The following is a 72,089-nucleotide window of genomic DNA, read 5'->3' as shown; positions in this document are numbered from 1 at the left end:
CGTCGATAACGTTAATCCAACATATTATGTTTTGATTCGAAGTTACTCAAGCATCTTTTGACCACCGGGAGAGAGAATGGGAGGGAGGGAGAGAGAGAGGGAGAGAGAGAGGGAGAGAGAAGGAGGGAGGTACCCCATCGCCAGGTACCCCATCTCTCGAAGGTTGGGTCCCTCTCTAGTATATTATATTCTCGTGTCGTAAAATATCATAAAATCAGTTGTGATCCTAAATGTTGTTGTTATAGAGGAGTGTTGTAGTAAGTGTTCAGGGTGTACTCTATACCCAGTACCGTGTCTCCAGTAGGAGTACCCGCTAGGAGACTCGAACCGTCGACCCCACGCGTGTGAGCCACATCCAGTGAACGATAGCTCTAGAGACCGAACTATTGAGGAGTTTTAATAAGGAAACTTTTCTTATTAAGACTACTCAGTAGTTCGGGCGATAGAGCTCCGGCCTCTCACACGCTGGGTCCATGGTTCGAGTCTCCTAGAGCCCAGGTGAATTGAACCTTTACTTAGTGTTAATGTGCCCAACCACATGGGCTGGACGGTAGAGCGACGGTCTCGCATCATGCAGGTCGGCGTTCAATTCCTGACCGTCCAAGTGGTTGGGCACCATTCCTTTCCCCCCGTCCCATCCCAAATCTTTATCCTGACCCCCTTCCAAGTGCTATATAGTTGTAATGGCTTGGCGCTTTCTCCTGATAGTTCCCCTTAGCCTTATTCCGGTCCCACTAGGCCCACTACTGACCTCCAGGATCCAACCCACAACAGTTGCCTTACTCCTGAGTACCTATTTTAACGTTTTGTGAACAGAGGTGAAAGGAAGCGTGCCCAATCATTTCTGTTCTGCCTGGGGATTGCGCACGAGTCTCTCGGTTGTGAGTCGAGGACGTAGACCAGTGTGCTACGGGACCCCGTACGTCTATACACGGTGATCTAAACTGCACAGTATAAGTCCATTGAAGTCTCACCAGCGAGTCAACATTGGGTACAAGCTGGAAAATTTTCGATTTAACGGTACAAAGGGAAGCAGAGGTTGGTGACGGTGGGCGACGTGGGCTGCCAGCTGCCATTATTCTGACAATCAGTTAACAAGCTTCAAGAACAGATTGAATAGGCACACGAGTGAGATTGGGTGATTTACACAGGAACCGAATAGTGTGGGGCAACAAGCCCTGCTGCGTTGTTCCGTTACATATATTATTATTGAAATGAGAAGAAATGCACAATGCGCGCATGTACTGCGCTCCGAGGGGTGGCCACCACAGTGTCAAGTTGGAGCCCCTTAATAACTGGGAGTTATGCTCGTCAGCGTGACACCTGTGTCAGACGTTATTGTTAGAATTGTGTGTCATCTTTTGCACTATACACTGCAAACTTTTGTGCTTAGTTTTGCACAGTCCCACATCAATGCTTGGAAAGACTAACCCTAGACGTCTGGCCCCCACAAAACAAAATCACCTGTGTCAGACGTTACAAGTTAGAATTCTTGACTGACATCTACGCCCGAGACTGTTAAAACAACATGTCACTACCAGGACCTGGGGGCACGAACCCCATCTTAGTGGTGCCAAGCTTACCTTAGACCAAGCCGACCAGTCAGAACTGGGAGAGACTTATCGGGCCCAATGCTGACAGTCTTGCGTATGTGTGTGACAAAATGCGAGGGCACTCTGGAAATCAGATCAGGGCGAGAGAACCAGCAGGAATTTGCGCAATAAAGTTGCTGAATATTAGTCGCCCAACTTAACAATGTTGGAAAAATAAAATAAAAATAGAATGTTCAGAGGAGGCTACTTTAATGGTCTGAATGTCCATGTATGGGATAATGGAAGAGGACCGCTGTTGGGGCAGGAAGGATCAGCAACCATACTGGCCCTGTCTTACCTACACCACACCGTGGTTGTGCCCTGAATAAGAAGATGGTCTTGTACACAGTTGAAGAAGCGTCCTGAAAGATGTGACTTGTTCGGCCTAAATGTCAACACCTGCGTTTGAGCAGCCGCCTATGTGGAGTGAGCTCACCCGTGTAAACCACCTGTCCTAGTGTACCACATCTGTCCTAGTGTACCACACCTGTCCTAGTGTACCACACCTGTCCTAGTGTACCACACCTGTCCTAGTGTACCACACCTGTCCTAGTGTACCACACCTGTCCTAGTGTACCACACCTGTCCTAGTGTACCACACCTGTCCTAGTGTACCACACCTGTCCTAGTGTACCACACCTGTCCTAGTGTACCACACCTGTCCTAGTGTACCACACCTGTCCTAGTGTACCACATCTGTCCTAGTGTACCACACCTGTCCTAGTGTACCACACCTGTCCAAGATTTACCACACCTGTCCTAGTATACCACACCTGTCCTAGTGTACCACACCTGTCCTAGTGTACCACACCTGTCCAAGATTTACCACACCTGTCCTAGTATACCACCAGGACCCTGCCGGAGCCCTGCAAATGTTTCCATTCAGCCGTGTCACTTGAGGGGTGCAGTACGTGTCATCCCCTCGTTCCGTCTGCCTGTGCGTGCCTGTGTGTATGCGTGCCCGTCGAGAGTGCTACAGGACCATAGGTACATGTACTCAGTTGAGCTCTGGCCCCAGGTGTGTGTGTGTGTGTGATCTTGATGCACTGATCTTGTGTGATCTTGTGCTCGCGTAGACCTGGGGCGTCACTTGCACTGCTCAGCTTACAATAAAAGCTGCCCACACAAAAAGTTGAACTAGTGTCCGTTCATGTGTGAAGGACTGAAAGAAGCTTTCCGGATATTCTTTATGAGCGAGAATAGTGACTTCAAGTTGACTCAGAGCTCTTCAGCGAGATTTTCCTACGTAGGTATTCCGTCTATGCTACATATATTTACGACAGCTTTTCCTAGAGACACCTGAGCGGCCGAATCAACACCTGAGCGGCCGAGTCAACACCTGAGCGGCCGAGTCAACACCTGAGCGGCCGAGTCAACACCTGAGCGGCCGAGACAACACCTGAGATTCCTCGTATCAAACGCATCCTACGTGGTGTCCTCTCAGTTGGTATCACTAGGAACAACACGTTCCTGGGTCCCCGAATCTAACTATAGTGCAGTGGTCTTCGTCCTCGACTCACACTTGAGGATAACTGGTTCGATCCCCGGGTGAGACAAAGGGGTACCCCCTGGAGATAAACAACTATTGTGGGTTGCATCATGGGAAAGGGGGATGGACAGTCGTTGACCAAGGAGTGACCTCTATCAGCTCATGTAGAGACAGGTCTTACTCCAGGAATGATCACGAACCAAGCAAGTGAGGGAGCCGGTCGGCCGAGCGGACAGCACGCTGGACTTGTGATCCTGTGGTCCTGGGTTCGATCCCAGGCGCCGGCGAGAAACAATGGGCAGAATTTCATTCACCCCTGTTACCTAGCAGTAAAATAGGTACCTGGGTGTTAGTCAGCTGTCACGGGCTGCTTCCTGGGGGTGGAGGCCTGGTCGAGGACCGGGCCGCGGGGACACTAAAGCCTCGAAATCATCTCAAGATAACCTCAAGAAGTGTGACCCAGCGCCTGCCACGCACACACACCACCTCGGCCTCGTAGCCAAGACTCACTGTACCCGGTGGTACCAGTACTGTGATGGGTCATGGTACCGTCTTCCATGGTACCGTGACGAGTCATGGTACCGTGCCGGGTCATGGTAGCGACTTCCATGGTACCGTGCCGGGTCATGGTAGCGACTTCCATGGTACCGTGCCGGGTCATGGTAGCGACTTCAATGGTACCGTGATGGGTCATGGTACCGACTTCCATGGTACCGTGACGGGTCATGGTACCGTGACGGGTCATGGTACCGTGACGGGTCATGGTACCGTGACAGGTCGTGGTACCGACTTCCATGGTACCGTGACGGGTCATGGTACCGTGACGGGTCATGGTACCGTGACGGGTCATGGTACCGTGACGGGTCGTGGTTCCGACTTCCATGGTACCGTGATGGGTCATGGGTCTCCTCTGAGCAATATTCGCAGATCACAAGTGAACTTAGTAATGCCAAATGTTATTTTGGCGAATATGTATACTTGTATACCGTTATACTCAAGATTAGTATACCACTTCCTCCTCCACCACGCCTCCTATTGCTCATCTTCCTTTCTCTCCATCATCAATCTTGCTCTATCACCATTCTTGACCTTCTCTCCCTCGCCTGCTTTCCCAAACCATCTCCCCTTCCCTCCTACCTTTCCCCTACCACGTCTTCCCTTACCCATACCCTCCCCTGCCTGTCCCCCCCACTACCCTCCCCCCCACTCTGTGTGCCCACACTGTGGAAGCACAATTAGGTAAAGAGCTTACCTGCGCACATCCATCACAAATTTTTAACATTGACGCTCCATTTGCTAAAATTTGACAATAACATTGTTTGATGCATTTATTTGGCGGAGCGGAGGAAATGGCGGTGGGAACCTTTAATGCTCGCAAAATGTATATCAATGATTATTTTTATCCTCTATGTGTATATACGCATGTTCGGGCGTGTATATATTTGTATATGTGTGTGTGTGTGTAATTACCTAAGTGTAATTACCTAAGTGTAGTTACAGGATGAGAGCTACGCTCGTGGTGTCCCGTCTTCCCAGCACTCTTTGTCGTATAACGCTTTGATGTGTGTGTGTGTGTGTGTGTGTGTGTGTGTGTGTGTGTGTGTGTGTGTGTGTGTGTGTGTGGAATGGGTTCCAGCTCCCCGGCCCTGGTTCTTAGGCTTGTGGATTTAGAATTTGGTCGACATTTGGTTTCTTTTATTTTGCTTAATTCAGTTATTTTACATTTTTGAACATTCTCTCTTCTCATAATATTATTAATGAAGATTCTGGTCACAGCCTCGGGTATGTGATCAATATTAATGTGAGAGTCATACTTCAGTGTCTCCTGGTCCTTTCCCATCCCTTGTGTGACCCCACGTCCGGGTCCCATCCTTTGTGTGACCCCACGTCCAGGTCCTATCCCTTGTGTGACCCCACGTCCAGGTCCCATCCTTTGTGTGACCCCACGTCCAGGTCTCATCCTTTGTGTGACCCCACGTCCAGGTCTCATCCTTTGTGTGACCCCACGTCCAGGTCCTATCCCTTGTGTGACCCCACGTCCAGGTCCCATCCCTTGTGTGACCCCACGTCCAGGTCCCATCCCTTGTGTGACCCCACGTCCAGGTCCCATCCTTTGTGTGACCCCACGTCCGGGTCTCATCCTTTGTGTGACCCCACGTCCAGGTCCTATCCCTTGTGTGACCCCACGTCCAGGTCTCATCCCTTGTGTGACCCCACGTCCAGGTCTCATCCCTTGTGTGACCCCACGTCCAGGTCTCATCCTTTGTGTGACCCCACGTCCAGGTCCTATCCCTTGTGTGACCCCACGTCCAGGTCCCATCCCTTGTGTGACCCCACGTCCAGGTCCCATCCCTTGTGTGACCCCACGTCCAGGTCCCATCCCTTGTGTGACCCCCCCGTCAAAGTCCCATCCCATGTGTGACCCCACGTCCAGGGCCCATCCCTTGTGTGACCCCACGTCCAGGTCCCATCCCTTCTGTGACCCCACGTCCAGGGCCCATCCCTTGTGTGACCCCACGTCCAGGTCCCATCCCTTGTGTGACCCCCCCGTCAAAGTCCCATCCCATGTGTGACCCTACGTCCGGGTCCCATCCCATGTGTTTAAGCTCACCTACTTACCCTCATATGGGGCACTGTATCACCCCGCTTCGGGCAGTCAAAGAATGTGCAGTCAATCTGCCTCTACTGGGTCACAAACTGGTCCAGCTTCCATGTACCGGGTCAACAACAGCATCCTCCCTCATTGGTTTCTTCACAGGATCAAACTCTCTTACTCTTGAACTCTTTAAGCTTCCCCCTTCTTGTTTGCGTTACCTGATGCTTCCTGTGTTCCAGGGAGCCTGGGTGTAAACACACCCGGAGAGCTCTGGAACCTCCTGACACACTGTTGCATGTTCCTTGTGGTTCCTGACACTGTTTCTTACCTGGGTAAGTGTGTTTTCACGCTATGTACAGCCACCAGTCACACCACGCTGATGCCAGGTTGCTCATCCTGTCTCTTGAGGGCCTGGGGTGCTCTTGTCTCAGGCCACACCTGGGGTGCTCTTGTCTCAGGCCACACTTGGGGTGCTCTTGCCTCAGGCCACACCTGGGGTGCTCTTGTCTCAGGGCACACCTGGGGTGCTCTTGTCTCAGGCCACACCTGGTGTATTCAAATTTGTTATCCCGAAGTGCGAGTTTATTGGGCATCGTCACTCATCCTGTAAGTCAACACATAACATAACAGAAGTGGCATGGGCATGAATAGCCCGCAAGTGGAGGCTCTTCGGAGCCATTACCAGTACCAATAGCTGATACTGGAGATCTGTGTTTTGTGCTGTTGTTGAAGAGTAAGCCACCACAAGAGTGGCATGGGCATGAATAGCCCGTAAATTCGGGCTGGTGACCTTTCCATTTATATAGCCAGGGATGAGGTGAAGGTGAAGCACTTCACTTATGGCCAATAGATCCTATTGCTGCTTACCTATCTCCTATGTCTCCATTATGACTGGGGCAGTATATTGTATGCATATTCCACCTGCCCATCGCCCGACCTTACCTAACCTTCTGACCTCACCTGCCCACGTTTTATTTAGTTCACTTTTGTCCTATTTCCTCTGACGTCAGTCTCAGCCCCATCTGACATCTTCCGCTATGTGACGTCACATTTATCTTTCCCTTGAAAGGTTCCCTTCTCAACCCCTTTGCTTCACTCTCCCTCTTCCCAAAACATTACCTTCTCTTCCCTTTATCCCCCCTTTTCCATTTGGCCTTCTCCTCTCGCCAGCATGACTAAATCAGCTTAGCTTAAACAACTCAGCTGGATCAGCTCAGAGGGGAGGGGAAGGGGGGGGGGATGAGGGCAGGAGGAAAGGGAAGGTGTGGGGGAAAAACCGGCGTGTAAGGGGATTTTCTAGGTGGCTGAAACAACTAGAGATTAAAAATAAAAAAGTCTGCCAAAACAAGGCATTATCTGGCGCAAATTTTTTTTTGTCTGACCCGGGGCCGACTCCCCCCCCCTCTCCCACCTTTAATCTCCAAGGCTCACTTTTCTCAAACTGGAAAATGTATAATCCTCGGTATTTACCCTCGGCTGCACCTCTACCTTATGAAAATTAAGCTCTTTATCTCTTTTTATTTTTTCCTAGAGTTGGGGGGGGGGGAGAGAGGGTGAGAGAAACATTGTGTGAAAATGTTGAAGAGTGTAAACGGCCGTATACCCAAAAAAAAAAAAAAAAAAAAAAGAGATGTTCAGGTGTTTATATTAGTTCCCCCTCCCGCTCTCGCTCCCAAGCTACGCTAATATCATGTCCACTCCTGCTATATTTATGGTTCTATCATTATTATAATTATATAATATACAAAAATAAAGAAATAAATTATTATAAATAATAAAATATATTGTTATAAATTATACAATATATTAATTTTATAATTAATATAATAGATTATTATTATAAATCTTTGATAATAAAAATAACAATAAATTGCATTTGTAATTAATAGTACACTTTTTCTAAATTATTACTGCTTTCTCTCTCTATTTATATATATATTTCTACCACGTGTAATTATAATATTTTACTGTTAATAATATTTCATATTCCAATTATTATTTGTATGATTATTACTGTTGTTAAATTATCAGTATAATTATTATTTCCATAGTGTGCGTGCAGGAGCCGCCCATGTAATATACGAGTGTAAAAACGCAAGAACTATGGCGATATATTTTTCCCCGAGTTAAAAGCTACGTAAAATGCATAAAACTTACATATTCTGTTTTAATTACAAATGTTTTTAACCTCGAGGATGAGAGGCTGGATGCCGAGCCCCTTGTTCAGTGCTGTACTGTCTGTTGCTGTACTGTCTGTTGTTGTACTGTCTGTTGCTGTACTGTCTGTTGTTGTTGTACTGTCTGTTGCTATACTGTCTGTTGTTGTATTGTCTGTTGTTGCTGTGCTGTCTGTTGTTGTACTGTCTGTTGCTGTACTGTCTGTTGTTGTACTGTCTGTTGCTGTACTGTCTGTTGTTGTACTGTCTGTTGTTGTACTGTCTGTTGTTGTACTGTCTGTTGCTGTACTGTCTGTTGCTGTACTGTCTGTTGTTGTTGTACTGTCTGTTGCTATACTGTCTGTTGTTGTACTGTCTGTTGCTGTACTGTCTGTTGTTGTACTGTCTGTTGCTGTACTGTCTGTTGTTGTACTGTCTGTTGCTGTACTGTCTGTTGTTGTTGTACTGTCTGTTGCTATACTGTCTGTTGTTGTACTGTCTGTTGCTGTACTGTCTGTTGTTGTACTGTCTGTTGCTGTACTGTCTGTTGTTGTTGTACTGTCTGTTGCTATACTGTCTGTTGTTGTACTGTCTGTTGTTGCTGTGCTGTCTGTTGTTGTACTGTCTGTTGCTGTACTGTCTGTTGTTGTACTGTCTGTTGCTGTACTGTCTGTTGTTGTTGTACTGTCTGTTGCTATACTGTCTGTTGTTGTACTGTCTGTTGTTGCTGTGCTGTCTGTTGTTGTACTGTCTGTTGTTGTACTGTCTGTTGTTGTTGTACTGTCTGTTGCAATACTGTCTGTTGTTGTACTGTCTGTTGTTGCTGTGCTGTCTGTTGTTGTACTGTCTGTTGCTGTACTGTCTGTTGTTGTTGTACTGTCTGTTGTTGTACTGTCTGTTGTTGCTGTGCTGTCTGTTGTTGTACTGTCTGTTGTTGTACTGTCTGTTGTTGTACTGTCTGTTGTTGTACTGTCTGTTGCTGTACTGTCTGTTGTTGTACTACTGTTGTTGTACTGTCTGTTGTTGTACTGTCTGTTGTTGTACTGTCTGTTGCTGTACTGTCTGTTGTTGTACTGTCTGTTGTTGTACTGTCTGTTGCTGTACTGTCTGTTGTTGTACTGTCTGTTGTACTGTCTCTTGTTGTACTACTGTTGTTGTACTGTCTGTTGCTGTACTGTCTGTTGCAGTACTGTCTGTTGTTGTACTGTCTGTTGTTGTACTGTCTGTTGTTGTACTGTCTGTTGTTGTACTGTCTGTTGTTGTACTGTCTGTTGCTGTACTGTCTGTTGTTGTACTGTCTGTTGTTGTACTGTCTGTTGCTGTACTGTCTGTTGTTGTACTGTCTGTTGCTGTACTGTCTGTTGCTGTACTGTCTGTTGTTGTACTGTCTGTTGTTGTACTGTCTGTTGCTGTACTGTTTGTTGTTGTACTGTCTGTTGCTGTACTGTCTGTTGTTGTACTGTTTGTTGTTGTACTGTCTGTTGCTGTACTGTCTGTTGTTGTACTGTCTGTTGCTGTACTGTCTGTTGTTGTACTGTCTGTTGCTGTACTGTCTGTTGTACTGTCTGTTGTTGTACTGTCTGTTGCTGTACTGTCTGTTGTTGTACTGTCTGTTGCTGTACTGTCTGTTGTTGTACTGTCTGTTGCTGTACTGTCTGTTGTACTGTCTGTTGTTGTACTGTCTGTTGTTGTACTGTCTGTTGTTGTACTGTCTGTTGCTGTACTGTCTGTTGTTGTTGTACTGTCTGTTGTTGTTGTACTGTCTGTTGTTGTACTGTCTGTTGTTGTACTGTCTGTTGTTGTACTGTCTCTTGTTGTACTACTGTTGTTGTACTGTCTGTTGTTGTACTGTCTGTTGTTGTACTGTCTGTTGTTGTACTGTCTGTTGTACTGTCTGTTGCTGTACTGTCTGTTGTTGTACTGTCTCTTGTTGTACTACTGTTGTTGTACTGTCTGTTGTTGTACTGTCTGTTGTTGTACTGTCTGTTGTTGTACTGTCTGTTGTACTGTCTGTTGTTGTACTGTCTGTTGTTGTACTGTCTGTTGTTGTACTGTCTGTTGTTGTACTGTCTGTTGTTGTACTGTCTGTTGTTGTACTGTCTGTTGCTGTACTGTCTGTTGTTGTACTGTCTGTTGTTGTACTGTCTGTTGCTGTACTGTCTGTTGTTGTACCGTCTGTTGTTGTACTGTCTGTTGTTGTACTGTCTGTTGTTGTACTGTATGTTGTTGTACTGTCTGTTGTTGTACTGTCTGTTGTTGTACTGTCTGTTGCTGTACTGTTTGTTGTTGTACTGTCTGTTGCTGTACTGTCTGTTGTTGTACTGTCTGTTGTTGTACTGTCTGTTGCTGTACTGTCTGTTGTTGTACTGTCTGTTGCTGTACTGTCTGTTGTTGTACTGTCTGTTGCTGTACTGTCTGTTGCTGTACTGTTTGTTGTTGTACTGTCTGTTGCTGTACTGTCTGTTGTTGTACTGTCTGTTGTTGTACTGTCTGTTGTTGTACTGTCTGTTGCTGTACTGTTTGTTGTTGTACTGTCTGTTGCTGTACTGTCTGTTGTTGTACTGTCTGTTGTTGTACTGTCTGTTGCTGTACTGTCTGTTGTTGTACTGTCTGTTGCTGTACTGTCTGTTGTTGTACTGTCTGTTGCTGTACTGTCTGTTGCTGTACTGTCTGTTGTTGTACTGTCTGTTGCTGTACTGTCTGTTGTTGTACTGTCTGTTGCTGTACTGTCTGTTGTTGTACTGTCTGTTGCTGTACTATCTGTTGCTGTACTGTCTGTTGTTGTACTGTCTGTTGCTGTACTGTCTGTTGTTGTACTGTCTGTTGTTGTACTGTCTGTTGTTGTACTGTCTGTTGTTGTACTGTACTGTCTGTTGCTCTACTGTCTGTTGTTGTTGTACTGTCTGTTGCTGTACTGTCTGTTGCTGTACTGTCTGTTGTTGTACTGTCTGTTGCTGTACTGTCTGTTGTTGTACTGTCTGTTGCTGTACTATCTGTTGCTGTACTGTCTGTTGTTGTACTGTCTGTTGCTGTACTGTCTGTTGTTGTACTGTCTGTTGCTGTACTGTCTGTTGTTGTACTGTCTGTTGTTGTACTGTCTGTTGCTGTACTGTCTGTTGCAGTACTGTCTGTTGCTGTACTGTCTGTTGCTGTACTGTCTGTTGCTGTACTGTCTGTTGCTGTACTGTCTGTTGCAGTACTGTCTGTTGCTGTACTGTCTGTTGCTGTACTGTCTGTTGCTGTACTGTCTGTTGCTGTACTGTCCTCCTGGCACTCGCTGTGTAACTTGAGACCTAACCTAACCTTCCCTACAATGAGCCAGCTTAACGGGCAGCGTCACCCATCCAGTGAGTGAACACGCCGCCACATTGCTACAGATTACTACTAAGAAATATGCAGATCTAACGCGTGAACTTCAAATTTAACCCAATCTAACGGCGTAAATATTATTATTAATAATAATAAAAATAATAATTAATAATAATTGTGTGTAGAGTAGTGAGGTTACAGGCACAGACTCGCCAGAGACCTCTGGCACAACACAACAATTAATACCTCTGCCAGCATTAACAAAAAAATTAATTAATATAAATGATAATTTCATTTCAACAAATAACCATTTCATCTACAGTGAGTCAATAGCTGTTATGAGACCCCACAGCCGAATGATCACAGCGCCGGAAATAGTTGTCACAACTGCCGGGAAAGACAATCACAGCGCCGGAAAGACAATCTCAGCGCCGGGAAAGATAATCACAGTGCCGGAAAGACAATCACAGCGCCGGAAAGACAATCACAGCGCCGGGAAAGACAATCACAGCGCCGGAAAGACAATCACAGCGCCGGGAAAGACAATCTCAGCGCCGGGAAAGACAATCACAGCGCCGGAAAGACAATCTCAGCGCCGGGAAAGATAATCACAGTGCCGGAAAGACAATCACAGCGCCGGAAAGACAATCACAGCGCCGGGAAAGACAATCACAGCGCCGGAAAGACAATCACAGCGCCGGGAAAGACAATCTCAGCGCCGGGAAAGACAATCACAGCGCCGGAAAGACAATCTCAGCGCCGGGAAAGACAATCACAGCGCCGGGAAAGACAATCACAGCGCCGGGAAAGACAATCACAGCGCCGGGAAAGACAATCACAGCGCCGGGAAAGACAATCACAGCGCCGGGAAAGACAATCACAGCGCCGGGAAAGACAATCACAGCGCCGTTGAAACAAACACCCCCCCCCCACCTCGCTCCACATAAACCAAACGATGAAGATTTAAAACCGATCACCAACTTCAATTTATTTAATAAGTGCAAAATCAATGCCTAATACTCCTAGAAACTGAGAATAAAACAACTATATTTTTACCTCGGTTTTAACCATCTAAGATTAAAATAAAAAATCCATCTAATATAAATATTTAATTACCAGGCGTAGTATAATATGCCGTAGGTCATGGCGACAGGTTCCGTAACTCGTGATTGTGTAGGACAGCCGGAGGCCCAAAAAGTCCAAAAGGCCCAAAAGGTCCAAAAGGCCCCAAAGGTCCAAAAAGTCCAAAAGCCTCCCCTCATTACTGCAGGAGTCTGGGACGGCAAGGAGGCGACCAATTGGCTCACTTAGCTGCCAAACACCGCCGGCGGCCAAAGGGCGCACGATCCACTTCAAGACTATCGTACCTTGATTTGTTTTTTTTGCTCATCTGGATAATAATGAGGATAATAAGTTGGTGTGGTCGGGTGGTGTGAGGGAGACCGAGGGAGAGGACTCCTGGGTGTAATGCACCAACTTATCTCACAATATAATTATAAACAATTACAAATGCAAATGCTCCTGTCTCTCTCTCTCTCTCTCTTACTTTATTCCTTCCCCTCTCTTTATTGTAGCGTCAGTAGTGGATTGTCTTGATGACCAAACCACACACCAGAAGAGGAGGAGACGATGACTGTTTCGGTCCGTCCTGGACCATTATCAACTCCACTATCACAATCGACTTGAGAATGGTCCAGGACGGACCGAAACGTCGTCGTCTCTTCACTTTCTAGTGTGTGGTCTGGTTAACATTTTTCAGCCACGTTATTGTGACTCCTCGTCAACATATGATAGTGGATTCTATCGTTAGTGGATCGTGGATAGTGGATTACACGGCATTCTGAGACAAATGTGTATCAATGATCCTACTCAAATCGCCCTTTAACTGATGAATCAAAAATGGATCTAAATAATACGAACCACTGCTAATGTTCAAATTAAATGATTTTGTAATCTGTATTAGAGCAGATTCAATTATGTTCGTAATGAAAGTGATTTTACAATTCGTTATTGAAGAAGCCATCTCCCAATCAATTTGGTGCGAATTTTCTTACACATGAACAAACAAAGCATTAGACAATTGTCCATGTCTTACAGAGCATTTATGTTTCGAAATTCTACATTTCAAATCTTTAGTTGTTTGTCCAACATAGAACCTATTACAGTCTTTACAAGTTTTATAAATGAAACAATTATCACTACGAGGACGGTTTCTAACTAATAGTTTTCCAACAGTATTTTCGTAATTAAACAATACATGTATATCAAAAAGTTTCAAGGCCTTGACAATAGTTTCAAACCCAGAAAAATATGGTAAACATAACATTCTTTGGGCGAATTTTCTCACTACATATTATAATATGTACGACGTGCTTTGCTACGGCAAACTTCCAAAAAACTCAGTGGATAACAAAGCTTGAGACCAATAGAATCAATATTATTAAACTCTTGATCTAAGAGTTCTGGACTAACAACCCGAAGAGCTCTTAGATACATAAAAGAAAAAAATAGATATGCCCTGAGAAATAATGAGCATAAGGTAAATTATTTGTAGGCTTTCTGTATGTTCATTATTTCTTAATGTATAGATACTTAAACCATTTGTGATGTCGCTTCCAGAAACTTATATGCATTGGTAATTAGGTCTCTGTAGATTTCTCTTGTTTTTTATGTTCATGGACCAATATTACAAAAACAGAGCTCAACCCCTCAAGCACAACTAGGTGAAAACACACACACACACACACACGCATATATGTAGACAAGGCATGATATAGTACACTACACATTGATAATGTCTGTTAAAGCAGGCAGAACGTTTATCCTGTCACTTGTGCCTACACTCTACAGGGACTTACTAGACATTGCTTTTGTGGTAAATAATGTTAAAGCAGAAGAGTTTGTTTTTAGTTCTGCAGTTATAAGGCTAAAATTAACACATGGCTCTTGAGGATCCCTTGCCTTCACTTGCAAGACGAGCCAAGGTCACAACCTTATCACTCACCGTCTTGATTTAGAAATGAGTACTCTGATCATTGTTAATATAATTTCTTTTTATTCACCTGCGTGTGTATTTATGTCCATGTGTTAGCGCTTGAACATGCATGTCGCTCTGTGTTTACATGCGTGAGTTTGTGTGTATGTGAACTGAACTGCAAACTCGTTCATGCCTTTGCGGACATGTAAACAAGCGCCCATGAGGACCAAACCTCGCTTCCTCGATACCACCAGCATTTAACTTGTCTATTTACTCCGTAACACAATACCAAATCCCTGGCAGTGATGCCGATAGCTGCCCCGTTTAGCATTTCAGCGTATTTCCTCAAATGTGATGCTTACGACCTTCATATCATCTGCCAGACCGCCTGATCGTGCGGCTGGCAGCGGGGTTGTGGCGCCGTGTTTCCTGTTTCAAGATGGCGTCACTCCTGCTTGCGTCACCACACACATACACACACACACACATGGCTCCAACTTCACTCTACATGTACTTCTTTAACTCACATATAACTGACCACAGAAAAGCCTTCCATGAGATTAATTCATAGGCTCCCGGTAGTACAGTTGGATTCGTTGAAGACTTAAAATCGGGAATCCCGAGTTTAAGTCCCGGGCAGGTCAGATATCGCTGGGTACGTTTTCTATCGCCTAATGCTTCTGTTCACCTCGTAGTAAATGGGAACCCGGGAGTCACCTCGTTGTGGGGTTGCGTCATGGTATATATATATATATATATATATATATATATATATATATATATATATATATATATATATATATATATATATATATATATATATGTCGTACCTAGTAGCCAGAACGCACTTCTCAGCCTACTATGCAAGGCCCGATTTGCCTAATAAGACAAGTTTTCATGAATTAATTGTTTTTCGACTACCTAACCTACCTAACCTAACCTAACCTAACCTTTTCGGCTACCTAACCTAACCTAACGTAAAAAGATAGGTTAGGTTAGGTTAGGTAGGGTTGGTTAGGTTCGGTCATATATCTACGTTAATATTAACTCCCATAAAAAAAAATTGACCTCATACATAATGAAATGGGTAGTTTTATCATTTCATAAGAAAAAAAATTGAGAAAATATATTAATTCAGGAAAACTTGGCTTATTAGGCAAATCGGGCCTTGAATAGTAGGCCGAGAAGTGCGTTCTGGCTACTAGGTACGACATATATATATATATATATATATATATATATATATATATATATATATATATATATATATGTCGTACCTAGTAGCCAGAACTCACTTCTCAGCCTACTATTCAAGGCCCGATTTGCCTAATAAGCCAAGTTTTCCTGAATTAATATATTTACTATAATTTTTTTCTTATGAAATGATAAAGCAACCCTTTTCTCTATGTATGAGGTCAATTTTTTTTTATTGGAGTTCAAATTAACGTAGATATATGACCGAACCTAACCAACCCTACCTAACCTAACCTAACCTATATTTATAGGTAAGGTTAGGTTAGGTAGCCAAAAAAAGCTAGGTTAGGTTAGGTTAGGTAGGTTAGGTAGACGAAAAAACATTAATTCATGAAAACTTGGCTTATTAGGCAAATCGGGCCTTGAATAGTAGGCTGAGAAGTGCGTTCTGGCTATTAGGTACGACATATATATATATATATATATATATATATATATATATATATATATATATATATATATGTCGTTCCTAGTAGCCAGAACGCACTTCTCAGCCTACTATGCAAGGCCCGATTTGCCTAATAAGCCAAGTTTTCATGAATTAATGTTTTTTCGACTACCTAACCTACCTAACCTAACCTAACCTAACCTAACTTTTTCTGCTACCTAACCTAACCTAACCTAACCTATAAAGATAGGTTAGGTTAGGTTAGGTAGGGTTGGTTAGGTTCGGTCATATATCTACGTTAATTTTAACTCAAATTAAAAAAAATTAACTCATACATAGTGAAATAGATAGCTTTATCGTTTCTTAAGAAAAAATTGAAAAATATATAAATTCAGTAAAACGTGGCTTATTAGGCAAGTCGGGCCTTGCATAGTAGGCCGAATATTGCGTTCTGGCTATTATTATTATTATTATTATTATTATTATTATTATTATTATTATTTGAGGGTGAACGTTATAATGAACTTCAATAGTTAAAAGGTCAGGCATTAATCATGCGTGTTAAACATGACTGTGCGGGTTGCGCAATAAAAACTTTATTAATTGAGTTTTAGGGTTCTTTAATATTTTGCAAGTAAAAGTGCATTTAGATATGATTGTTCAGTGCATAAATATGTAATTGAAATAGGTTAACAGACTAGACTTTTGTAATTTACCGAAAACGGGGGAATCTGGTTTTTAGGGGTAACTTATATAGAACGTATTTTAGTGAACTTGTACCCACAGAGATATTAGAAAGAACTTTTTCAGTGTCAGAGTTGATAAATAGAATGCACTAGGAAGTGATGTGGTGGAGGCGGACTCCATACACAGTCATATATATGTAGATATAATAGAGCTCAGATATAGATATAATATGTAGATATTATATCTACATAAATGTAGATATGATAGAGCCCAGTAGGCTCAGGAACCTGTACACCAGTTGATTGACAGTTGAGAGGCGAGACCAAAGAGCCAAAGCTCAACCCTCGCAAGCACAAATAGGTGAGTACAAATAGGTGAGTACACACACACACACACAGTTTGTGTGTGCAACACGCTTGTTGTGCAACACAACACCCCCGCAACACAACTAGGTGAGTACAGTGCAGAAATATTAAGAGACAGCAGCAGCTGTTGAAACAAGCCAACCAAACTAGGAGGCATAAAACGCACCTTTGATTATGCGGTAATTGGAAAAGTTCAACAAAGAGACCAAAATCACCCCCGAGTTAAATCATGTTTAATACCAGGATACGCAGAGCGCCGCGAGACCCAACTTCTTAACACAAGGCGACACAGACCTCGGAGAAACATTGACCTCTTCCTTAAGATATCTAACGAATGCTAATGAAGCGAGAGGCCACTGTGTAATGTACAACTGGACAGATCATCGTCCAAGAACATGGAAGTGCTTCTCTCGAAGCGGCAAGACGTCCCAGCTTCACTTCCTCTTTAAAGCCGTTGAAGTGAGAACACCGATTATAATTTAGATACAGATGGAGGGCCGGAGAGGTAAGAGAGGAGGCCGAGGGCGCCGTGCTCCCATAGAGGTCCCTGCTGAAGGCGACCACCTCCCTCCCTCTCTCTCTCTCTCACACCCCGACCCACGCATATCAAAGCGCCAGAGATTAATTCCCCGGACTGGTTAGTTTATGCAATATGGAGCTCACATACCCGTACTGTAGGTAGTAGTGTGGTAAGTTACAGTGTACTTACCAAGGTGGCTCAGGCCCCTGAACACCGGTACTCGTTCAGGTAAGCGTGTTGCATGGTTTAACATATACATTAACAAAGCTGTCTGTAGTAAGCTGGGATTTGTAGGTAGGTAGCTGCTTATTATATAAGGCCAGTAATTATATATAGTGATTGGGATGTTTAGCACCAGGGTTGTGTGAAAAGCCCCCCCGCCCCCCCAGGCACTGAGGTTGTTGAGCAACAACCTAACAAGCGGTTGTGTAGTCACCACGTGGTCAGTGACGTCAACTATCGTCACTCGCTCATCAACCCTGACAGTCTCGTGGGATTAAATATGCTGTCAATATATACAACTACATAGATTTATAGAGTAGTTTAATGCCAGTAGAACAAGCCATTAAGACAACGATACAGCAACTCATCAAGACATTAAGACACCAAGACAATAAACTCATCAACTCACCAAGACATCAAGACATATCATTAACCAGAACGCATAAAGACATAAAGCCAAGATGGCTAGAATCCATTAGCAGAAAAATAATGTGCATCACACTCCATTAAAAGCTAACAGCATGGAGGTAATTTGCAAGCACTTGTTGAGTAATTAATCTCACCAAGCAAACTCGTTTCTCCTCTTTTAATATTTTTTCAAATGGCTTAGTTAATGGCTTAGTTAATGAAGTTTTGAAGAGCTGGATCTTTAACGATGTTCTTACCTAAATAATGTTACCTAATTGTGCTTACTGGGACGAGCATTAACTCTTGAACTCAGAATTACCTGTTGTTGATTGGTCAATATAGTGACTGTCATATCTACTTTGGAAATTATTTAGCGTATTCGCTTCTACTTCCTTCGTGTTCATCCAGAAAAAGGATAAATGATATACAGCTGAATGGTCACAAAGTGAAACTCACGTGACTTCCATCTCATTGCACACAGAAATCACAATAGCGTGATGCATCAAATGAACAAATCCACAAGGGCCGTGACGAGGATTCGAATCTACGTCCGAGAGCATCCCAGACGCTGCCTTAATCGACTGAGTTACGACATGGATAAGAATTGCAACCAGAAATTCTACTGAACTTACTTGGATCCTGCAGCCTCTCCGAGACACAAACCAGGATTTTACACAACTCCCCCCATGCACTCGAGCTATGTCAATAGGCCGTTCTCCCTCTTCGCCCTTACTTCATTACACACAGAAATCACAATTGCGTGATGCATCAAATTAACAAATCCACAAGGGCCGTGACGAGGTTTCGAACCTGCGTCGTATGAAGTAAGGATGAAGAGGTAGAACGGCAAAGTGCACTTAACATTCATGTTAAGTACAAACGCACTTAACATGAATGTAAACACATACTATTTATATTTACTTCTTGGCTTGGTCTCAGAATAAGGATTTAAGTTATATTTCTTCAACAATGTCAACGCTCTCTCTGTAAATTAATAAAAAAACTAATTTGCCATCCACTTTGGAGACAAAAAAAAAAAGTTGAAGGTCAAGTCTTGTTAAATTTTCTGCAGTCTTCCTCTTGTTAAATTTAGTAAATATCACTTTAAAATTGTGGGCTCCAGCACCTGAGTACAAGAATGTAACACAACGCAGATGGCGGTGGTGATGTGCTCCAGATGTGCTGTACACCTGTACATACAGGGTGTACTTGTACACGGGGTGTACTTGTACACGGGGTGTACTTGTACACGGGGTGTACTTGTACACGGGGTGTACTTGTACACGGGGTGTACTTGTACACGGGGTGTACTTGTACACGGGGTGTACTTGTACACGGGGTGTACTTGTACACGGGGTGTACTTGTACACGGGGTGTACTTGTACACGGGGTGTACTTGTACACGGGGTGTACTTGTACACGGGGTGTGCTTGTACACGGGGGTGTACTTGTACACGGGGTGTGCTTGTACACGGGGTGTACTTGTACACGGGGTGTGCTTGTACACGGGGTGTGCTTGTACATAGTACAAATTCCTGTGGGACACCCATCAACTTGGCTGTACTTGCATAGTTACAATCCCCTGAGTCTAGTTACTGTACGATGGCCAAGCTACGATATCATGTAAAGGTCAGGGAAACCTTACTGAGCTTGGAGATAGCTGGCGGTGATGCTGCTATCGTGGTGTGAGAGTGAGCTCAGTGCGGGGAAATCTATAATTAGATATCACCTGAACTCGGTATTGAGAGAAGAGGCTGTAATCTGGGTGAACTCACACCCAGCAGCCACATATGAACTCTGAGAAGGACCCAGTCAGGGGAAAAGGCTGGGTCCTTTTGATATCTTTGACCTGATGATGTAGGATAAACTTATATCTTTAACTTTCTCTATCTAACCAAGTCTCACTGCTGCATTCCTGTTCCCTTGACCTTCCATGACCCGTTGGGGCGCCGTTTCTTCGCCTTAACGACCTTTTGAAGTCACTGTGACCTGAAACGGCCCGACACGCCAAGTACAACACGGTCTGGGGCTGACTACCACTTGAGACTTGGTGAAGATGCACTTCAAACTTGGAGGAAGAGTTTTGAAGTGTCTTAAACCACACAGTAACACCCATCGCCATGGTTTGTGATTATGTTATTATTATTAAGTAAAGGTAAGGTCTTCTCACAGCCATAAGACAATAGGATAAAACCCTACACTTGTGTATTTGTGAAATTTATGTGAAGAAATTACACCAAGTCTTTCACACTCTCCCGAGTGTAAAAACATTAGACGTCGAGATGTATAATTAGATTAGCTAACTTGCTAGTTAACTAACTTGAGTTTAGGCTAGCATTAGACGTTAAGATGTTAGTCTCGTCCTGACCACACACTCAGACCTTGACAAGGCACTCAGGAGAGTGTGAAACACTCTGTGTAATTTCTTTACATAAATTTCACAAATACACAAGTGTGGGGTTTTATCCTATTATTATTTTTATTTGTATTATTATCAAGAAAATCACTTGGAGCAATGAAAAGGATTCGAACCTGCAGTCAGGGTTCTCCCAAGCACACGCCTTGAGGGAGCACCCAGAGTGCAGCTTCGAGTCCTTCTAATGGCTCCAACTTTATTAGTATAATTCAAATAAGTATCATTTGTTTTATTAATAATATTATTATGGTGGGAGAAGACCATTACCATCATGGACGTCCGCAGCTACTCTTAGAGTGCAAGAGTAGACAACCTGGTGGGCCCGCCACACCTTGTATAGAGTTGGGATTGAATAGTTTGTGTTCTATCGTGGCCGAGGGGGCTAAGGCAAGCGTCTGAGAGTCACCAGAACGCTGGTTCTAGTTCAAGTTTACTGAGAAAAGGAAGTACATCTCAAAAGAATAGAGTAGAACACTGGTTCAAGTCACCTGAATTGCTCCAAAAGATTTTTCTCATTGCTAATATTATTATAAAATCTTGGACAGGTGTGAAGGACACTTCCCCTTAGCACCACCTCTTACCAAACTGGTGATCGCCACATGTATATCGTGTGTGTGTGTGTAAGTGAACATGTTCCCGGGCTCCCTCAGCTGCTTGGCTTCACATCATGTCTAGTTCTCCATAAGCTGCTTACCTTGCTGACTGACCTCTGTGTGACCCCATCCTCAATGATCTTAATTCTAGTCTTTGGAGTTTCCACGTAGGTCAGAGAACTGTGAGCTCCGTCCACCCATCACCACAGTGAACCTCGCTACGTCAGCTAAGCTGAAGTCTTTAAAAGCCCCGAAGCAGATAAAATACCTTTTAGTTCACAATTAAGGCTGCAGAGAATAGCTTACAGTGACATTTAAGAAGTGGGACCATGTAGCTAAGGCTCAAGCCACCGGCAAGGGCAATTAGGAGAGTACAGTTGTGTACATTCATTGTTAAACTTGTAACAATGGTTGTTGCTGGCCGGTAGAGCGGCAGTCTGGCTTCATGCAGGTCGGCGTTCTATCCCCTACCGTCCAAAGAGCTGGGAACCGTCCCTTCCCCCCGTCCCATTCTATACCTTATCCTAACCGCTTCCCAGTGTTATATAGTCGTAACGGCTTGGCGCTTTTACCTGATAAGTCGTTCCTCCCTTCAGAGACCAGTTGGCCAGTTGAGCCTTTGAGAGGCTTGACTGAGGGCACACATTACGTAAGGAAACATTTATGGTATGATCTGAGGTGTATGTATGATATGTACGTATGAATGTATGGTATGTATGTATGATATGTATGGTATGATCCTGACACAGGGAGCGCTCGCCACAGACCCGCTCCTGCGTTTCCTTCCATCTTGTAAACTACTTAGACATTAAGAATATAATAGTTGCCCTTTTGCCCACTAATGAGAGAGAGAGAGAGAGAGAGAGAGAGAGAGAGAGAGAGAGAGAGAGAGAGAGAGAGAGAGAGAGAGAGAGAGAGAGAGAGAGAGAGAGAGAGAAAAGAGAGGTAGAAACAAAAGGAAGTATCACACATTTGTTCTCTCTCTCTCTCACCATCTCCTCCTTCCCTCCCGCTCTTCTCTTTACATCCCTGGTTCGTCCCTTGCTTTCAATGCGGGGAAGAGAGATATTTCAGGACAGGCAGGAAAAAACAGTCTCTTTACTCCACCCACCCAACCATTTCTCTTCCTATTTTATCTGCTCCTCGGACCATTACTTCCTCTTGCGTGCTCTCTTTCTCTCTCTCTCTCTCTCACCTTCTCCATTGCACCTTTTTATTCTTTATGATAATGAAGACAGTGGATATAGTTGCATGTTAATTAGTATTTTTGTACATATAATTAGGTGAGAGCGTAGTCATTAATCCTTGTCGCTGGAGTATTGGGGTTTGATCTCATCAGGTATATGTTCTCTCTCAGAGAGGGGGAGTTGAACCCTCTTCAATCGGTTCAACAACTGATTGGTCAACAATCTGAGATTGTTGACCAATCCACACACTAGAAAATCGACTTGAGAATGGTCCAGGACGGACCGAAACGTCGTCGTCCTTTCATCCTCTGAGAGATTGACTATTTATGTGTACATTCCAGGCGAGAGATACATATTCAAGTCTCGTTATATGTGTCTTGGTGATGTGACATATTGATGTAGTCTGGTTGTGTGTTGTTTGGTGTTTGTGGTTGTTGATTGGTGTTTGTGGTTGTTAATTGTTGTTTGTGGTTGTTGGTTGTTGTTTGTGGTTGTTGATTGTTGTTTGTGGTTGTTGCTTGTTGTTTGTGGTTGTTGCTTGTTGTTTGTGGTTGTTGCTTGTTGTTTGTGGTTGTTGCTTGTTGTTTGTGGTTGTTGATTGGTGTTTGTGGTTGTTGCTTATTGTCTGTGGTTGTTGCTTGTTGTTTATAATATATCTGTTCACTAGCTTTTAATTCCATTAACATTATTAATGAGAACATCCGTTGGAGCCGTGGCGAGGGTTCGAACCTATGCGGTGCGTGTTCCCACGCACACGCTCTAGCCACTAGGCCACGACAGGGTAAAAGGATTGCAACCTGGAGTTATACTGAACACACGAGGGATTCCTGAGGCTTGTGCTGAAGCCGGACCAGGATTTTCACACAATCTCTCCCCCCCCCATGTCAACTCTGTCAACTAGGCAGGTTCTACCTCTGATGCTCCTCTTTCAATACACAGAGACTAATCCTTTTACCATGTCATGGTACAGTCTCTGGGGTTACTGCCCCCCCCAGCACCACAACCAGGGGTTACTGCCCCCCCCAGCACCACAACCAGGGGTTACTGCCCCCCAGCACCACAACCAGGGGTTACTGCCCCCCAGCACCACAACCTTTCCACTAAGCAGTCCATTCACAAGTTCAAATGATGTGACAGACGTGGAAACTATACACCAGTTGATTAAAAGTTGAGAGGCGGGGCCGAGGAGCTGAGACACAAGAACGACTAAGTGAGTATACCACTACCATCTCCCATCATAAACTATAACCTGCCTTCCTTGGTTGACCAGCCAAGAAACGAGGAGGCCTGAGCGATGACCGGGCCTCGGGGACGCTAAGCCCCGAAGCCAACACAAGGTAAGATTCCCTCCCCCAATACAAATCTCCCTCCCTCCCCCCCACCCCGCCTCCCTTCCCCACAGGAGCACCAGACATCCACAGATAAACTAACCTGTTTAAAACACTTGTATTGTTACGTTCCTGCCCTCCTTGTGATAGGTGGGGAGGGTCTTTCAATACAGTTTATTACCCTCCCTCTTCCCTCCTCTACCTTTCTTTCTCTCACTTATTTATCCCCCTCTTCTCCCCTACCCGTTCTTATCTTCCCTCCTTCTCTCCCTACCGTCCCTCTCTCTCTCTCTCATTCCCCCCATCACTCTCCAGCTCTTCTGCTTCTGGACTTGGAGTAAAATGTTGATATTTTCGTGACCATTACATGAGCCCATAACATTATAATGAAGAAACTGCTGAAGGTCTATATTGGTCCACACGAGGCAGCTCCTGTGTATCTCCACCCATAGCTATTCATACACATGTCTAGCCTACGCTTGAAACAATACAGTGACCCCACGCTAATTATGTTACCCGGTAATTTGAGGAAAAACTATACACTAATACATATGTAATACACACATCAACAATTTGACTATTTATGACTATTTAATCCAATTCTTAATTTAAAAATGAATACAGAAAATGTTGTATATTTATAATAAGCTTCAGTATACATAATACATATGCTGGATACATATACTCATGATCAAATTAGCAGTGCTAAAAATGCTCATTAAAATCGTACATTGCATATCAAAATTAATGTCACTAAATACATTGTGGAAATTGGAACACACTGGGAATATTTCGTCATATTACAGTTTTTTTTTGCAATACAAATGTGGACGTATTATAATTAATTCACAAAACGTATGATACAGAAAGATTTAGTTTGCAGAGCAATTACAGAGGTGGAGATAAATGGTGCAGAACACTAACGAGGTGGTGGCACATGTTGACAAACAATAACAGAGGTGAAGACAGATGTTGCAAAGTACCGACAGAGGTGAAGACAGATGTTGCAAAGTACCGACAGAGGTACAGATAGATGTCACCTAACAATAACAGATTGGTGAGACAGATGTTGCAACCCAATAACCCGGTGGGAGGCAGGTGTTTCAGTACAATAACATATGGTGGAGACAGATGTTGGAGTATAATAGGAGAGGTGGAAACAGGTGTTGCGACGATCCCAGCCCTCATCTCTCCCTCACACTGGATCACTCATGACGGCGTCGTGTCGAGCACTGTTGATGTGGTTTCATTCAGATTCACGAAGCTTCATGCCAAAATGGTCTCATTAAAATACAAGAGAAAACGCTTCTGATTCGGTTGAGTTTCGATTCAAATTCGAATCGTCTTGTATGTCAGCAAATTAAATCAGTCAGTTTGACGAGCTCACACACTGCCAATTTCCAGACGAAAGTCAACACAATGATTCAAGCACTAACAAACTCACCCGCGTTAATTACTGTGAGACTCCTCAACTGATCTGCTAACGGTTCGAGCGAACTGACAACGTCCTCTAGAGACTTACCTTTGTTTTGAACCGACCTACTAACGTCCTAGAAGTGACGATCTGCCAACGTTTTGAAGGGACAGGTTAGCATCCACGAACGACCTGACTTCGGTTAAGCAGGGCCAACAGGTGTGTGACTTCGTTCTGAACGTAACACATATCTTCAGAGTGTATCTTCACGTTGAAGCAGATGCCACGTGATGTGTATCAGGATGTCCAGAGTGATCACGCTCAGCAGATGTCCTGCTCAGCAGTTAAACTAACAACAGCAGCAGAAGAGGCAACGATTTTTGACCTCTAGATGTACCTTGACCCAACTTGGAGTTCTGACATTCCCATCTTTAATCTCTTTTCCCCCATATTAGTTCCTCTTCTCTCCTCTCGCTAGCCTCTCTCTCTTCTCCTCTTAGTTCGCTGTTACATAATCGCAATATTTCTCCTCTCGGTAAAAAGAGCCGGAGATCATCTAAGCCGCTCACTTGAGCTCGGTGATAAAGAGGAATAAAAATTACGCCAAAACCTGACCGATGGAAGATTATTTTCTCATTCCACATTCCAGCTTCAATTATATATTATTGCTTTATATATTTTTTATATGTTAATAGGTATTTTGTTTCATTTGAGGTAGGTTTTTTGAACGCTGAGTTCATCCTATTTTTTCTGTCCTCTGAATATCCTATTTTTTAAAATTAGGTATTTGTTCTAATGGTGTAAATTGGAAATTTGTTGCTGTCGTCTAAGAATTTTGTAACGAAACAATGTTTAGTATTATCCTTTTTAAATTCAAATGTGTTAAATTTGAAAAAGCTGTCAAGAATTCAATCGTGATTTGGTATTTTCAACACATGGTGAGATTTCCTTTGCTGATACCTACCTTCATTTGTTTTGCAGTACTTCAGTCGTTTCTTCATTCGTTCAGCTGTATCTCCCCTTGTTCAGTCGTATCTTTCCTTGTTCAGTCGTATCTTCCCTTGTTCAGTTGTATCTTCCCTTGTTCAGTCGTATCTCCCATTGTTCAGTCGTATCTTCCATTGTTCAGTCGTATCTTCCATTGTTCAGTCGTATCTCCAATCGTTCAGCTGTATCTCCCCTTGTTCAGTTGTATCTTCCCTTGTTCAGTCGTATCTTCCCTTGTTCAGTCGTATCTCCCATTGTTCAGTCGTATCTTCCATTGTTCAGTCGTATCTCCAATCGTTCAGCTGTATCTCCCCTTGTTCAGTCGTATCTTCCATTGTTCAGTCGTATCTCCAATCGTTCAGCTGTATCTCCCCTTGTTCAGTCGTATCTTTCCTTGTTCAGTCGTATCTCCAATCGTTCAGCTGTATCTCCAATCCTTCAGCTGTATCTCCCTTTGTTCAGTCGTATCTCCAATCGTTCAGCTGTATCTCCCCTTGTTCAGTCGTATCTTCCATTGTTCAGTCGTATCTCCAATCGTTCAGCTGTATCTCCCCTTGTTCAGTCGTATCTTACCTTGTTCAGTCGTATCTTACCTTGTTCAGTCGTATCTCCAATCGTTCAGTTGTACTATATAGTCGTGATGGCTTGACGCTTCCCCTGACATTTCCTCTCCCTTATATATTCAGTTCGTTCAGTCGTATCTCCCCTCGTTCAAGAGAATGGCGCCTCAATGCGTCGTAGACTATCTATCCGAATAAAGATCCCGGATGCTGGTGATTAACTTTGTTATCGTCCAATACAAGTTTTCAAAAGAATTTGTTTCCATTGTGCAGTGCGAGGAGTTGAGCCGCCCAGCATAATGCAGGTCTAACCATGGCTATGAATGTTGCAGGATAACAGTCACGTACTTGTTTCCTCTATATAACCGTCTACTGACTTTATTCAGTAAAGTTATAAACAACTGTCGGGTTATAAAGTTATAAACGGTTCTGGAATTCACTTATCAGTACTTATAGATCTCTATTTTTTTTTACCTGTGTTACAAACGTTTTTAATTTGGTTATCGTACAAAAAATAATAATAATTATTTGTTTATAATGCGTTTACTCCTCTACTGAAATTTGTTTTATGTTAGTATCGGCGCTGTAGTTACATATATTGTTCTTTACACCAACAAACGATAACGTTTATTATGAAAAGTTATCGTAGTTCGGTAACCACTTTCCTTATCAAGAGCAATGATTCACAGACAGGGTCTTCAGTCAATCAGTAAAAAACTTGAAAAAACTACACCGCTCTCATTTTTGTAGTTTAATAAAAAAACAGAATTATTGAGGTTTTAACACGGCCTGCTAATAAAAGAATTAAGCATTTTAAATGTTAGATATTCGCGTGATATAGTTATTTAAGCAGTGAAAGTTTGACTTGGGATGAGAAATTTGACCGCGGGTGGAAATTTTTGTAGCGGCAAGGAATTCAGTTGGCAGAAGGCCATTAAACATATTGCTACAATTCTCAACGTCGTACCAGCCTGAGCCAGAGGCATTTTCGCGTTTAACTGTAACAAAAACAAACATTGGAAGAGAGACTGTGAAGTCTGAGAAAGAGGTTGGCGCGTGTGTGCATCTAGAGTGTGAGTCACAACCCGATCAACACTAGGCTCCACCACACAATGCTGAGGCTACACAGCACTTGAATCATAGTACTAATGATGAAAATGCTACTTCCTTGTTACTTGGACAACGATGATTATAATGGTTGATGATAGTTATTACTTAAATATAATTAATAATTACCAATTAGTAACTAATTATTAATTTCCATTAAGAATATTTTTATTAGTTATTATAATTTAATTATTAATTTGATTAATGTTGTCCTTAGTATGATGCTTTCACTTTCATCTCTTCAATAGAGCAATATAGCCTGTGACGGATAAACGTAATAACTTTGGGTAGAGAGAGAGAGGGAGAGAGAGAGAGAGAGAGAGAGAGAGAGAGAGAGAGAGAGAGAGAGAGAGAGAGAGAGAGAGAGAGAGAGAGAGAGAGAGAGAGAGAGAGGAGAGAGAGAGAGGAGAGAGAGAGAGGGAGAGAGACAGAGAGAGAGAGAATATACAATGAAAGTAAAAGACTTACATGCATAATGCCAAAAATAAAAAAGTAACGGAAGAAATTAAACGAATAATCGAAGATCAATAAACGGATGCAACGGATAAACGGTAAATGGAAATAAAAGAATAATACCGAAGTTAACAAAAATTAAAATTAATACCCACATATAAAGACCGAAACACACAAGAAACACAAAAATAAGAAATAACGAAAACTTAAACCAAAAAAGGGCAGAAAGGGAGGAAAATAAACCACAGGAAAAATATAAACCCGAGCAAAATACAGGACACAAAAGGTGAAACAGAGACGTGGAAACCTAATCTTTTCAATTCAGATTCACGGAATAATCCAACAGGTGCAACGGGAGCCGAGAGCAACCTCCTGTTACCTGCGCTGCTGGGTGTAGTGGGGGTGTTGTGGGGGTGTAGTGGTGGTGTAGCGGGGGTGTAGTGGGTGGTGTAGTGGGGGTGTAGTGGGGGTGTAGTGGGTGGTGTAGTGGGGGTGTAGTTGGTGTAGTGGTGGTGTAGTGGTGGTGTAGTGGTGGTGTAGTGGTGGTGTAGTGGGGGTGTAGTGGTGGTGTAGTGGTGGTGTAGTGGTGGTGTAGTGGGGGTGTTGTGGGGGTGTAGTGGTGGTGTAGCGGGGGTGTAGTGGGTGGTGTAGTGGGGGTGTAGTGGGGGTGTAGTGGGGGTGTAGTGGGTGGTGTAGTGGGGGTGTAGTTGGTGTAGTGGTGGTGTAGTGGTGGTGTAGTGGTGGTGTAGTGGTGGTGTAGTGGGGGTGTAGTGGTGGTGTAGTGGTGGTGTAGTGGTGGTGTAGTGGTGGTGTAGTTGGTGTAGTGGTGGTGTAGTGGGGGTGTAGTGGTGGTGTAGTGGGGGTGTAGTGGTGGTGTAGTGGTGGTGTAGTGGTGGTGTAGTGGTGGTGTAGTGGTGGTGTAGTGGTGGTGTAGTGGGGGTGTAGTGGTGGTGTAGTGGTGGTGTAGTGGTGGTGTAGTGGGGGTGTAGTTGGTGTAGTGGTGGTGTAGTGGGGGTGTAGTGGTGGTGTAGTGGGTGGTGTAGTGGGGGTGTAGTTGGTGTAGTGGTGGTGTAGTGGTGGTGTAGTGGTGGTGTAGTGGTGGTGTAGTGGTGGTGTAGTGGGGGTGTAGTGGTGGTGTAGTGGTGGTGTAGTGGTGGTGTAGTGGTGGTGTAGTGGTGGTGTAGTGGGGGTGTTGTTGGGTGTAATGGAGTGTAGTGGTGGTGTTGAGATATGTAGTTGGGAATAAAGAGGTGGTTATCTTCTTGAGGTTATCTTGAGATGATTTCGGGGCTTAGCGTCCCCACGGCCCGGTCTTCGACCAGGCCTCTTATGTCACAGTATCATGGACTTCGTTATTATATATCCAGATTCTTCTCCTGTCCGCTAGCTGGTTGTGAGTCCCGGTTATTACTGTGTTTTCCATATTTAATGGATTACAACCCATTTGTTTAATGTGTGTATGTGTGTGTGTGTGTGTGTGTGTGTGTGTGTGTGTGTGTGTGTGTGTGTGTGTGTGTGTGTGTGTGTGTGTGTGTGTGTACTCACCTAATTGTGTCTGCAGGATCGAGCATTGACTCTTGGATCCCGCCTTTCGAGCATCGGTTGTTTACAGCAATGACTATGGTCCTATTTCCCTATCACATCTAGTTTTAAAATTATGAATAGTATTTACTTCCACAACCTGTTCCTTAAGTGCATTCCATTTTCCCACTACTCTCACGCTAAAAGAAAACTTCCTAACATCCCTGTGACTCATCTGAGTTTCAAGCTTCCATCCATGTCCCCTCGTTCTGTTACTATTCCGTGTGAACATTTCGTCTATGTCCACTCTGTCAATCCCTCTGAGTATCTTATACGTTCCTATCATTTCCCTCCTCTTGCTTCCCTCAGGCGCTCCTCATACCCCATCCCTCGTAGCTCTGGGACGAGTCTCGTTGCAAACCTCTGAACCTTTTCCAGTTTCCTTATATGCTTCTTCAGATGGGGACTCCATGATGAGGCGGCATACTCTAAGACTGGCCTCACGTAGGCAGTGTAAAGCGCCCTAAATGCCTCCTTACTTAGGTTTCTGAATGATGTTCTAACTTTTGCCAGTGTAGAGTACGCTGCTGTCGTTATCCTATTTATATGGGCTTCAGGAGATAGATTAGGTGTTACGTCCACACCCAGGTCTCTTTCGCGCGTCGTCACAGGTAGACAGTTCCCCTTCATTGTGTGTGTGTGTGTGTGTGTGTGTGTGTGTGTGTGTGTGTGTGTGTGTGTGTGTGTGTGTGTGTGTGTGTGTGTGTGTGTATGTGTGTGTGTGTGTGTGTGTGTATGTGTGTGTGTGTGTGTATGTGTGTGTGATCAGATCCCAGGTGTTCAACAAACACCTGAGGGCATTAACTCCCACACCTGTTGATGCAACCACCAACATCTGCTTTCCACTACACCTTAACAACACTATCATCACCATCACTACCATTCCCCCACTATACACCATCACAGTAACCATTGCTACCACTACTACCATCAACACTGCCGCCATCATAACCACCATTGTACCATTACCGCCACTTTCTATACATTTCCGAGCACCATTATCTCCATTTAGGCTAAATTTAAGAAACATTCACTACTTTCTATTCGACTTAATTTCCATGTTTTACTCGTTAAGTAATGTTTATCCCTTTCTCCCGCTTTCTGACTCACCTACTCCATTCGCGGTTTAGCTTTATTTATAATATTCAACTTTTTATTTTTTTTTGTCCAGTCGTTAGGTTATTGAATTATCACTTCTTCCTATGTTCTCATTTAGCCTATCTTTGTTTTGCTACAGCGTAATGCACGCACAAACACACTTACTCAGGAAATAGTCAGAGAAATGGTCAGATTGCATATTCCTTATTTGTCAGCAGGCATTTGGGACAGCCTGAGACATGATATACCCATCCAAGCTAGAGAAGCAGACTTGGGGGTATCTAGGAGAATGCTGACAATGATGAGGCAGCATCTTCCTGGAAGACATCAAATGTTTAGAATGAGTGGAGATATCAGAGTGGAAAGAGGTTCCAAGCGTAGTACCACAAGAGTTGGTACTGAAACCCATTACTCTTTCTAAAATTGGCTACTTCATGCAAATGTTTGCAGATGATTCAAAACTAATGGGAAGAATTTGGAACAGTAATACTCTATGAAGGGACTGTGACACTCCAGAAGTGGTGTGAAATCGACTCGGTTGCTTGTGTCGTCCCAACACATCATTCCACCCAAAAAAATAAAAGAAAAAATTAGAAATAATAAAACAAATGCGAACACGTATTCCCGAGTGGCAACCCAACATGTCTTGCAACATGGCTGTGATTGCACCTAGGAGTGAATATTTTACATGATTTTCTCATCATTTCTTTGGCTTACTACAAACAAATTATGATGAATAGAATACTTAAATAATTGCCGACATCAGTGCATATTAACTTCATGAGGGTCGCCATTGGAGCCAATCACGTTTTAATAAGAGCAAAGGAACCAACCACGACCTGTCCATGTTGGGCACCCACTCCTCAGTAATCATTGTGCAAAGTTGAGAGATGTTAGGCCCAAGAGTCTGGACCCCAACCTTGGACAGACAAGACGATATTCTCTATAATTTATAATATGTAAATATCTTTATCGATATATTGAAATGTCTGTCTGTCCGAGATTTGACGCTTGGGACTACCTTCACCTATTTTTTCCCAGTAATTGCTGTTGAGCATGTGCCCAACATGGACAGGTCGGGATTGGCATTGAGGTAAAGAATGCCATGTGACACTGTGCAAAATGTACCCATAAAATAAATCTTGCAATAATATTACCATTCCAGTCTGAATTATTATTAAAATATTCTTTGGCATATAGTAAGATTCCATCTACTGATTATACGAAAATTGTCTAAATAATTCTGCCTGTCATACTTTGGCCACAATAGTCAAATCTATCTGTAACATCACCAATGATCCTGACCACACCAGCTGACGCCCATCACCACGCTACTTGCTTCCTCAAACCAAACCATGGAGAGAGAGAGAGAGAGAGAGAGAGAGAGAGAGAGAGAGAGAGAGAGAGAGAGAGAGAGAGAGAGAGAGAGAGAGAGAGAGAGAGAGAGAGAGAGAGCATAAAAGGGGGAAAGGTTAATCCTGTGCCTGGTGTTAGTATGAGCGAACACAGGTGGCCTGGAGTGTTGTGCCTGCGCGCACGCACGCACACACACACACACACACACACACACACACACACACACACACACACACACACACACACACACACACACGCACACACACAACAGAAGAGTAAGGGGAGACATGATAACTACTTACAAAATTATCAGGGGAATTGACTGGGTGGACAAAGACAAACTCTTCAGCACGGGTGGAACACAAACAAGGGGACACAGGTGAAAACTGAGTACCCAAATGAGCCACAGAGACATAAGAAAGAATTTGTTCAGTGTCAGACTAGTTAGTAAACGGAATGCACTAGGAAGTGATGTGGTGGAGGCTGACTCCATACACCGTTTCAAATGTAGATATGATAGAGCCCAGGAGGCTCGGAAATCTATTCACCAGTTGATTGACAGTTGAGAGGCGGGACCAAAGTGACAAAGCTCAACCCCCGCAAGCACAAATAGGTGAGTACAAATAGGTGAGTACACAGACACACACACACACACACACACTTAACTTGTATACCATGCAAGGTGATGGAGAAGATCGCGAGAAAAAATCTAGTAACACATCTGGAGAGAAGGGAATTCGTGACAAATCGCCAACATGGGTTCAGGGAGAGTAAATCTTGCTTTACAGGCTTAAGGTGACTTTACAGGCTTTAAGCTTTGTCACCTGGTCGTAGACCAGGTGACAAAGATTAAACAAGAAAGAGAAGGCTGGGCGGACTGTATTTTTTGAAAGAAAGCTGGAAGACAGAAGAGTTAAGGGGGGACATGATCACCACGTACAATATTCTCAGAATAATTAATAGGATAGATAAAGACAGGCTATTTAACACAAGGGTCATACGCACTAGGGAACACAGGTGGAAACTGAGTGCCCAAATGAGCCACTGAGATATTAGAAAGAATTTTTTTAGTGTTAGAGTGGTTGACAAATGGAATGCATTAGGAAGTGATGTGGTGGAGGCTGACTCCATACACAGTTTCAAGTGTAGATATGATAGAGCCCAGTAGGCTCAGGAACCTGTACACCAGTTGATTGACAGTTGAGAGGCGGGACCAAAGAGCCAGAGCTCAACCCCCGCAAGCATAAATAGATGAGTACAAATAGGTGAGAACACACACACACACACACACACACAGGAGGCCAGGCACAGGATACAGAATAGGAGATGAAGTACTTAATGAAACAGACAGAGAGAAAGATCTAGGAGTTGATATCACACCAAACCTGTCTCCTGAAGCCCACATAAAGAGAATAACGTCTGCGGCATATGCGAGGCTGGCTAACATCAGAACGGCGTTCAGGAACCTGTGTAAGGAATCATTCAGAATCTTGTACACCACATATGTAAGACCAATCCTGGAGTATGCGGCCCCAGCATGGAGCCCGTACCTTGTCAAGCACAAGACGAAGCTGGAAAAAGTCCAAAGGTATGCTACTAGACTAGTCCCAGAACTAAGAGGCATGAGTTATGAGGAAAGGCTGCGGGAAATGCACCGTACGACACTGGAAGACAGAAGAGTAAGGGGGGACATGATCACAACCTACAAAATCCTCAGGGGAATCGACCGGGTAAACAAGGATGAACTATTCAACACTGGTGGGACGCGAACAAGGGGACACAGGTGGAAGCTGAGTACCCAAATGAGCCACAGAGACGTTAGAAAGAACTTTTTCAGTGTCAGAGTAGTTAGTAAATGGAATGCATTAGGAAGTGATGTGGTGGAGGCTGACTCCATACACAGTTTCAAATGTAGATATGATAGAGCCCAATAGGCTCAGGAATCTGTACACCAGTTGATTGACGGTTGAGAGGCGGGACCAAAGAGCCAGAGCTCAACCCCCGCAAGCACAATTAGGTGAGTACAATTAGGTGAGTACACACATAAATTCACACACTCACATTACCGACAGACAACTAACCGTTAATGTGTTTGGTACAACGCAGAATTCCTTGGTTTTATGAGAACATAAAACACTTGCTGAGTCAAGAATACAGGAAGAAACTTTAACATTTATAATAACACATCAATCGCGAGTTGCAAACTTGAAAATGGAAGTAAAAAATCTTAAATGCACGCTATAGACCATTCTTCTCAAAACCCTAAACATAACTTAGTAGTTTTCAACAGAGCCACGAGAATTAAAATTTTAATTGACCTTAATAAAGCTCTTAAATTCACAATAGATCCCAAAAATTTACAAAGCCCACGTACCAGAAGTAAAAATTTACAAAGCCCACGTACCAGAAGTAAAACTTTACAAAGCCCACGTACCAGAAGTAAAACTTTACAAAGCCCACGTACCAGAGTTAAAACTTTACGAACCCTACATACCTCAAGTAAAAATTTATGACGCTCACATACCAGAAGCAAACTCTCTCTCAGCACTCCCTCCTCCCTCTGCCCAATGGCTGATAAACCCACAAACGCAGCGAACACTTGCTTGATCCTCTTATGCGAACCTTTCGCCACCGCTAGAGCAAGAAGACTCTGACCCCAACACCCATTCATCCAAATCATCCTGTTTTATTTCTGGAGTGATTCACTTCCCCCTAAGAGGGTTCCCGGCAGCAATTATATGCCAGAAAGGAGGAGAATGAGAAGCAACAATTGCGAGATCAGTGTTAACGAGGCGTATGCCCTCGTAATCCCAGCATTCACCTGCATCCCTGCTGACCCCTTCTACCTCTTCAGTTTTTTGTGTTACCTCTGAGTAGGGGAACGATTGTTGGTCTTTGTCCACCAGGCGGGACCATCACTCGAGGTCTCTCTGCTGATGTGTTAGGAAGATCTTCATATTGTTGGGTCGTTAGAGGTTTACGAGTTAATGTTGTATTCTTATGAACAAATCTTGTGGTTTATATATATTGTGATTTCTGTGTATATTATAGTCTTTTCCGGTTCACACAAGACTTGCTTCTGTTTTGTTGTTAGCTTGTTTATGTTCTGTAGTTATTAGATTTAATTATTCCATTATCTTCTTCTCTTCATTATTATTATTACTAATATATTTTTGAAATTATTAAATTTTTTTATGTAAGTTACTTCGGGTGTTGCAAAAACTTCACTTTTATTGTAAAATCATATCCACTGTACATGACATTTATTAAATTTAATTTTGTCTTATTAGATATTAATTTACAAGACATTTAAACTGTTGCATGTTTTGGGTACAACCTGTTGCCTAAATGAGTTATATGCTTGCTTATTTTGTTTAATAAAAGCGTGGATACTGCTGTGTGTGTGTATTCACCTAGTTGAATGTGTGTGTGAGAGAGAGAGAGAGAGAGAGAGAGAGAGAGAGAGAGAGAGAGAGAGAGAGAGAGAGAGAGAGAGAGAGAGACAGACAGACAGAGTAATTTTATCCAATTTCAGTAACAAATTTTCTGAAATAATTTGTATTGTGTAAGCCAATTTGAATGAAAAATTTATATGTATAATAATTAGAAATAAATAACAACGGAAATAAAATATATATATTTTAAACAAAAATATAAAAAAATTTTACATATTTTTTTCCATAAATTTTGAATATCGTCCTAATTAATTACAAAAATAAAATTATCAAAATTAAACACGAAAACAAGAATACAAAAAATATATAACAGAGAAACACTACCTTGTGCAGGCGATGAGTCACAATAACGTGGCTGAAGTATGTTGACCAGACCACACACTAGAAATTGAAGGGACGACGACGTTTCGGTCCGTCCTGGACCATTCTCAAGTCGATTGTGCACAATCGACTTGAGAATGGTCCAGGACGGACCGAAACGTCGTCGTCCCTTCACCTTCTAGTGTGTGGTCTGGTCAACAAACACTACCTTGTTTGAAGTGTCCCGGGCGCTGAGCTTTCGGTTAAACTTTCAGGAAAATCAGATGAAAACTAACAAATATTTCACGTATTTGGAACAATGATGATGTTTTGACACTTACAATTTCCAATAAAAATGCAGCGACAAAAATCCAGAATACTTCTGATAAGTAACTGTCTGTATTCTTTCAAATTAAATGTATTATTGTAATCTGATTATGGCTGAAGATTTTACGAAAAAAACAGCATTGGAGATAGCAGTGTTGGAGATAACAGTGTTGGAGATGACAGTGTTGGAGATAATATTGTAAGAGAAAACTTAGTTGGAGATAACGGTGGGGAGAGATAATGGTGGAGATAAGACTGTTGGAGATAACAGGGAAGTTAGGTGACGGAGATAACCATTGATGGAGATAAGAGTGTTGACAATAAGAGTGATGGAGATAGCGGTGGAGGGCACAGATGGACGACCTCCAACAGCTCCCACACTGTTGAGGTTAATCACATCAGGATCAAAATTTACGGTTCTGTGATCTTTTGGTTGTTGAGGGAGAGGGGAAGGGAGAGGAGGTGAGGGGAGAACGAGAGGAAAGGTAGGAAGAGGGAGGGGAAAGCGGGAAATAAAATTGGGGAGATGTAGAGGATTGTTTAATGACCATGGAAAGAGAGAGAGAGAAAGAGAGAGAGAGAGAGAGAGAAAGAGAGAGAGAGAGAGAGAGAGAGAGAGAGAGAGAGAGAGAGAGAGAGAGAGAGAGAGAGAGAGAGAGAGAGAGAGAGAGAGAGAGAGAGAGAAAGAGAGAGAGAGAAAGAGAGAGAGAGAGATGCTCACCAACAGTGATTATCTATCCTTGACTATTCTAAGCTCCTAACTGTGCTTAACTATACTGTACTACTCTGAGCTCTTTAAGTCTTACTTAATTAAGCTCACCTAATCAGCTACACTGAGCTAATAGTGCCTACTTACACTCGGTGCAGTATAATTGCTTATTTAGAGTGCCTGCCGAACAGTATACCCTTAACTACAATATCAACACAACCACACCTCAGAACCTTAAAAGTTCATTCTGTCTTAGGATACACGCCAGATTTTAAAGGTTGTGTTTGTAGTTATTCGACAAAAGGCAAAGGGTTTGTCTCAGGTGGACAAGTTCTCTAACATCTGCCATTCATACTGCAAGTAGATGCTGACTTTTGCTGAACCCAAGTGAAGCAACTCAGGTCTCTGAAGACGATTGTTTATCCCGTTGAGTACATTGAGCCAGTGACAGACTCCAATACAAATTGTGTCACTGTTATATACTCCGACGCCACAGAATCTGAGTGAGGTTAGCCCAGCAGTTGACTCCACAGATTATCAGGCTACTTGTTATCACTTCTTTAAACTTTTCCAGGCGATTTTCCAACTTAGGGATGTTCTGCCTGACCGTTTGGAGTGCACTGACTCTTTCAAGTCAGTATGTGAAAATCAGACCCTAACTTCGACAAAGAATCGAAAATATGAAGGCTCTGGTACACAGTTGGCTTCTCGCTCCTCCTAATTCTTATATGATAGTTACTTAAAGTTAGTTTACTTCTAATAGATACAAATAATCTCATCAAATAAATGAATTTCTAGGAGCAGGCTTCTGATGAGTTGATGTAGGATAACAGCTCTTGCTTGCAGTTTCACTATGATCATCAATGACATTCCTAATGATACCCAGCCTCAGTTAGAAAAAGAGAAGGGGGTGGGGGAGGGCGAGAGAGAAGCAGAGAGAGAGACAGACAGAGAAATAGAGTCTCTCTCTCTGTCAGTCTCTTTTTCCTCAGAACACTCAGAACATGCAATTATATGTAATTTTTTAATTAATATAGGCACATCTGAATCTATACATCAACCCTCAGCTATATGCAGGCTCGCAGGATTGTTAGTCATACAGGGAGTGTGTGAGATCAATAGACTGCACTGGCAAACCTTGAATGGATAATGACAATATCTTAAAAAAACAACAACGCGAGAGTGAATATAATAATTGCAAAGCTACAGTTATCTCATACCGGCAGACAGTTAGGGAATAAACTAGTTTGTCTCTGAGTAATGGTGAAGATATCTGGCTCGTGACTTTAAGGCAAAAGAGTGTGTTGGCTATTGTGATTCTCTCTAGTATGGTGGCAAGCTTCAGTTCTTCTCTCAAGTTAATGATACTAGTATAGCATGCCAATATACCAGCATGGTATACTGGTAAGGCATAACCGTACACACATAGGGATATCAATATGGAATACAAGTATGGGATACTAGTATTGTTATAACTACTATATCAACATGTCATACTGCAATGTTCATTATCTCATTATATCACTTTATATTAGCATGCAATTATGTTCATATCCTGCATCAGTCTCTCCTACTAAGGCTTTCCTGTTGGCAGGGGAACACACACACACGAGGAATAGGTAAACACAGCAAATAATTTATATATATACATTATACATTCAGTATTTACATATCCACAAACACTATCCAGTGTCCCAGATCCTTAATCCTCAGCCAGTTGGCTGAGGATTAAGGATCATCCCACCGGTCTTCAAAATCCTAGTCACTATACCATCCTTGTCTCCAGAAATCAACGTAACTTTCTCAAGTTACTGGCTCGATGTCAATAATCACTTCGTAACATACATATATACTACTCACAATATCAACTCACGAATTCCACCATAGGTCTGCCCTGCTACAATGAGTGTAGAGTTCTACCAACTGGGAGATGTATGCCATACACGAATCCAGACGTCGACCATTCATACACACTCATGAACACTTCCGCCAGCCTCATACTTTGAGAGAGTATAACTAGTTTACACATATTCTAGTTTGGATCATAACATCATACCAATATAAGTTATTCTCAAATGATATACCAGTAATATATTCCCAAACTGAATACCTGTACACTAGCATGGCACCTCAGTATGGTATACAGTATACCAGTATGGTACACCAGTACACCGTTATAGTATACCAATGCAAACACATGCCAGAGAAGCATTACCCTAATATATAACCTCAGCCTAGCGACAACATATAATCCTAGGTGTAAACACCTAACAACCATAATCTACAACCGTTCCTCAAACACGGAACACACAGCAACTCAAATACGGAACACCGTTTGGGTAATATTGGAATAATAGGAACACATAGGAACTCAAAACAATTTATAGTTTTTTATTGGAATGACAATAAGTGGTCGGTCGTAATATTGGGCGTGGATATTAAACACGCCGGAGCCTGTTATATGCTGGAGAACAATATCACAATAGCCGGGAACGCTTTTACGATACCCAGCCATGACAATATCACAATAGCTGGGGGGATTTTTACAATACCTCGTCGAGCGAGTCAGTAGGAACCAACATTGAACTTTAGTAACGAATGCGTTGTTCTCTAGAGTAGGCGAGTAGAGCGTTGAGAAGAAGAAGAGGCAAGTCCAGCAGGAATTTCAAGCAGCTGCAAGATTTATGGGGTGTAGTGAGGTGGTATCCCTGGGTGCTATCCCCAGGCGGAATGCCCATTCCTTTGTTTAGTGATTAGGATATTCCAAGAATCGTCGTGGGGTTCCAAATGGCTCCATGTCAAATGACACTCGCTTCACTAAAGACAACCCCCGATCTGACCATGTTGGGCATGTATCCCCCCCACACAGGTATTAAGGTGCACGATTGAGTGAGGCCCTGAAACCTGAGCATCTAGCCTTCCATCTTAAACAGATAAACAATCAGACGGATTCACTTGGATCGCCGGAGAATCAAACTCGGTCGTGCAAAGTCCGAGACAGTAGTCCTACCAACCTGGCCATGATCTTCCACAATAAGGAAGGATCTCAGACGAACCTAAGTTCTTCTTAGGTGATATCAACGGAAGATTTCAGGAAGACAAGAGAAGTAAATTTAGAATATATGAAAATTTTTTGGTTGATAAAACACACACACTATATATATATATATATATATAGTATGCAACAATGATCACAAAAACACTGATCCAAGTATGCAGAATAACCACATGTGAAAAATAGAAAATGCTTAACGCGTTTTCGGCTAATTCGCCTACATCAGAGCAAAGTAGAATGTTTCTACTTTGCTCTGATGAAGGCGAATTAGCCGAAAACGCGTTAAGCATTTTCTATTTTTCACATGTGGTTATTCTGCATATATAGTATATCTTTTAGGATAAACTTTCTGGAATCTTAACTGCAGACTCTATTCATCTCCCGAGTCCTTTGACGAGAGAATATAACGACCAGAGAGACGATGTAGCCACAGGTCAACCCACTTGTGTATAGTGAAGCAACAGGTGTCTTTTGTGAGACAGATGAGTCTATATCTGTCTGTGGCACCACCAGTCCCTCCTTGTCTGTGGCACCACCAGTCCCTCCTTCTGTGTGACAGGGAAACCTAAGAGTAGCCTGGAATTCTGTGAGGAGTTTAGAAGTCTTCTGTGAACCTGGAACCCCTCAGAGGTGACCAGAAGCCTAGCAGATACTAAGAAAGATCGGAGCCTCAGCTCAGCTGGTGAACCTCTACCATCGTGGTGAAGGGTCTCGACTCGTACGCCAGGAGGACGCCCTGTCAACCCTTATCCAAGAGCAGTGCAACGGCGGTGTTGTAGATGGCAGTGGACGTCAACAGAGGACGGACGCCATGGTGGAGCTTGGTCAGATCAGCTGGCCAAATGTAAACACCGACCGTCTGGTGTTTACATTTGGCCACGCTTTTATTCCAGCATTCTAGTTCTTGTTTATCTCAGCAGTCCAGCACTTGCTTATCTCAGCAGTCCAGTGCTTGCTTGTCCCAGCAGATTAGCTGTTTTATTTTGTACAAGCAAACAAGTGTTTGCTCAGTCCCAGGAAATTGTCGTTTGTTTTCTCCCATCAGCAGGTCTCTTGCCGTAAGTGACTGGGATTGTCCTAGGAGGTTGGCATTGTCCCAGGAGGCAAATGTCTTCCTAGAAGGCCACAGTTTTAAACTCGATGCCAAATTACTGTAATATATTTCCTAATTGCGATTTTAGCACAACAATGAATATTTGCATAAAGTAGAACCTAACAATTAAAAATTCCCTGGTGGTGGTACAGTGGTAACGCACTCGCTTCATAAGCGATTTGGTCTGGGTTCGAGTCCTGGCCAGGGATTATTGACTAGGCCCCAATCCATAACTATTCGCGTATGTTCAGCCACCTGTGATTGTGTATCTGGTTACCATAAAATTGGCGGGCCCTGTTCCTGGGAAACTAGGGGGTAAGGCTTACCATGAGCTATGGGAAGGGAAAGCTCTCAACCGTCTAACAGGAGCCAGAAATCGTGCGCTCCTGTACCCACCTGTGCCAAAAAAAGAAAGAAAATAGCGTGCGAGTTGTGGCTTCATTACGAAGGCACTAAGCTTTACGATTTGCCAGAAATGCTTTTAATAAGACTTAAGACTAAACTCATTTTACTTCACACGGGTAGCTGGAGCTCTGCGTTCACACAAGGCTGAGTATCAGTAGTAAATTGTTTTACAATTTTTTACACACAAATGTTTGCAGGAACACTTGCGACATTTTGTGCCTGGTTTTCTGACCCGGTAATATCGTGTTTGCTTTTGTTTAGCTTATGGTTAGAAAGTAGGTCAGATTAGTTATAATCTTGCGTGCTAATGTACTCGCGGGCCTGTACGTCGCTGCTGCGTTTGTTGGGGGTGTCATAAGTATCTTGTATGTTGTGATCACGTCCCCTCTTAGCGCATCGTGTTCAGTTTAGTATCAGCCTGGTGGCAAACCTCAGGATATTTGTAAGCTTCTCTTGTGTGAGTGTGTGTATGGGAAGTCTGGTAAGTGGGGGGAGGGGGAGGAAAGGGGTGAGGGAGGGGGGAGAGGAAGGAAGGGGGGAGGGAGGGGGAAAGGGGGAAGGGAGAGAGAAAGGGGGGAAGGGGCGTGGGAGGGGAGGAGGGAGGGTCGGAATGGTGGGGGTCGTCTGCCAGGCATCAATAACACAGCCACAACATGCAACAATATGAACTCTTCCATTCATGCTCCACTGAATGACAAAACATGCTCCCTCCATCTCTCCTCATTCCCTAACATTCCCTCCTTATGTAGAACGACGGGTTCTGGGATAATCAAGCACCGGTCTGCTGGGATAACTAAGCACTGGTCTGCTGGGATAACTAAGCACTGGTCTGCTGGGATAACTAAGCACCGGTCTGCTGGGATAACTAAGCACTGGTCTGCTGGGATAACTAAGCACTGGTCTGCTGGGATAACTAAGCACTGGTCTGCTGGGATAAACGTGTGTCGCCCAGGAGAGCTTCTGCTGGGTGTAAACAGTGAAACCTGCCACCTTCCCGCCCTCCCCCAGCTGGCCAAATGTAAACACTAGACGGTCGCAGCTGATCTGGCCGAGCTCCAACATGGCGTCCGCTGCCATCTCTTGACGTCCTCTGTTGGCGTCCGCTGCCATCTCTTGACGTCCTCTGTTGGCGTCCGCTGCCATCTCTTGACGTCCTCTGTTGGCGTACGCTGCCATCTGCAACACCGCAGTTGCACTGCTATTGAATAAGGGCTGAGAGAGCGTGCACGTAGCGAGGGAGGTATGCATATATATGTTACCTTGTTAGGGGCCATCGTTGCCTGCTAGGCGCAACGTTGCTAAGATTCCAAAATCAGTAGCTAAGCTCTGGAAACTCCCAGGAGGCTCCTTTGAGAATCCTAGGCTTTCTTGAGGCTCCCAGACTTCCCAAAGGTTTCCGGGATCCAATGAAGGCTAATCTGAGGCTTCAATGCTTTTCTGAGACTCTTTTTCGAGCTCACAGCCATCTTTTAAGACTTCTGTGAGGTCTTTTGACTCCACTGAGACACACCTAAAGTTCCTATAAAGCTCCCAATTTACTCTCAGACACACATGAAACTCTTTTTGAGTCTTCACTGTGACTCTCAGTCTCTCCTGAGACAAGCAGCTTACCCTCAGGCTTCCCTGAGAGTTGCACGAGTCTCCGAGGCTCCCCTGAGATTCCCAGGCTCCTCTGAGACCCACCTGGGGTTCCCAAGTTGCCGGAGGGCTTAAAATGTAAAGTTTTTCTTGTCTGTCTTTCGGTTATAACAGCGAGTCTCGCCTTGTGACCTGGACAGGAGAGAGGGGGAGGCGACGACCTGTACCAGAGAGGAAAGGCAAACAGCCTGTATTCCGTTTTGACCAAATCACACACTAGAAATTGAAGAGACGACGACGTTTCGGTCCGTCCTGGACCATTATCAAGTCGATAGTGGTCCAGAACGGACCGAAACGTCGTCGTCGTCTCTTCAATTTCTAGTGTGTGGTTTGCACAAAAAAATTTCAGCCACGTTATTGTGACTTATTATCTATATGTAATTTGTATCTACATTGATCATGAAACTGAATTCCTCAGCCATACACTACACAGGATTTGGTTATATTTTGTTGTATTTCCTTAAAGAGTGCAGGTACCAGAGTCACCACGGAACCCTCAATGCAAAAACTATATTCGTGTCTGTACATTAATAAATGAGACCGTTGACACATATGTATCGTGTTAAGCTCAACAATAATCCAGGACGGACACACTCCGGGTGTCAAGAAATGTGACTCCGAGCAGCGTGATCCAGCAACACGTGAAGCAAACATTAGTAGCGACTACTGGTGATCACACACACCTGCAGTTGTCTGACGGTGGAGAGGCGGGACCGAAGAGCCGAAGCTCAACCCCCGCAAGCCCAACTAGGTGAGCCCAACTAGGTGAGCACACAGGCGCTGGAGGCCATGATGGGAGTGCCCACAGCCCCTCCATCTACGATAGGCAAAGTCTAAAATGGATTTGGTGGTGGAACAGAGCTTTTTGAATGCAGTCTGTTTACCAACAATGTTGACGGCACACACATGCACACTAATAAAAAATGGGGGATAGTGGGAGGAATATAGAAGACGTAAATAGGGGAGATGGGGAGGAGGAGGAGAAGAGAGAGAGAGAGAGAGAGAGAGAGAGAGAGAGAGAGAGAGAGAGAGAGAGAGAGAGAGAGAGAGAGAGAGAGAGAGAGAGAGAGAGACGGAAACTCTCTGACTCTAACCTTCTCTGACTTGTGCCAGAGAACTTACACGGCAATATTTACACCTGAGGCAGACTCTTTCCTCTTCCCCTTACCTTCTTGTCCCCACTACTCTTTCCACTTCCTTCCCTCCCACAGCTCCATCTCTCCCTCACTCCATCCCCTCACCCCCCTCTCATTCCCTTTCTCACATCATCCCTTTTTCTGCCTATCTCAGTCCATACTAACATTTATTATTTGTAGTAATTTTTGCTTCTTCTATGACCTATTTCCTTCCCTGTTATTACCACCTACTGTTTTATCAACCTTCCTTCTCTATCAACAACGCTCTTAATCCTTTATTTTTTTCCCTCTTGTTCTGTCTGCTCGTCTGTCTGTCTGTCTGTCTGTCTGTCTGTCTGTCTGTCTGTCTGTCTGGCTGTCTCTCTCTCTATCTCTCTCTCTCTCTCTCTCTCTCTCTCTCTCTCTCTCTCTCTCTCTCTCTCGCTTTCTCCCACCATATATCTCTCTAACTCCCCACATGTGTCTCTCACTATCTCTCCCAACATTTATCTCTCTCTCTCACTATCTCCGATCATGTATCTCACTATGTCTCACTATATATATCCCTCTCCCAACATCTCTCTCTCTCTCTCTCTCATTCTCCTCTCCTCCTCCTCCTCCGGTGCACGAAACCGCCAACTCAGTCTGACCTCAGCTGATTAAATTCGTGAGGAGGGCTTCAGTATGGTTGTATTGTGACTCCTCCTTCCACACATTTTACTTGCGCTGATTAAAACCATTCACAACTCCGTACGCAGGTTTCTCTTCTCACTGCCAGACTCTCAAAAGCGGGATTTAGATTTTGAAGGGATTCTAGATAAGTTTCCTCTTGGCCAGACATAATTAGGTTTCAAAATCTTCTTCTTACGAAGACTATAACAAATATTTTAAGATATAAAAGCATCTCAGACCTAAATATTTTTTTTTGTCGTGGATAATAATTGCGAGGGATTTGCCAGAGATTCTTTTAAGGTAAAGTATTCGAAAAATGTTACGTTAATGTAAAAAAAAATTTCCTTTAGAATTTCGAAAGGACAAGAGAGGACAGACGAGGAACTGGGATATGAGGACGTGGTGAAATCTGAAAGAAACTCGCCATTAAATGAGTGTTATAATTATTTAGAAAGTCTGACTGGATTAAAATTTACTGAAGGTCATCACTACTCAGGGAGAGAGAGCCCAGCAAGTGGATCACTGATCAACCTGGCCTCCTACAACCTGCCCTCCTACAACCTGTCCTCCTACAACCTGCCCTCCTACAACCTGCCCTCCTACAACCTGTCCTCCTACAACCTGCCCTCATACAACCTGCCCTCCTACAACCTGTCCTCCTACAACCTGTCTTCCTACAACCTGCCCTCCTACAACCTGCCCTCCTACAACCTGTCCTCCTACAACCTGTCCTCCTACAACCTGCCCTCATACAACCTGCCCTCCTACAACCTGTCCTCCTACAACCTGTCTTCCTACAACCTGTCCTCCTACAACCTGCCCTCCTACAACCTGCCCTCCTACAACCTGCCCTCCTACAACCTGTCCTCCTACAACCTGCCCTCTTACAACCTGCCCTCCTACAACCTGTCCTCCTACAACCTGTCTTCCTACAACCTGCCCTCCTACAACCTGTCCTCCTACAACCTGTCCTCCTACAACCTGTCTTCCTACAACCTGTCCTCCTACAACCTGTCCTTGAGAGAGAGAGAGAGAGAGAGAGAGAGAGAGAGAGAGAGAGAGAGAGAGAGAGAGAGAGAGAGAGAGAGAGAGAGAGAGAGAGAGAGAGAGAGACAGAGAGAGAGAGAGAGAGAGAGAGAGAGAGAGAGAGAGAGAGAGAGAGAGAGAGAGAGAGAGAGAGAGAGAGAGAGAGAGACAGAGAGAGAGAGAGAGACGCTAAAAAGCCTCCCGGACAAACAGCTGAACATTTATTATCACTATTGTTCTCTAAGACAAAAATGTGTCACAAGCAAAACACTCAGACAATATCTTAATAACATTATGAAAAAGGAAGAGCTGAGAAATCATAATATTCTCGTCACGGGGAGCAGGGATCCTCCCTGGAATAGTAGGGATCCCCCTGGAATAGTAGGGATCCCCCTGGGATAGTAGGGATCCCCCTGGGATAGTAGGGATCCCCCTGGAATAGTAGGGATCCCCCTGGGATAGTAGGGATCCCCCTGGGATAGTAGGGATCCCCCTGGAATAGTAGGGATCCCCCTGGGATAGTAGGGATCCCCCTGGGATAGTAGGGATCCCCCTGGGATAGTAGGGATCCCTCCTGGGATAGTAGGGATCCCCCTGGGATAGTAGGGATCCTCCCTGGGATAGTAGGGATCCTCCCTGGGATAGTAGGGATCCCTCCCCCTGGGATAGTAGGGGTCCCTACTGTCCTTCGAATTAAGTCATGTTAAGCTCCGGCTCTGACCACTATCTGGATGGGTAACTGTATGAGCAGCCCTGCTTATTTAATTTTTTTTATTTTATTTATGTATACAAGAGTTTTTTTCATTCTTGTACGGCGCCGGGGAGAAACAATGGGGCAGAGTTTCTTTCACCCTATGCCCCTGTTACCTAGCAGTAAAATAGGTACCTGGGTGTTAGTCAGCTGTCACGGGCTGCTTCCTGGGGGTGGAGGTCTGGTCGAGGACCGGGCCGCGGGACACTAAAGCCCCGAAATCATCAAGATAACCTCAAGATAACGGCCACTAGCTCGCACAGCGTTTTGGGCAGGTTCGTAATCCTTATTTTTACCCTGAATACGACCCGTCAAATCCTTAGTACCCATTGTAATACCCATTAGTTAGTAGTAAATAAGTGACGATACCCATTTATTGCTGGGTGAACAAAGGCGTTCAGGTATGGATTAGCGCCTAGTCAATCCTCCCCGGTCAGGATACGAACCCAGGCCAAATCGCTCGCAAAGCGCGAGAAGAGTGTCTTATCACTGCGCCACGGGGACTGATGGCTTAAGACGCCCTCGATATTCTTAACAAGCTTTCTGTCCTTAACCCAGACATGCCAATATTGGCAGTAACTACTTCCGGAAACTCAGAACAGTTTTCACAGCAAAATGTTCCTGGGTGTTTGACAACTGCTGCGGGTCAGTCAATGGTCCAGACCATACGGAGTCTGGAGACACCTCGATAACCTTAAACAAGTATCCTGACAGACAGACAGACAGACAGACAGACAGACAGACAGGCGTAGAGACGGTTGGGTACACAGCAAATATTCCCAGTTATTTCTTGGGAAAGAACTGGAGTTTGCAAACTTGGACCAATGCTGCTGCTCTGCCCTCCGCCCTGGGCAACGCCTGGGAACTCCTGGCAAACTTGGCCCCAACAACAATGGCTTGACTGGGCAGGGAAGAAAGGTCTCCTGGAGGGGGGTGGGGGAAATAGGGGGAAAGAGTGGGGGGGAGGAAGGAGATGAGGGGGTAGGGGGGGGGTAGAGATTGGGCAGAGGGACGGTAGGAGGGAAGACGGGGAGGTAACTGACAGGATGTATAAGGAGACAGGAGGAGTAGGAAGAGGATATAAGACAAGGAATTGAGGAAGATAATGATAGTCTAACGTTACTGGTGAGTACGTGGACCCGGAAGCAGCGAGAAGTGAAGGTGGTAGAGGAGAGGACTTGGAGGAGAAGTTAGACAGGTACCTGGAACGACGAGGTAGCACAGTTGTCCTCGATCTCGACACACAGTCGGGAGATCCTGGGTTCGATTCCCGGTCACGCCAAAAATGGTTCTATATACCAGTCTTTGACAAGTTACCTAAAAGTCGTAACAGGCTTTTTTCCCGGGTCGTCCGCAACTACCTACAGGACATCCACACCCTTCCCACCTTTCGGATGACTGCAGTATGTGTGTATACATACATTTATACATTGTATAAATGTATGACTACGTCTGTGTTAGAAAAAATGATGAAGTGAATGTAAACTGTGGATGTAAACTCTCTGTTGGAGTTTCTGAGTCTTTTTTACGGTGTTGTAAATGGGTTTGTGTTGGAACCCGTGCTTGTGTGAGGTGACGATGGCGACAAGGAATGATTTCATATACAAATGGGGATGAGCCAAGACTGTGTCATGATGCTCTGGTCTTATGACATCTTCATTATCAGGGCCAGACGCCAGCGAGGTGTGGATGAAGATGGCTGACGATGAGCTGCTGCTGCTGCTGCTGCTGCTGCTGCTGCTGCTGGTGACAATGAAAGAAACTCAACGCAGCTGTCATACACAAATGGTGCTGTTTTTGGTTGACTGATTCAGAAGTTAAACTGAGCAAAAGGGTAACTTTTGTTTCGTACATTGGTAGACTGAGTGTAAACACAGTGTGGAAGGTCTCCGGGGAGGGGTTGAGGGGGGGTTGGTGAGGGGAAGGGAAGGCCAAAGGGGGTGAGGGGGAGAGCCTGAGGGGTTGACTGTGGGGTCTGGTGGGGTGGTATGGCTGGCCCTGACTAGAGGTAGGGATGGTTGGCGAGACCAAGTGTGAGCAGGAAGCAGGACCGAGTGTTTGAGAGGAACAGTCTTAACGTAAAACCAATTTGTGTGAAGAGGCTGGAACTTGTGAACGAGTTCAGACACTTGGGAGTGAGATTTAGTAAGGATAACAGTGCCAGAGCAGAAGTTTATATTAAAGTAGGAGGAGGTATATAATTCCTTAAGATTCAAGATACCTTAAGAGGCCCGATGAAAGGCTCAAGTTAATGGCGTAGAGACAAGAATTGTATTATAGATCTCCTGAAGGAGTTTCCTTCAGTATCTTCGGGTGTACAAGAAGTTCAGTCAACTGAAAACTGATTGGTCTTGGGTTCGATTCCTTGACAAAGGAAGGGGGGGGGGGAGGAACGGAGGGGGGGGAAAAGGGGACGTATGAGCACGTTTTCTTGCACCTGATGCCTTTATCACCTGGCCGTGAATAGGCACCTGGGCAGTTAAGCAGTTGTTGAGGCCCATTCGAGGTGGGTCAGTCGTTGGCTTTGGATCAGGGGGACCTCTATAAGCCTAAGATCCTTGTGGCCTCCTGCACCCGATAATGGGGAAGGGGGAAGGGAATTATCAGAAGAAAGCGCCAACCCATTACGACTATATAGCACTTGGAAGGAATCAGGATAAGGATTTGGGATGGGACGGGGGAAAGGAATGGTGCCCAACCACTTGGACGGTCGGGAATTTGAACGGCGACCTGCATGAACCGAGACCGTCGCTCTACCGTCCAGCCGAAGTGGTTAGGCAGGGGGGGGGAGGGGGGAATATGAGGAACATTGGACTTTCAATGAATATTTAGATAACATTGAAGGTGCAGAAAAGGTGGTGGCTGAAGGATATACGGCAGCGGTACTCACCTAGTTGTGTTTGCGGGGGTTGAGCTCTGGCTCTTTGGTCCCGAAACGCGGTGCGTTAGGCCGACCTCGCCTGACCACGAACAACGAAATAAATACCGAAAAACAATACGACAAATACAAATGGCAAATACGAAGAAAATCATCACAGAACGACTTGAGAAAGAGGGAGAACTATAGTGATCAAATTATTCAAACTCCTGAAAATGTTTCGCAGCGTCAAAGATATAATACAATTCTTATCTCCGCCTCATGTAAGAATATGTTAATTTCATTCCTTCTTCCTCTGTGATTTGAATATTCCATAAAGTTAAACCATTAATTAAAATGATAATAATAATAATTAGAATAATGTCATCTATTCATGAGGACAGGAGTAATAATTGTGTGGAGAAAAACGCTTTTATTTTTCTTGATATCGTTAGAAGCGAGGATCACGTGACACAAGCTGTTTGGTCTGTGTGGTTACCCTGATAGCCGAGGAAACGATGTGATCTATTGAGGATGATCTGCTCTGAGGACTTATCTGGTCGAGAACCGGGCCGCGGGGACGTTAAGCCCCGAAATCATGGCAAGATAAGGTAAGGCAAGGTAACCGGGTTCTTACTGTTTGGTTCAAAACGCGAATTAGCCTTGATCTGACTATAGTCTATCATGAGCTAAAGTGAGCTAACCAAACACGACTAGAACTGGTATTACCAAACATGAACTTAAATGACGTGACGTTATTTTGTTTAGATAAAGTGACCTTATTAACCCGAAGGAGCACTACATGATCTGGGGCAGCTAAAGGAACGCCAGATAGACATGCTCATTCAACGGTTTCAGTGAAATAGTGAAAGTGAATTCACCTGTCAGTATAGTTCTGCTCTATCAGGCTGTCTACTCGTGTAACTCTGAGACTTTCTCTGTATACATTCTGTGTTCTTCTGTCTACAGTTGACCTCGCTTTCCAAGTGTAAATAAAAGTTGATAGTTGGATGAGAGTGTTTTTAATGTAGTACTTTAGCTATATCTAATCTTGAATTACGGTTGTATAAACGCAAGACCACAAAATCTTTTTCAAGGCGTCAGACAATGCACGGATATAGCAACACAGAAATAATAAACAAGCGCAAATACAACGACAACAGGCTATTAGATATAGCCAAACCATTACATATCAAACACTTCCACCCAACTCTCACCAGCTTTCTTTCACTAAGGTACGTCCTCGTGCGTCCGCCACTGCCCCCCCCCCCTGAATGAGAAGGCAGGAGGCAAACCGGGAGTCCCCCTAATATTTGACAGTTCTGCTTACCAAAAATGGCCCACTAGATACTTAGATTAGTCGCCGAAGCTTCAGCGTTCAAGCAAGCTCGGCATCTCACCCATTTAAAGTGAGATCTATAAGTCCAAGATTGAACTACTAGTTTACATCACACTGGGGCAGCCGACCAGTAAGAATGCCGGGCAACGTTGGTAATGCCTCACTTCTCGTCATCCTACATTATTTAATACATGCTGACACTTCTGCCAATTTGTACTCGCTTCTCTCTGCCTCCGAAGATGTTGAAGAGAGCCTCTGCGAAACGCGTTCTTCACCGGCAAGCGTCAGAGGCCCCCAAATGAACTTTGGAGAGTTAATTTTCCAAAATTCCTTCCCAAGTGAAAAAGATAAGAAATAAAGAAAAGATCGTGTTACAATCATTGATATATCCCTTACTGTCATATTCAATAAGTCACCTCAATCAACTGTGTCCTCTAGTATTGTTTGCTGTTGAAAATTGTTATATATATATATATATATATATATATATATATATATATATATATATATATATATATATATATATATATATATATATATATGCAGAATATCACTCAGTCACACACATAATTCAAGCACGGTACCACAACAAGCCAATAATATTAACAATTATAATCACTAACGCAACAAAATATTTAACAACAGCAATATGTTTCAGTATTCCAAAACACCATGAAATAAAGAACAGAGAGATAAAACACTACGAGTTACAGAATAGATGAGTAAAACACCATGGAATAAAGTATATAGGAATAAAATATTGAAGAAATAAAAGCCAGAGGCGGGGGAGGCAGGCTCTGCTCTCCTGGATATAAACAAAACAAAACTCCTAAAATGGAATATTGTTTTATTTACAAGCGACTGGAGACACGGACACACACACACACACACACACACACACACACACACATACACACACACACACACACACACACACACACACACACACACACACACACACACACACACACATACACACATACACACACATGCAGTCCCTTGACACCATCAACTATACACATTATGTATGCTGTGTGCTCTGTGTAGGTTGTGTATGTTGTGTCATCTGTGTATGTTGTGTCCTGTGTGTATGCTGTGTATGTTGTGTTTATTGTGTCATCTGTGTATGTTGTGTCCTGTGTGTATGCTGTGTATGTTGTGTTTATTGTGTCATCTGTGTATGTTGTGTCCTGTGTGTATGCTGTGTATGTTGTGTTTATTGTGTCATCTGTGTATGTTGTGTCCTGTGTGTGTATGTTGTGTTTGCTGAGAATATTCAGTGAAATGATCATGTTCCATGATGCTTGTCGTAGCTGTAAGAATGTTGTATGATGTAAGTATGCTTTAAGTATACTGTTTAGCTCTAGTATACTGTGATTAAGCCGAATGCTGTGAATATTTAGTATGCTGTAAGCTGTAAATGGTATACTCGACTACAGCATTGTAATCTGAGATGGAACTATAAATTGAGCATATTGTGGAGAATACTTTAAATATGCTGTATAATGCAGGTATACTGAGATAATACTTTAAACAAGCTATATAAAGCAAGTATACTGAGAGAATACTTTAAATATGCTGTATGAAGCAAGTATACTGATAGAATACTTTAAATATGCCATATAAAGCAAGTATATTGAGAGCATACTTTAAGTATGCTGCATAACTTAAAATACCAAGAGTACACATTACATTAACTCGAAGAATAATGACAATAATTTTTTTTATATCATTACAAATCGAATTCAGTAACCTATGTATTGGGTACGATATGTTGAAGGGTGAGTACGGTATATTGAAGGTTGGGTATGATATGTTGAAGGTTGGGTACGATATGTTGAAAGTTGGGTACGATATATTGAAGATTGTGTACGATATATTGAAGGTTGGGTACCATATGTTGCAGGTTGGGAACGATATGTTGAAAGTTGGGTACGATATGTTGAAGATAAGAATATTTTCAGGTCTACCGCATGATACAAAACTGAGATACAGACAATCTCTTCCTGTTCACCAGCACAAGATCATGGATACCTCTCCCGTCAGCATCTTGGCCGAAGTCGAACGAGAAACCTATTTTATATAAATATTTCCCCCCACAGATAAAACCCAGCTGTCAGTCAGGTATCCAATATCCAGCGGTACACAGTCCCTCCATCCCCCCTCTCTCCAAGGAAGCCAATGTCACCGCTCAACCATCAGGAATATGTCATCGGCATCAATCACAAGATCGTCAGTCGAAATATATTACCTCTGGACTCAACTTTCAGCCAGCGGGAAGAAGTGATTTCTGTCTGAGAGAGAGAGAGAGAGAGAGAGAGAGAGAGAGAGAGAGAGAGAGAGAGAGAGAGAGAGAGAGAGAGAGAGAGAGAGAGAGAGAGAGAGAGAGAGAATCGAGATAGGGGGAAGCTGGAACATCTTGAAACCCATATTCCTTGCGAGCCGACTGACTAACTTAGGCCAAATATGTGTAAATATTGTCTAGGAGGACTAATGGCACTGTCTGGGATATTGAATATTATATTACCTTGCAACTTCAGGACGTCCAAACACCAGGATTTTTCCCACTGGCCTAAACGACTTTGGAGGTCTTTGGATTGGATCAATTCGGTGGGCTGTAATGGCGTATATCCATGTCCCCACCTTTGGTTAAAACACGAATCGAGGAAAGGATCCGCGTAGGAATAAAATTCAAGGAGAAATTGGTGTGAAATTGGAGTCTGGTCAACATGGGGGACTAGTACTGTGTTTCAGGGAGCTTGTCTCTCCGGGGCCTAGCAAAAATACTTTATTGGATGTAGCGTTTAGATATGAACGAGAGAGAGAGTGAGAGGGAGAGAGAGAGAGAGAGAGAGAGAGAGAGAGAGAGAGAGAGAGAGAGAGAGAGAGAGAGAGAGAGAGAGAGAGAGAGAGAGAGAGAGAGAGAGAGAGAGAAAGAGAGAGAAAGAGAGAGAGAGAGAGAGAGAGAGAGAGAGAGAGAGAGAGAGAGAGAGAGAGAGAGAGAGAGAGAGAGAGAGAGAGAGAGAGAGAGACAGAGAGAAAGGGGAAAGGGGTCGAAATATAGTTTCTTTCTCTTATAATAGCCAGGGAAGGATCGAAAGGAAGCCACTTTTTCATATAATGGTCACAGAGGGGTCGAAATACCGTCACTTTCTCTTCATTGTACTTCTTCAGTCAACATGTACTAAGTAACCCAGGCAGCGAACCATTATGAGTATCTCATCAAACTCCACCCAAAATTCTTCATATATATATATATATATATATATATATATATATATATATATATATATATATATATATATATATATATATATATATATATATTGCCTTAGATAAACAGTTCTGTATCTATAATGATAAGGAATATCATTGTAGATACATTATATCATTATATAATAATGATAAGGAGTATTTCAGAATTATATAAAAATTTCTTGTTTTAAACATTATGTTCCACATTGTTCCTATCCCCACTGAGGCAGAATAGACCTGAACCACTTGTGGCGCAGTGAATATTTTACCCCTGGTTGCGTTAATCCACAAAATAAACCTTCCTTACCTCAGCCAATCTCCTGTGGAAGCGCTCTCTTCTCCACAGGTTCTTGAAATAAAACATGTCAAGGAACTCCTGTGTGAAATTTCGACTGGAGGGAGAGAGAGAGGGCGGCGCCTCACGATATTGTAGTGGGGGGCTATGGATTGCCCAAAGGGGCATAGTGACAAAAATATATATATATATATCTGTTTTGAAGGAATATTTTCCGCGCTGTGGAAAATAGCTCTTTGATAAAAAAAAGGGTATTGACATTAAAATTATTAATTGACAGTTGAATTATATGAATTATCATTACTTCTACTACTGATTCTATTTCTGCTACTTTTTCTTCCGATCCTACCTCTTCTATTACTAGGCTACAGTAGCCTAGCTACTGTATATAGCTATATAGTATACTGTATATACAGTATACTGTATATAGCTAGCTACTATAACTACGTCTATTAAAATTAACCTAATACTATTTCTGCTATTATAACTAGGCTTACTACCATATCTTAGCACATAACTAATCCTAGGCTTCTACTGCAGCCATTCCTATTTCTGTAACTAAGGTAACTAAGCCTACTACTTCTACTGCTCACTTTTATTAGAATCATTATTGTTTATTATTCATACTACAATTATAATTGTTAAATGCTATCTTTACTAATAACACAATCAATATTGTTTTATTATTTAAAACTGCATCATTCACACGATCTCTCAACCGTAAAATATTTTGTGGAGTTGTTGAAGTTAATCCAAACTTTTTCCAGAGCAAATTATATACATTTTATTTTTATATAATATATCCAAATGTTTATTTATAAACAATTTATTGGTTTCTGTGTGTATAGCTGATGATAAATAATTTTTTGTAATTTCAAAGCTGTTTACCAAGTCGAAGCCAGGGTAGCTGCGTTCGTTCGAAGAATTGTTTCATCGGATTCTTTCGTGAGTGCCAGTATGTCGAAGCCAGGGTTATTGCTTTCGAATAACTGTTCATAATCTGATCAGGTCGTGAAATATGCCTAAACCAGTGCGGCCTTTGGCAGGTGATGAGCAATGGCATTGGTACAGATGCCGATTATGCATGGAATCGGGGATAAACGTGTCCTGTCAAGTAATTCTGGCTCAAACTTCGGCTTCATTCATCGCTCCCCAAACGGTCACTGGGCGTCGTTGTCACCCACCAAAGGTACGCGAGTATTTACGTGTTTTACCAATGATCATCCGCTATTCTATACTAAAACACAAACGAACGGCCCATTTTGCGGCCCAATTACGAGGCTAGTTTCGCGAACTGGCAAATCACCCCATTACAATAAACGACGGCTGTTAAACATTGTGTCTATTTTAACATGCCCCCATTTAAAACCCATCTCTTTGGTTGGTGTTGTTGCAGCGCTCTCTTGATCACAAGGACAATGGTTCGACCCCTGATGAAACTGCGAGGGACAAAAAGCTGACGTTGATTACCTGTTCGATACAGGTGGCGAGGAAGGTGAAGGGGGGGAAAAAATCACGAAATTGAGGTTAGATTTTTAAGAAGCTGTGTACGTTCTTTTCTGTGATATGGGTGGGGGAAGGGGTTGGGGGGTGGGGGACTAGTCAATGCCTACTAGCCATGAATAGTCTAGTCAGGGCCTACTAGTCTCGTTGTACTTGTTGCATTACAATTTCAACCCGTTCTCGCACTTTCGTATAGTCAATATTGACTTATTAAATACGTGCATATGTGACATACTAAACATACTAGTTTACTTTGAAAAGCTTCATAGAAAACACCGACCTTACTTAACCTTCTTAGTATGTTAAGATAAGCATCTTATTGCTTCGTAATTACAATTATTACTTAACCTATACCTATAATAGGTTAAGTAATAATTGTAATTACGAAGCAATAAGATGCTTATCTTAACATACTAAGAAGGTTAGGTAAGGTCGGTGTTTTCTATGAAGCTTTTCAAGGTAAACTAGTATGTTTAGTATGTCCCATATGCACGTATTTAATAAGTCAATATTGACTATACGAAAGTGCAAGAACGGGTTGGATGGTGACAGAGACAGTGATGGTGATGGTGGTAGTGCTGGCATTAGTAGTGTTGGAGATGGTGATGATAGTCCTAGTGTTGGTGGTAATGATGGTGATAATAGTAGTGATGGTGTTGTTGATGATGATGATGGTGACAATGATGATGGAAGTGATGATAGTGGTGGCAGACAACACCAGCAGACCTCTCCACCTCACTACTGAAGCAGACCAGCAGACGGCGCCCCGCAGTGCAGCAGACAGAAAGAATCACCAGAACGAGTAAACAGGTGAGTACCACAACAACAACTACAACAACAACATACAACAACTACACACCTCACATACAAATACAAAACAAATACATTTACCCCAAGTTATAACCCCCCATCATAAAAACCCCACATTATAACAAACACAATATACTTCTAAAAAAAATATTCTCTGCATATATAATTCTCATATAAATTCTATAATGTCTATAATATTCCTCCGGAGAGAGAATATTAGCATGATGATGACGTCACAGGCCACGCCCCTCAGGTGGTGCCAGGGACCAAGAGGCTTAGTGCCAACTGCCCTTTTTTTCCCTATTTTTTGAGCGGCTTACCTTTAAAAAAAAAAAAAGGACTTTGTACGCCGGCCATTAGACCCGGGTTCCACTGTAGCGCTCTCACGCAGGTAAATAATGCAGTCCCAGCTGATTTTCAAAGCTTATTTGTTTAATGGTAGGTTGTGAGGGAGTGGGAAGGGGGGGGGGGGTTATGGAATGGGTGGTGGCAGCACGAGGTGGGAAGGGTGGGAAGGGGTTGGGCAGCCCACCTGACTTCATAACTCACTCAAAATTCCCCTTTTCTTAAACTTTCTCCTTAGCCTCTACCTCTCCTTCTTCTCTACTCCTAGACAAGAGAGGGGTAGTGGGATGGTAAGAGTAGAGTGGGATGGATAGGCATGGGGGTGGGGAGGGTGATGATGGGGTTAAAGGAAAGGGGAGAGGGGAGAGGGAGGGTAAAGAGGGGGAAGCTGGAGGGTTATGGGTGGGGGGAGAGGGGTGAATGTGTAATGGGAAAGGAATATGAGGGTGGAAGAAGAGTAACAAGAAATGAAACGGTGGAAAGGGGGGGGGATGAAGATATTGAGGAGGGAAAGGAGTGGATGAAGAGGAAGACAGATAAAGAAATGGAAGACAGGGGGAAGAGGGGGAAGAGATATTAGAAGTGGCGAGGATGAAATTGAACAAAAGGAAGAGAATGGAATGTAATGTGGGTGTGAGAGAGAGAGAGAGAGAGAGAGAGAGAGAGAGAGAGAGAGAGAGAGAGAGAGAGAGAGAGAGAGAGAGAGAGAGAGAGAGAGAGAGAGAGAAGAGAGAGAGAGAGAAGAGAGAGAGAGAGAGAGAGAGAGAGAGAGAGAGAGAGAGAGAGAGAGAGAGAGAGAGAGAGAGAGAGAGAGAGAGAGAGAGAGAGAGAGAGTGTTTCAAGGACGCCTTACCATGCAATCTTGCAAGGAACATGCAAGAGTCACATCCCAGAAACAAAACTCCTCCATAGCCCCTTATCACAAATGTTACTAAACACACAAATAACCTCTTGTGCTTCCTCAGACAGAAAAAAAAAGAATATTTATTAAATTGCGAAATAATGTTGAATTATTATTTGGGAAGCAGGAGAGAAGGCAGATAAACGATCACTGTTCCCCAGTTCTCATTTATGCACGAGTTAGCCCAGTTTATGAGGGGTGTTGGGGAGGTGAGGGAGGTAGGGGTAGTGAGAGGTGAGGGAAGTAGGGGTGGTGAGAGGTGAGGAAGGTAGGAGAGGTGAGGAGAGAGAACGGAATGAGAACAAACAAGCGAGAGTCGCAGGAAAGATGCAAAAAGTAAAGACTTTGTGAAAAATATTTCTATCAACATCGCAGTCCCAGAGCCTGGCTTGGGGTAGGGGAAGTAGGGGGAGAGGTGGGTGGGGGTGGGGGGTTAAACAACAAGGTTTAGTTAGTTCTCTCTTATGAAATAACTGTCGTTCAAGACTCGCTTCACAAGCTGTCCCATGAATATTATATTAGAAAGACTAATCTAAGAAAGGCTCGTCGATCTTTTAAGACATAAATTGTGTCTCCAAGAAACATCATGGCTGCAGCAAAGGAAAATGTTGAATGACTAACTTATTAGAATTAGTTCTATGACAAATGACAACAATCAAACAGGAGTAAGCGGGTTGGGCCGACTGCACTTTCCAGGATTGCCAGAAAGCTTTTGGCATTTTTTTTCACAAGGGACTCCTATGCCAGCTCGCCGAACAGGCAGGTGTATCAGGTAAGGTACTAGAGTAAGTGAAGGAGTACATTTCAGGAAAAAGGCAAGAGTAAGGGGAGAACAAGGAGAAAGGAGAGAAGTAACAATTGGAGTACCTCATGGGGTTAGTACTAGAGCCCATCCTGTTCCTAATATATGTGTAAACGATCTAACAGAGGGAGCTCGTTTTTATCCATGTTTGCTGACGATGCTAAGCTTATGAGGCGAGCCAGAACTGAGGAGGACTGTAATATATTACAAGATGACCTAGAAAATCTCCAGAGATGGTGTGGCTACTAGAATTTAACCCTGACAAATGCAAAGTTATGAGAATAGAAGTTGGAGCAAGAAGATCTCCCACACAGTTCAGGATGAAGGGAAGGCAATTTCCAACTTCTGAAAAAGAGAAAGATATAAAAAGAGTAGACATAATTCGAGGTCTATCACCAGATGCGCACGTCAGCAGAATACCGAGGGCAGTACATGCCATGCTGGCAAACATCTGGTTTTCCTTCAGAAACTTGGACAAATATCCCTTCCGAGCGCTGTATACAACCCTTGTGAGACATTATTAAGTACGCTGCCCCAGCATGGAACCTTTTACTAATGAAGAACAAAACAAATCTAGAAAATGTCCAAAATATGCAACACGGCTCGCTCTTGAGCTTAGGGGACTGAGCTATGAAGAGAGATTGAAGGAAATGACCTCACTACATTGGATGAGAGAAAAAATATGCCGGACATGATAACGACGTTCAAGATACTATGACAATTGACAAAGTAGATAGAGATGCAATGTTCAGTTTAAGAAAAAGTATTACTAGAGGACATAATTAGAAACAGGAAACACAGATGAGTTTCAAAGATGTTAGAAGGAACTTTTTCAGTCTAAGAGTCGTAGCTGGAACGGAACAAACAAGGAAGTTGTTGAAGCCAATTCTTCGAACTTTAAATGTAAATATGATAAGAAAGCAAGTGAAAAAGGTCACTGCATTTAACTAATGACGGTCGACAGGTGGGGCTTAACAGCAGATGCTCGACCCTGTAAGCACAACTAGGTGAGTACACACAGGTCCTCGCTGCCGAGCGGTCGGCGCTCAGGAGTCGCCGGCCCGGGTCCGAGTTCCGGTTAGGCAGAATTTCTTTCACCTAACCCTTCAGTTCACCTAGTAGTAAATATGTATCTGGGAGTTAGCCAGCTGCTGGGGGGGAGGGGGAGAGCTGCATCGTGTGTGTGTGTGTGAGAGAGAGAGAGAGAGAGAGAGAGAGAGAGAGAGAGAGAGAGAGAGAGAGAGAGAGAGAGAGAGAGAGAGAGAGAGAGAGAGAGAGAGAGAGAGATGTAGTAGATATGAAGAGAAAAATAGCTTTAAAGTCAACACATTAGACAACCGACATATTAGTCTTCAACACAGCTAAGTGCAAGGTCACGACAATGGGGGAAACAGGCGTAAGAAGCCCAGCGATGGAACATTCGCATGGAAAAAGGCAAAACACAAAGGTATGAAAAGTCCAAAATATGCAACAAGGCTTATTCCTGAGCGGAGGGGATTAAGCTCTGAAGAAGGATTGAGAGGACTTGACCGCACCACACTGGACCTAATTAGCAAGACATAAGACATCATTACGACGTATAATGATTCGAAGGGAAATTACACTGCAGACAGAAAAAAAAACAATTTTCCAAATGAAAGATATTTTATACAAATATTCTTCAGCGTAGGAGAGTGTAGTTTGTTTGATCAATTTAAATGTCACATAAGATGAGGCCTCGAGTTGATTTAGAGATATTGACTCTAAAATTTGCCAGCCAGAATGAATTGCCAAATTGTGATAGAATGTGTAGGCGTGTAGGCGAGGAGTCACAATAACGGTGTTGAAGAGCTGATGATCAACCCACAAATCTGTAAAATGAAGAACGAAACGAATTACACACAGAAATCACAATAGCGTGATGCATCACGCTATTGTGATTTCTGTGTGTAATGAAGTAAGGGCGAAGAGGGAGAACGGCCTATTGACATAGCTCGAGTGCATGGGGGAGTTGTGTAAAACCCTGGTTTGTGTCTCGGAGAGGCTGCAGGATCCAGTAAGTTCAGTAGAACTTACGTAGTTCAGTTTCAACTTAGAAGTTGAAACTTCGCTTTCAACTCTTTTGACCATGTCGTAGCTCAGTCGATTAAGGCAGCGTCTGGGATGCTCTCGGACGCAGGTTCGAATCCTCGTCACGGCCCTTGTGGATTTGTGGTCCAACTTGAATAATGGTCCAGGACGGACCGAAACGTCGTCGGTCCTTCATGTGTACTCACCTAGTTGTGCTTGCAGTGGTTGAGCTCTAGCTCTTTGGCTCTGTGTGGTTTGGACGACGAGACAGTTTCTGACAGTGTGACCTGTCAGCCATTTACTCATGAGTTATAACTTACGTAGCCACATCTAATTATTGTAATTATCTCAATACGTTGTTACAAATACAGTTTCTAATTCTAATTATAATGCCAACTGAATTGTAATTATTATCGTTACTAGGAATCACACATTGATCTCACATATGTACCGGCAGACCAGCTATGTATTTATATTCTATATGCTTATGCATTTGGTTAATATTACTAGAGATCACAGTTAAAGGCTTCAGTGAAGGTTAAAGGCACACTTAAAAGCACACAATGCTGCTCAATATTGATCAGTATTCACACATTGCAGCTCAATATTGATCAGTATTCACACATTGCTGCTCAATATTGATCAGTATTCACACATTGCAGCTCAATATTGATCAGTATTCACACATTGCAGCTCAATATTGATCAGTATTCACACATTGCAGCTCAATATTGATCAGTATTCACACATTGCAGCTCAATATTGATCAGTATTCACACATTGCAGCTCAATATTGATCAGTATTCACACATTGCAGCTCAATATTGATCAGTTTTCACACATTGCAGCTCAATATTGATCAGTGTTCACACATTGCAGCTCAATATTGATCAGTGTTCACACATTGCAGCTCAATATTGATCAGTGTTCACACAATGCAGCTCAATATTGATCAGTGTTCAGTTAATTATCAGAGAGGATAATACGTTGTCAACGTCATTGACATCTATCAGTTAAGCAAAGAAAATGGCTTGTGCATCTTCTCTGTTAATCCATTACCTGAGAGTAACTGTTGATCATTGATCGATTAATTGAAGCCACCGAAGAGGAATCACTCACTATAAGTTGTGTCACTTTTTAGGACCCTGGTTCACAACCAAAGATCACATTCACTTCCCCCCCCCCCCCCAAAAAAAAACACTACCACTTACGGGTTATTCATGCCCGTGCCACCTCTTGGGTGGCTTAATCTTCAATCAATCAATCAGGAGTCTGGAGGCAGTGTTTGCCCAATGTGTTCCCATCGAGGCCAGTCTGCTCTACGGGCCCACGACGGCTTCAGACCAACGTAAAGCTGTAATATTGTTCTTCGCAAAAGTTGTAATGACCGCAATTTTCGAGGTAAAGCTTGAACAGAGTCCACAACAATCAGCTTAATTCCGGGTCATTAAAACTGGGTATTTGTGAAAGTTTTTTCCCCCCAGCAATGTTGCAAACTAGTGAGAATCATAATTGCACAGTTGCATAATGCTAAAGTTAGATTGGGATAGATGTAAAAATTACATATGCTGTTCTGTTATTGATAAAGCAATTATTATTTTATATTTTTGTTTGTTTGTAACAACGAGTTTGGGAATTACAAAATCGTACAGATGTGTTTCAAACGTCTCGTAAGACAAACGTGCCACGGTCCGTACGAGCAAAGTCTTATACGACCTTATATGTTCCCCCTAATTGGTTTCGTGTAGAAAGAATGCCATGCAATATATATCTGTCATTCTATATCTGTATCTGTCATTTATGTCTGTATCTAATATCATATTCTATATCTGTCAATATGTGTCACTATTTCGGTCACTACATCTGCCACTCTTGTTACTCTATATGTGACTGTCAATATATATATATGTTACTATATCTGTCAATATATGTAATTATATCTATCACTACATATGTGACACTAGCAATGAGGGTTAATAAAGTCAAACCGTGCTAGAGAAATTATAAAGGCTGACTGGCCTTGCACGTATAATCAAATTAAAATATCTTTTGCTTTTAATTTATCAAAATAAAATATAGTTACAACTAATAATCACTCTCTCTCTCTATATATATATACATGTCATTAAACACAACAGCATTGTGAATGTATATTTTCCATTCTCAGAAAATATCTTCTACCATCTGGAGGATGAAGAAACACTAGATCACTTAATCTTTCCATTTGCACTGTTGCACTGTTGCATTGACATAGATGTACTGAGGTTACAAGGAGAAATCTAGACATTTATGAGTGTGGGTACACCTCACTCGAAGATTCATTTAACCCCCTTAATTGTAGGGAGTGGCGAAGGGTTGGGTGAGGCGATGGTGGCCTGACTCCGGCTTCTAGCTGTCCGCCAGGTGTTCCATCTTCCCTCTGGGTCAATGGAGGAACATCGAACTCTATGCTCGAAGCCGAATACATGTGGATGTTGATTACTGGTGTCAGCTCCCGAATGAACACAACCACAATCATTCGAAGATCTTCGATGCATGTGATTATTGTCCTAACTTTCACTAAAGATTCAGTGGTGGACATCATGTTTATACGTATAATATACATATCCATGCAACCCCCATGTGTAATATACATGTCCACGCCTCTCCGGTGTATAACATACATACCCCTCCCCGGTGTATAATATACATACCCCTCCCCAACCCCGCACGGTCCTCTCCCCCCCCCTCCCCACTGCCTCAGAGCTGTTAACATGCTGAACTCCTTTTTAGCTATTCACTCATTCATTTATTTCACATTGAGCCACTGCAGCCGGGAACCTTTTAACACGTTATGTTATTACGGGAAATCATAATAAATCTATTTACCTAAACATGGTTACTTTCACTAGCCATTTTCAGATTGTTAATTTACTTATTATCAAATGCATTTTGGCGCCATCAACTCTGATCATAGTAATATCAATAACTTTTATTATTATTATTATTATTATTATTATTATTATTATTATTATTATTATTATTATTATACTGGTCTTGTAAATAAACATAGTAAATGTATACTTTCATAGATTGATGTTGGAGTCGGAGCAAAATTTGCTTCAAAACTTTGATTCCAAAGAATTTTAACAAAGTCCATTTTTTTTGTTTGCTAATGGCATTAACATTGTTTTTTTTTTTGCTGTGTAACTATTTCATTGACTCTGGTGTACTGGACGACATCCTAAACAATTTATCCAAAATTTCCTTGTCCATTTTAAAGAATGAAGAACAATTTTATTTATTGTTATTTTTAAGCTGCATTTCTAATGACCCCATCCCTGCCCTTGTGTGGCAGTGCACAATAGAAAGTTGATTTTACATACATTAAAACATTTGACAGTCAATACTAGCATTATCCTCACTTTAATAAGACTTAATTGAAATCTTCAGATTAAGCAAAATTGTAATTAAATTTTGTCATTAAAGATGTTAATAATTATAATGATTTTTTTGTGTGTTTTATATAATAATTACACAGGGAGTATTGCAAGTAATCATAACACACCACAAGTACCTAGACTAATGGGGCTGAAGCCTTGCAAATTCACTCTGGGGAGCATACAAAACAAACATACATACATACATACATACATACATACATACATACATACATACATACATACATACATACATTGGTAGAGTGGGAGCCCTCGCGGCTGAGTGGACAGCGCTCTGGGGTCGCAATCCTAAGGGCCCGTGTTCGATCACCGGCGGAAGCGGAAATAAATGGGCAGAGTTTCTTTCACCTTGATGCCAATTGTTTACCTAGCAGTAAATAGGTACCTGAGAGTTAGACAGCTGCTACGGGCTGCTTGTAATCGGTGTAATCAGGGCCGCAGACAGCACTCTCCTCGGAGTTCCTCTCGGCAGTAACGCCATGGACGAGATCCTTGATAAAATAATGACGAACCTAAGAAGGATGGAAGATAGATTTGGTGACATAGATTCCCCATGATGCATTTTATCTTTGCACTTGATACGCATCCATTCTAAGGCTAACCTACTTCCTGAGGTGCGTCCCACCTTACTGCAGCCCTAAGCTTGAAGCGTATAACATCCCGCTGAAGACTATGCTAGAAAAAGCTGTCAATATTTCACTCATTGTTTGTCAGTGGAAACAAGACACTTTTCCTGTCACACTCGGTGGCCTTCGTGTCAACACTGCCACCCAAATTGCTGTTACAGCCAATTTCAATCGTCCTCCACAGCATTGGAGGACGTGGTCAAGGAAATTCTACCAGACAACCTAAGGGGGACTTAGAGAGGAAACTTGACCTCCACTACACGGATGCAGCACAAACAGGGATACCCTGGCTGACCCAGCACTCAGACCATCCCTACTGAAAGCCAACAATTCATTTGGGACAGCGTCATCATAGACAAGGAAGCCACGGCTTTGCTGGTGGCAGCAACAATCCTCAGTGACCGTGCTCGCCTCACATATGTAAACGCTCCCCATGCAGGGGATTTCCTTTTGACAGCCCTAATTCTTGCAACAGGAATATATTTTGATCCACAGCAGGTCTGTATTGCAGTCACCCTTCACCTTGCTGTTCCGATTCACACTATATATATATATATATATATAAGTGTGTTTGCAGGGAAGCAGATGCAGATAAGTATAGATTGCATGGTCTGCGTTGCTAAAAATTAGGGGATTGACAGACATGATGCGACAAAGTCAACGACATCATTAAGAGGAGTCTTGCCTCTGTCCAGTGTCCAGCAGAGAGAGAACCTTGTAATCTAATATATCGTAACTCTACTGCCACTCTACGTCCATGGAGAAATGGCAGACAACTAGTGTGGGCCTATACTTGTGAATCCACCTTGGCACTCACATACATCACCCTCTCTGCTGGCCAAGCAAGAGCTGCTGCCACACACAGAGAAAAAAAATAAACACGTACTCACAAATAGATTACCAGTACAAATTTCTTCTTGTGGGATCCAAGACCCTTGGTCCATGGGGAGAGAGCTAGACGGTTTCTCAAGACTTTCTCCAGGCTCATCGAAAGAACACGATACCCCAGAACGGCAAACTTTCTGTTTCAGCGCCTGTGTGTGGCGATCCAGAGGGGGAATGTCCACTGCATCCTCGGTTACTGCCTAGCGTTAGTTTGAAAAAACAAACACTGCAGCCTTTAGACAGCAAACTTCCTTTTCTTTCCTCTTAATGTTCACATTTTGTAACCAGTTACGTAATCGAGTAACTTTGTAAAATAAATTGTGTAGTAATAATTAAAAGGGTGGTGGTAAGGGAGGCAAATACTCATACGTATTTAGAGTCAAACGACTTTTGTCTCTGAATGCTCTTTATTGCTTTCCAGGGGTGTTACATCTTTATATATATATATATATATATATATATATATATATATATATATATATATATATATATATATGTCGTACCTAGTAGCCATAACTCACTTCTCAGCCTACTATTCAAGGCCCGATTTGCCTAATAAGCCAAGTTTTCCTGAATTAATATATTTACTATAATTTTTTTCTTATGAAATGATAAAGCAACCCTTTTCTCTATGTATGAGGTCAATTTTTTTTATTGGAGTTAAAATTAACGTAGATATATGAGCGAACCTAACCAACCCTACCTAACCTAACCTAACCTATATTTATAGGTAAGGTTAGGTTAGGTAGCCAAAAAAAGCTAGGTTAGGTTAGGTTAGGTAGGTTAGGTAGACGAAAAAACATTAATTCATGAAAACTTGGCTTATTAGGCAAATCGGGCCTTGAATAGTAGGCTGAGAGGTGCGTTCTGGCTACTAGGTACGACATATATATATATATATATATATGCTTCATATAGAAATGCGCAGATTTATAACCCATTAAATTTAATATATTATCAGAGCTTCTCCATAATCGCATCACTCTCCACCAAGCCCCACACGCTCAAACATACATTTACACACACACACACACACACACACACACACACACACACACACACACACACACACACACACACACACACACACACACACACACACACGTGTTGGGTGGACGTTGGGTTGGGAGCTCCTGGGTCACTAGTGGAGTGGGAGGGGTAATCAGGCAACTTCGAAGTGAAAAAGACTATAAGTGAATGTACAAGTGAATGAAAAAACCTTGGGTTTTGACCAGAGCCATAAGGTAGTGAAGAAAAACAGTTTAATTAGCGTAATTCAAAATAGTGAGGAAATACTGTGCAGTGTGGAAGCAGCAGACATCACCGACCTCTGACCGCGTGACCTCACCTCGCAGCAACCCTTCTATCACCACGTGGGACGACGATTGGGGATTCACTCACCTATTGTGTTGGCAGATTGTGCAAGGTATTGAGGAGCGCCTTTTTGGCTAGGTTGTTACTGCAATGACTAGAAGGGGTTCAAGGTCAATCACCAGCAGGGATGAGGAGGAGGACAGATTTATAGACAAATTAATAGGGAAATTTGTAGAGAGAAGGAGTGATTGGTTGGAGGATCTAATCCAGGGGATTAAAAGTGAGGTATTTCAGCAAATACAGGATGCGGTAGAGAGGCAGAAACAAGAATTTATGCTCTATGTTCAGGAAGAGATTAGGAAGGGAAGAGAGGACTGGGAGAGGGAATGTGCTCGTATCACAAACGAATTAGGAAGGATTAGCAGCATGGCTAAGGATAGAGGAGTAATGGGGGATGGGTTAGTGACTGCGGTTGGGATGGGGAATCCCCAGGGGACAGGCTACCAGCATGACAATGAATTACTGAGGAGACGGTCTATTATAATACATGGATTATTCGAATCTAGGGCACCAACAAGACAAGAGAGAATAGAAACAGAAAAATACGAATTGCACGAGATATTGAGGTGTATTGGAGCAGAGATGGCAGAACGCGAGGTGGATATCAATCGACGGGTTGGACCTTACAATTGTACCAAGCATAGACCTGTTCTGGTGCAATTCTCCAATGAGGAGGCAGTGGAGTACATAATGAGGAGCAAGCATTTACTCAGAGGAAGTGAAACCCATTACAATGTGTTTATAGAGAGGTTTATGACGAAAGATGAGCAAACAGCCCACAAAAATAGATGGCAACAACGACACCGAAATAGTCTCACCTCCCAGGTCACATCCCAGGTCACCTCCCAGGGCACCTCCCAGGTCACCTCCCAGGTCGCATCCTCCCCAACTCAGCCCTCCTATACATCCCCCCTGCCTCAGCCTCCCACAACCCCCCTGTCCCTTCCACATTTGCACCTCCACAACGATTCCCCTGCCCCTGCTACATCACACTTGTCAGCGACCCCAGTGGGTCAAGCCATGCCCTCCCCAAACCCACCTTCCCATCCCCCCTCACCAAATACCCCTTCCCACTCCCCTGCCCCTTCTACCCCATTGACTTCAATTCCATCTACTCCATCCCAGCTTCCACTGCACCCCTCTTCCACTCACCCCTAAACCCCACCCAACCCTCACCCCTCCTATGCACCTCCAGCCCACATTTAACCCCCTCACCTTGTGACCCCCTAACACCTTCCCCCATCTCCCTCTTCCCCTCTTCTACCCCGAAACCCCCACCTACCCCCGATTCCCCCCTAACTAATATACCCTCTCTTCCACTCCCAGCACCCATGCTCCATTCTCATCTCAGCTCTCCGCCCTCAGTATCCCTCTTCCCCCCAACCTCTCAACCTCTATCTGACTCTCAGTCTCACTCTATTTCTCAACCCCCCTATGCTATTCAGACCCCTAACTTTCAGACCCATTATGCCCTTCCTACCCCCCTAGATGCCCAGACCCCATTCGCCTACCAGGCACTCCCAGGCACCCCCCTAGCACCCCCCCACTCACCCCCACAGCCCCCACTTGCCCCCCAGACACCCCACAGTTCCCCCCAGACCCCTGGTGAAAGGGGGAACTCTGACACCCGAGTTTCCAAGAAGAGTCTCAAGGTTTGGTACACCAATGCTGATGGGGTAGCCAATAAAGCAGAAGAGATAAAAGAAAGAGTTAGTGAGGCAGACCCAGACATAGTGGCAATAGTGGAAACTAAAATAAATGGCATGATCTCGGATGCAATCTTTCCAGAGGGGTACCAGGTGATAAGAAAAGAAAGGACACAGAGACAGGGAGGAGGAGTGGCACTACTAATAAAGCGGAAATGGAAGTTTGATGAGCTGGAAAATCCGGGTACCAATGAAAGCACAAGCTTCATACATGGAACTCTGACAGTGGATGGGAAGAAGATTGTAATCTTGATACTCTACAATCCCCCACCAAACAGTAGAAGGCCCAGGCAGGAGTACGAGGACAGCAACAAGACATGTATGGATGAACTGCAGAGGGCAGCAACTTTAGCGCATAGAATGAGAGCGAAGCTGCTGGTCATGGGGGACCTAAATCACGGAGAGATAAATTGGGAAACGAGGAATCCCCATGGTGGGGAGGAGACCTGGGGAGCGAAGCTGGTAGACGTTATTGACAGGAATTTTCTAACACAGCATGTGAAAGAAGATACTAGGGAAAGAGGAGGGGATACGCCCAGCCTATTAGATCTCATTATCACTCAGAATGTAGAAGACGTCGAGCAGTTGGAACATGAAATACCACTAGGAGCTAGTGACCATTGTGTCCTAGTCTTTGACTACATGATGGAGCTTAAAATTGTGACCAAAGGACAAGAGGTCCGGGAAAGGAGACTTGATTACAGAAAAGGGGACTACAGAAGGATAAGGGACTACCTGGGAGAAGTGCAGTGGGAGGAAGAACTTAGAGGAAAAACAGTGCAAGGTATGATGAACCAAGTCATATTGAAATGCAAGGAGGCTGAAGATAGATTTATTCCAACAATAAAGGAAAAAAGCAGGAGGGAATATAATAACCCATGGTTTAATAGACAGTGTCAGGAAGCAAAGGTGAGAAGCAGGAGGGAGTGGAGGAAGTACAGAAGACAAAGGACAGAGGACAACAGGATTAGATGTAACAGAGCTAGGAATGATTACATTAACATAAGACGAGTGTCGGAAAGGAATTATGAGAACGATATTGCAGTCAAAGCGAAAAAGCAACCAAAATTACTACATAGCCATATAAGAAGGAAGATGTCGGTAAATGACCAAGTGACAAGATTGAGGAAAACAGAAGGGGCATATACAGAAAGCGACAAGGAAATCTGCGAGGTACTGAATGCAAAATTCCATGGAGTGTTCACAACCGAGCCTGAGCAGCTCCCATTGTTAGAAGAGATTACCCAAGATGAAAGACTATCGGATATAGAGCTGACAGCAGAGGATGTAATGAAACAGTTGACAACACTGGATGCAAATAAAGCTGTTGGACCAGACAAAGTATCACCGTGGATACTCAAAGAGGCAGCGCAGGCTCTCAGCGTGCCTCTGGCAATGATCTTTAATGAGTCACTTATGACGGGAGAATTGCCCAGTTGCTGGAAGGAGGCAAATGTCGTACCGATTTTCAAAAAGGGTGATAGGGAGGAGGCACTTAACTACAGACCCGTATCACTGACAAGCATCCCCTGCAAAATTCTTGAAAGAATAATTAGGCTAAGACTTGTTGAGCACCTGGAGAGCATTGGGTTTGTAAACAAGCACCAACATGGGTTCTGGACAGGGAAATCATGCCTAACAAACCTTTTAGAATTCTATGATAAAGTAACAAGGATAAGGCAGGACAGAGAAGGCTGGGCAGACTGCATATTTCTTGACTGCCAAAAGGCCTTTGATACGGTACCGCACATGAGACTGCTATACAAACTTGAGAGGCAGGCAGGAGTAAGCGGAAAGGCCCTAGTATGGGTGAAGAACTACCTAACAGGAAGGAGCCAGAGGGTAATGGTAAGGGGCGAAAAGTCGGACTGGCGAACAGTAACAAGTGGAGTACCTCAAGGATCGGTGCTGGAACCAATCCTCTTTCTAATTTACGTAAATGATATGTTTACAGGAGTGGAATCATACATGTCAATGTTTGCAGATGACGCAAAATGAATGAGAAGAGTTGTGACAGACGAGGATTGTAGGATCCTCCAAGAGGACTTAAACAGGCTGCAGAGATGGTCAGGGAAATGGCTACTGGAGTTTAACACCAGTAAATGTAAAGTTATGGAAATGGGATCAGGTGACAGGAGACCAAAGGGACAGTACACAATGAAGGGGAACAGCCTACCTGTAGCGATTCGAGAAAGAGACCTGGGAGTGGATGTGACACCTAATCTAACTCCTGAGGCACATATAAATAGGATAACGACAGCAGCGTACTCTACACTGGCGAAAATTAGAACTTCATTCAGAAACCTAAATGAGGAAGCTTTTAGGGCGCTTTACACTGCCTACGTGAGACCCGTCTTAGAGTATGCCGCGCCATCATGGAGCCCCCACCTGAAGAAACACATAAAGAAACTGGAGAAGGTTCAGAGGTTTGCGACGAGGCTTGTCCCAGAGTTACGAGGGATGGGATATGAAGAGCGGCTGAAGGAACTGAACCTAACGACACTAGAGAAAAGAAGGGAGAGAGGAGATATGATAGGGACATATAAAATACTCAGGGGAATTGATAAAGTGGAAATAGATGAAATGTTCACACGTAATAATAACAGAACGAGGGGACATGGGTGGAAACTGGAAACTCAGATGAGTCACAGAGATGTTAGGAAGTTTTCTTTTAGCGTGAGAGTAGTAGAAAAATGGAATGCACTTGGGGAACAGGTTGTGGAAGCAAATACTATTCATACTTTTAAAACTAGGTATGATAGGGAAATGGGACAGGAGTCATTGCTGTAAACAACCGATAGCTAGAAAGGCGGGATCCAAGAGTCAATGCTCGATCCTGCAAGCACATATAGGTGAGTACATATAGGTGAGTACACACACACACACACTTGTTGAGCACCTGGAGAGCATTGGGTTTGTAAACAAGCACCAACATGGGTTCTGGACAGGGAAATCATGCCTAACAAACCTTTTAGAATTCTATGATAAAGTAACAAGGATAAGGCAGGACAGAGAAGGCTGGGCAGACTGCATATTTCTTGACTGCCAAAAGGCCTTTGATACGGTACCGCACATGAGACTGCTATACAAACTTGAGAGGCAGGCAGGAGTAAGCGGAAAGGCCCTAGTATGGGTGAAGAACTACCTAACAGGAAGGAGCCAGAGGGTAATGGTAAGGGGCGAAAATTCGGACTGGCGAACAGTAACAAGTGGAGTACCTCAAGGATCGGTGCTGGGACCAATCCTCTTTCTAATTTACGTAAATGATATGTTTACAGGAGTGGAATCATACATGTCAATGTTTGCAGATGAC

This window comes from Procambarus clarkii, chromosome 23 (assembly GCF_040958095.1).
Source record: "Procambarus clarkii isolate CNS0578487 chromosome 23, FALCON_Pclarkii_2.0, whole genome shotgun sequence".
In the NCBI taxonomy this organism is placed as follows: domain Eukaryota; kingdom Metazoa; phylum Arthropoda; class Malacostraca; order Decapoda; family Cambaridae; genus Procambarus; species Procambarus clarkii.
Note: the sequence above shows the minus strand (reverse complement) of the source record.